General features: G+C 42.2%; 1 long non-coding RNA gene across 1 annotated transcript; it reads left to right on the plus strand.

The window, feature by feature from the left end:
• Positions 1-9,051: 9,051 nt before the first annotated feature.
• LOC137650691 (uncharacterized) lies at positions 9,052-33,772 on the plus strand. Its single transcript, XR_011046055.1, has 3 exons — positions 9,052-9,140; positions 33,218-33,373; positions 33,711-33,772. It is a non-coding gene; the product is annotated as an uncharacterized lncRNA (long non-coding RNA).
• The last annotated feature ends 38,317 nt before the right edge of the window (positions 33,773-72,089 follow it).

A 72,089-nucleotide genomic window follows, 5' to 3' on the forward strand; every position in this document is an offset into this window, starting at 1 on the left:
TTGAAAATCCTATTTTTCATTGTTGACCCTTTCATCCTGTCTTGCGACAACGAAAAAGTCCTTACTTTACTTTAGTTTTGGGGCTGCTTTTCTGGTCCTATGCAGCAGGGGGATCCTACTCTCTACAGGACATATCCTAATTCATTTCATATATTCCAAAGCACTCAGTATTTCCCATTGCATATTGCTCGTTTATTGTCAAATCCACCTTATCGAAGCACTTAGAGAACAAGAAAGTCTTCAGTTTCCTCTTGAAAGCCTTAATATCTTCAGTCTTCAGATGTCTAGTGGGAGCTTATTGTATTGTCTTGGGGCATCATATCAGAAGGCTCTAGGCCTACAGTAGATATATATCTTGGTTTCAATAATTTGAAACCATCTGTAACTATTCTAGTGTCAACATAATATGTTGGTTGCACAATATGCAACAGTTCTCATAGATATTTTGGATGTCTGGTTCTGATAACTTGATGGGTTATTATACATATTTTAAAGTCAATTCCTGCTTTAATAGACAGCCAGTCTAAATCAATTAGTGTAGGAGTTATCCTCATGGTGACCAGATTTTGAAAATGGAAATAATGGACACCTAAATTGGAGAGGTAGTCTAACAATATAGAGAAAGACACACAGTCTACTTGGGGTTTTGCAAGCAATGACAGCGCCAAGTCCTTCTTAGCTGTGTCCCTATTGTCCAGGACCTTCTTCATTGATTTTTCTTTTGTTTTAAAATGTGTTAATTATAGATTTTGTTACACTTATTTGTTCATTATATATGTCAAAGCATTACAATATTGCAATCAAGCATGTTTTGCAGCTTTGAAGGATATTAGAACTAAAATTTCACTAGTATATTATATTTTGTTCAAATATTGAAAATACGAGTAGTAGGTAGTAGGTAGTAGGTTGGCCAGGGCAACAGCCGGCTGTTGAAACACTACCGCCAGAGAGTTATGGGGTCTTTTGACTGACCAGACAGTACTACATTGGATTCTTCTCTCTGGTTACAGTTCTTTCTCTTTGCCTACATGTACACCGAATAATCTGGCCTATTCTTCACAGATTCTCCTCTGTCCTCATACACCTGACAACACTGAGATTACTAAACAATTCTTCTTTGTCAAGGGGTTAACTACTGCACTGTATTTGTTCAGTGGCTACTTTCCTCTTGGTAAGGGTAGAATAGACTCTTTAGCTATGGTAAGCTGCTCTTCTGGGAGAAGGACACTCCAAAATCAGACCATTGTTCTCTAGTCTTGGGTAGTGCCGTAGCCTCTGTACCATGGTCTTCCACTATCTCTGGTTAGATTTCTCTTGCTTGAGGGTACACTCAGGCACACTATACTATCTGATTTCTCTTCCTCTTGTTTTGTTAAAGTTTTTTGTATATATAGGAAAAATTTATTTTAATGTTGTTACTCTTCTTAAAATATATTATTTTTCCTTGTTTCCTTTCCTCACTGGGCTATTTTCCCAGTTGGGGCCCCTGGGTTTATAGCATTCTGCTTTTCCAACTAGGGTTGTAGCTTAGCAAGTAATAATGATAATGATAATAATAATAAAATAGCGCCCCCAGGGAGGCTTGACGTGGGACAGATATAATAAATATGGGGCAATCCCATCAAATACGAGACGTCTGGTCTGAACGGCCTCACAGGCCCCAATGCTAGGCTATAGATCTCAAATTCATCAATTTGTGAAAATCAAACTTTTCGTGAATGTTAGGTGATTGAGCCAATCATGACAATACAGTAAAGTTTTGATTTGACGTTCTCAAAAAAATGTTTTGGTATTTGTTTACAAGAGCATGCTCTCCATTTACTCCAAAATAATGCTGTCCTGCAGCTCTCCGTTTCTCGTACAGTAATTAGTACTTAGTAATCAGTTCCAGGTCGTTTAGCGAGGAAACCAAGCTAGTTTTTTTATAACCCCTCCTCCCTTGCTCAACATATTTTGACATTTTTGCCCCCGCCCCCATTTAAAGAACCTCATAATTATCCTAATTACTGTACAAGAAGAGGAGAGCTGCAGGACTGCATAATTTTGGAGTAAATGGAGAGCGTGCTCTTGTAACAAATTACCGATTTCTTTTTTTTTACCCTGATCTCAAAGTAGGCCTACACCTATAATTTTACCTCGACATCAGGAAATGAATTTACAACATATTTGTCAACAAATAGTTTGTTAAGGAGATGTGCACTTTATCGGGTTAGGTTAGGTTAAGAAATTGAGTCTTAAAGACAGAAAATTTTACAAGTAGGCCTATTCAAAAATCAGTTTTGCTGATGCTGTTTTGAATGTGAAATGTGAAATTTGTCTGCTGATAAGACCTCTTCTTCTGTATTCTGTATTTTATCCATCGTTTTTTATAATGTTTATATCAAAACAAACATAAAAATGAAATCCAGAACTGTACATAGCCTATACATAGCTTATACATTACTATTTACTATGTATTCTTCCAGGGCTTTTGACTTGAGGTGACGAAAAAAATCCATAAATATGATATCAAAATTCTCAACCTTATCTCACAAGATATTCGAAATGATAATGACTATGATAGAATTAATGATGATAAAAATTATATAAAAATCATATTACATGCGTTTCTCACTCCTATAAGAAAAGAAAAGTGGGATTACTGAAGGGAACGTCTGTAATTGATAAACGTATGAATGATATCTAAAAGATACAAGAAATAAGAAAATATTCTTCTCAAAATAATTAAAATATCATCGTTAAATGTATGAATGAATTAGATAGCATAAAAAACATAGCTAGAGTGTTTGAACGAAATGCCTCGAGTGAATGCAAGTCGTTCGCCAACAACTCCCCAGTCCCCATAAACCAAGAGGAATCTGCTTACCTTATGCATTTTAGCGGGAAATATCTGACGTCTCATTGGCTGATATTTTCTTAGCTCTGGTTGGCGGTTGTATGTGACGTCATGCATTCGTATTTTTATGAATGAATGTACCTGGGAGTTGTGAAAAAGCTATACTAATTTCAAAATAAATCCTGAGTGAACAATTACAGTTTTCGTGGAAACAAACTTAAAACGGTTATTAATTACTTAATAAATAGATAATGGATCTTGTTGAATGGCATAAGGTAAACGGAATATGTCATATTCGAAGGAATACTTGCCTGAATTCTGGCTACGATGTTAGATGTGCGTGTGTTTGTCTGTGAAACTGTAGTAAGCGAAGGCAACCACCAATCACAGCTGAGGAAATTATAGCCAATCAGAGGACTGGAATTTGCCGCTGAGATGAGCGTTCCGAGAATTTACTTATGCTTATGAGTTGCTGTTTGAGATACCTACCCAGATTTCTATAAAAACGTATTTAAACTCTCTAGCTATGGGGGACGGAGCAGATTCTTTTTATTTTGTTTTCATTTTCATGTGAGTTAGGGATATATTTTTTTATAAAAATTTATAGCAACAGTTCCTTTTAGGAATTTTTTATAACATTATTTTATGAGCGGGATAATTTTTGGTAAATAAATGATCTATATTGATAGGTGTCTGACGTCATTATGAGTAGGATGAATTTTGCAGCTGGTCTCTGTGACGATTAATCTCTTTGCTTGGTTTGAGTGAGGTATTGAATATCACATGATAGATACATAGAAACAAACAAATAATATTATCAGTCTACTAATTCAATAGGTAACTGATCTTGTTCAAATGCGTAAGCTAAATAATTATGTCATTTATGAAGGAATAAAGCGAGTTCTGACTACGGCGTTAGATGTGAGAGAGAGAGAGAGAGAGAGAGAGAGAGAGAGAGAGAGAGAGAGAGAGAGAGAGAGAGAGAGAGAGAATTTGTAAATAAGGGCAGCAACCAATCACAGCTGAGAAGATACAGCCAATCAGAGGACTGGAATATCCCGGCTAAATAGAGTTCCAGAGATTTATTTATGAGTTGCTGTTCGAAAAACCTCTAGTTATGGGGGAAGGACATGAAGATTCTTTTTGTTTTCAAGGAAATTCAAGATATATTTTCTTCAAAATATATAGAAACATTCCTTTATAAAGTGTTTTAATAACATATTTTATCAGAGGTGTACATTCTAATTACTAAATTATTTTATTAACAAAAATACGTCTTTGTGACGTCACAAGGAGTAGGATGAACTTTGAAGCTTGTCTAAATGACTGATGAGTTCCGTTTGCTGGTTTGAGCGAGGTATTGAGTAACAAGTGGCTTATATTCGATATTCAAATAACTACTATAGTTTATTGACTGTATAGTGAATGAAGTACAGTACATGACTGGAATTCGTATTTTGTTATATTATAAGTGTAATGTAAATTATTCGAAATAATAGCTGTTTTGATTACTATGTTAGATTAGGCCTACATATGTTTGTGAAGCTATAGTGGACAAGAATAACAACCAATCACAGCTGAGGAAGTTATAGCCAATCGGGTGACTGGAATGGTTCCGACCACTTACTTTTGTATTCGAAAAACTAACCACAGTTTCTATGAAATTATTAATGCTCTAACTACTTTGTACTGAGCTTAAGATATTTTTAAGGGAAATATGTTTTCTTTAGATATATATAGAGGCAGTCCATTATAAGATGTTTTTATAACATATTCTCTCAGAGGAATAAATTCTAATCAGGAAATCACTATTCTTATTCAGAATAATACGTCTTTGGGGTGCCATAAGGAGTAGGATGAACTGTAGACCTACAGTTTGTCTATAATTGATTAATTCTATTTGCTGGTTTAAGTAAGGTATTGAGTAACACGTGGTTATTATTATTATTATTATCATTATTATTATTATTATTATTATTTAAGCTGCAACCCTAGTTGGAAGAGCAAGATGCTGTAAGTCCAAGGGCTCCAACAGGGAAAAAAACAGCTCAGTGGGGAAAGGAAATAAGGAAATAAATAAACTACAAGAGAAATAATGAACAATGGAAATAACATATAAACAAAAACAAAATTAAAATAATTTTTTTTTAAATAAGCTTTAAAAACAGACTTTTGTCAGCCTAGTCAACAAGAAAATAGTTGTTGCAAGTTTGAACTTATGAAGTTCCACCGATTATGAAGATCATTCCACAACTTTGCCACAACTGGAATAAAACTTTTAGAATACTGTGTAGTATAAAGCCTTATGGTGGAGAAGGCCTGACTATCAGAATTAACTGTATACCTTGTATTACGAACAGGATTGTAGACCTATTGTCCTGGAAGATTTGAGTGCAAGGATGATCAGAATTATGAAAAATCTTATGCAACATACATAATGAACTAATGGAGCGACGATAGCTGAGATTGATAACTAGATCAAGAATTTAATAGACCTTAAATTTCTGTCCAACAAATTAAGATGAGATTCGGTAGCTGAAACCAGACAGGAGAACAATACTCAAAACAAGGTAGAAAGAAAGAATTAAAACACTTCTTCAGAATATATTGATTACCAAAAATCATAAGTCATAAAAAGTTAAAATATAGCTCATATATATATATATATATATATATATATATATATATATATATATATATATATATATATATATATATATATATATATATGTATATATATCAGTGCTGAGATCTGAGTGTTGAGGAGCCACTGTCCTCGACCTACTTACAATCATTATATAATATTATTATATCAAGATTAGATAGTGAAGGAACTGCATGCATGACTGTAATTCGTATTTTGTTGCATTCCAATTATAATGTAATTATTCAAAGGAATATTAGAATGTTTTGGGACGATCCTTTCTCGGGATGGGACACCTTTTTGTCATTCTTGCTCCTCTGTTCATTATTTTTTGTAATTTCTCAAGTTGCACTTTCTATGTTACACAAGTTTTGTATCCATTCTCTATAGGTAATTACTTTCAAAAGATTTCATTGTCTTTATTTTTACACACTTCATGGCAAAAAACTGTCTGGTCACCCTGCTCAGCCTGTTGAGCGTTGAGTAGCTAGGGGCTCGGCCAGACCAAGCGCGGCTAGCGGCGAGGTTAGCGACAAGAGGTAATGGCGGCAAATTGAAACCTTAGGTATCTTATGTAGGTGGCCAGATAGGAGTCGCGGGAAGCCTCGCGCCTCCTATCTGGCCACCTACATAAGGTACCTAAGGTTTCAATTTGCCGCCATTACCTCTTGTCGCTAACCTCGCCGCTAGCCGCGCTTGGTCTAGCCTCGCGCCTCCTATTTGGCCACCTACATAAGATACCTTAAGGTTTCAATTTGCCGCCATTACCTCTTGTCGCTAACCTCGCCGCTAGCCGCGCTTGGTCTGGCCGGGCCTTAACACTCTAGACGGCCTTGAGCTGAGTCAGCTGACACACTCAAGGTGCTACATCTAGCCAGGTTGCAAAGTTTTCTAAATGAGAAAAGGCTAACTTCTAATCAACTGGAGTTCTAAAAGGCCAACCCATAATTAGTAAAAGGTCAGAAATATCGTATTTAAGGCCCATCTTTTTCACGATATTACTAAACGCCAGCCAGTTTCAAAAAGGCCAAATTTGAGGATTTTTGGGGGGCCTGAAAAAAAGGCCAACCTGGCATCCCTGCGCTCTAGCTCACATGGTTCAAGTAGATAGAATTTGATCAAACCAATATAAGTCTCTGCAAAAACGGTGAGCTACCATTAACAGCTTACGAATAAGTTATTAACCACAGTATTTATAGCTAACAATCGCTGAAATTAGTAAGTAATCGACCAGTAGGCATTATTGAAAAAATACTACCACCTTTAGAAACAGATACAGTACAAACCCACAGGCACCCCACGTTCTCAGAAATTCAAATCGTTTGACTTATTTTTGTTATTTTTATTTTTATGGCGCTGACTTTTCCGTTCGCTTAGAGTTCATTTCCTGGCCCCTCTTCAATCAACTCTTTATGTTTTCTCGGTCTTACCCTTCCAGGATGGTGGGTGAGATTCCAGGAATGGAAAATGGAAAAATCATTCGGTTCACCGAAGTGTTTCGATACAGCGAAACCGTATCACATGGCTCGCAGGGACGTTTCGAGACAGTGAAGCAAACAGTTCTGGAAACTCTGAGGCAGAGTTGCCAGTTTGGCCTTTTTCAGGCCAAAAAATTGGTCTTTTTAAAAATAATTATTTGGCCTACAGTAATATGAAAAAAGGCGGGCCTTAAATACTATATATTTGGCCTTTTTCTACTAATGGGTTGGCCCTTTAAAGCTTCTGTTGATTAGAAGTTGGCCTTTTCTTATTTAGAAAATCTGGCAACCCTGATCTGAGGTCGACCGGCTCAATTTATTTACGGAAGTGAATAAATCCTGAAGTAAAGATTTCGAGTGGACGGCCGGAAGTTTCATCTTTGGCTCGGTTGTCTTATTTCCTACGCTCATTTTTATTACGCTTCTCTTCATCTTTTTTATTTTCAAGTACTGAAGTTACGGCTGAAGTAGTTTTCCGCTCAACCATCTGACAAATTTGATAAAATTGAATATAAATGTTCAACAGGAAACCATCTCTTGTCATCTCTGTCTTTCATATGTATGTATATATATATATATATATATATATATATATATATATATATATATATATATATATATATATATATATATATATATATATATATATATATATGTGTGTGTGTGTGTGTATGTGTGTGTGTGTGTGTATGTGTGTGTGTGTGTGTGTGTGTGTGTGTGTGTGTGTGTGTGTGTGTGTGGAATTCAATATATCTGAGGGAATAACCTATTCCAACGGGAATTGCATTATATGTGCATCAACCAGGGGGAGAGCCTATTTAGCAAGTCCACTGCTTAGCTCTATAGGCTATCAATCCAGACGCACAGGTTCGAATCCTTGACAGGGGCGTGCACTTTTTAATAGTATTAGTTCCCTTTGGATATGTTACTCCCAAGGTGGAGTGAAATTGATTGCGAGAAATGTTTACCCCATAATACACTGAAGATAGAAATCCCATACGTATGTGGCATGATTATCAGAACCGGACGTCCAAAATATCTAAGAGAATTTCCACACATTCCGTGCAGCCAACAAATCGTGTCGACCCGAGAGTAATTACAGATGTTTTCAAGTTATTGGAGCCAGGATATGGCTCTACTGTAGGTTCAAGAGCTTTCAAATATGCTTCCCCAAGACAGTATAATAGGCTAGGCTCCCACTAGACATACAAATAACTAAATATATTAAGACATTCAATGTCATACTAAAGATTAGTTTTCTTAAGTGTTTCGATAATATGGATTTGAGTTTTAAAACGAAAAAGGTGTGTGATACACTAAATACCTAAGAATATATACGACAAACAAATATAGCTTGTAGGGCACAGGGCTTCTATGTGTGATAAGACTAGGAACACGGCCCTTAAGTATATTAGTACACTTCCACGTATATACTGTATGTATGTATAAACGTATGTATATGTGTATGTATTAGCTAAATTGCCCTATATTGTTTTTCACGACGGTTTCGCTTTACAGGAAAATTTATTAAAATTGTGATGGTAATCGTGGTTGTTAAGAAAAATCAATAATTATTCAAGCATAATTGTCATGCTATTATTATTATTATTATTATTATTATTATTATTATTATTATTATTATTATTACTTGCTAAGCTCCAGCCCTAGTTGGAGAAGCAAGATGTTAAAGCCCGAGGCTCCAACAAGGAAAACAGTGAGACAAGGAAATAAGGAAACTACAAGAGAAGTAATTAACCATTAATATAAAATATTTTAAGAACAGTATCAACATTAAAATAAATTTATCATATATAAACTATAAAAAAACTTTAAAAATAAAAAATGGGAATTTCCGTGATCTGTGTTTCAAAGCATCGGGAACAAAGATTTTTTAGTTTATTACATAATAGTGTAACACTTTCCAATTAATTTTAGAAGACACTATTAACAAATTGATAAATAGTCTCTGCATTCAGGGATATGTCCTTACAGATTAAAGTTGGCAATAGTATAAGACAAGTTGGTAAAACTGGTACTGACAATTGGTTTAATTCATGACGTCACAGTGACGTCACTGTAATGGTGTCTCTGTCTCTCTGAGAACTTGGTAAAGTTTTGGTCCTTGGCAGTTGCCATCACCAAGAGTCATACAAATCGTCATCACCACGCATGGATTGAGCACGTAAGTTGTGTTTTAATTAGTATTATGGATGTATGTTGAAAATAAAATTAGTTACTATGTGTCAATGGGAGACGAAGTTCGTATTGAATGGAGAGCCAGTGAAGTTTGCCCTCGCCATGTTCTTATAATTTACTGTAATGCTCTCTAAGCACCACAGTGAGTAGATTGGTAATGATCAATGGTTGCTGCTGGTGGTAGCCTAACGCAGGAAATTCTTGGTAGAGTTGTATTGTATTACAGGGTGTGATTTAAATTCTGTAATGTTAGGAATTAAGAACTTACGGTAGGTTAAAGTAAGCTATGAAGGTGTGGGTTTAGTATGTGGCCTACCTTGCTTGTTAGGTTAGGTTAGGCCAGGCCACATACTAAAGCAGAATTTCGTAGGCCATATTTGAAAAGTAGGCCACATACTAAACCAGTTCCGCTATGTAAATATTGCCTATTGCCATGATCACTACCCTAGGTTAGTTATTAGTTAGCTTCCTAGGCATCCGGTTACCACATATTAACCTCTTGGTGGTGGTACTTTACACTGCTTTTAAGGGCTGCTTTTCTGGTCCTATCCTGTAGGGGAATCCTACTATCTACAGGGTGTTACGTACTTCATTATATCATGTGCATTCCAATGCATTTAGCTTTTCACACCACACAGGACGCTTATAGGTATCATTATAGTGAAATACCGGGTAAACTTTACTAATATAAAAATCGGGTTATATATTGAAAGACTCCAATTTTTTCCGAAATTGACCTTTATTCCCCTCGCAAATAAATAGTTGAGATATACTTTAGTATATCCTACGGTAATGTTGACACCGAGTGGTAACCAGGGGTTTTCGTTTATTGATCTAGTGATTGAATATGCTCAAAGACCTATTTTAATTTTTAAGGAAAAATGTTGCGAGTGCTGTCGAGCTATTTGTAGGATCGACTACAACAGGAAAATCTTTAGTGACAAAAGAAAAAGATGGAAGTACAATCTATTTGGAAATTTGGTATTAATAGATAAATACACAGGACAAACTTTACTAATACAATGCTTTTGTAAAGATTGCCAAGACAAAAAAAAAGACGTAGTTGTCAATCATAAGGTAAGGAATTATTTGTGATTTACTTTATCATAACCTAAGGATTTATTTGTGATTTACTTTTATTTTGTGACCCGGGAAAGGGTTGGGGTGGCTTACCCCCAAAAACTAGGGTTTGTGACTTGGGAACTACTAGGTTAGGTTAGGGGGTTTTGTTATGTTCTGTACCCTTTTACAAATCTCAATAGTGTTAAATAATGAATCATGTTTTGTGACCTGAATAGGGGGGTCCGGGATGCTTGACCCCTAGCCAGGGGTTGTGACCTGGGAACCACTAGGTAGGTTAGGACGATTTGTTAGGTTCTGTACCCTTTTATAAATCTCAAAAGTGTTAAATAATCCCGTTTTGTCCTGTTCACACATCCATAATCCCGGGTTCCCACCTGTGTCCTTCTGGAAAGGGGGGTAGGGCGCCCATAACTGTAGAATGGCTTATTTACAGTGGAGATAAAGGTTAAATGGTAAATTTTTACAAGCACTTACCAGGCCATAGGCGATATTTGCCATTACAAACAACATCAGCTACACATTTCAGTCACTTTTTCTTCTATGCACTTTTCGCCGGAAATGCATAATTAACGAGTTATTCAATATCTTATTTTTAATATTTGTTAAAAAATGGACAAGTCATTCGACATGTTGACTCCACAGCAAATATTGTCATCTGAGCCTCTTTGCACCCTCGCATACCCATAAGTAAGTAGTCCAATATATACTAATATTTTCCTCAGCCAATTTTTTTTATTTGTTTCATTTGTATGCATGTCTTTTACATATTGTAATTAATATTTTGTTATTTTGTTATTTAGTTTACGTTAAATCACTTAGAAAAACGTTATTGTGGTTTCCCCCCCCCCCCTTTCTAAGGCATTTTTGGTCCGAGACACAAGCGTTAGCGGTTGAAAAGCATTTTTTTCGTGCATCCTCTCAGGCATTTTAATTTTCTCTTCTCGTTTTTCATGTTTGTATGCATGTATTTTAAACATTTTACTTAATATTTTGTTGTACCAAAATGGGTTAGCGTATTTCTCTGTACTAGTTTACGTTGAAGCACCTAGAAAAACGTTATATTAATTTTTTTTAGTTTTTTCCCCTTTTTGGAGGCATTTTGGGTGCGAGACACACACATTTCCGGTATGGCGCGCATTAATCTTCTGCACATTCGTTACAGTTCAAATTTTAGTTTGCGATGGCAACCGTCGAAGTCAGTTGTGCGGGCTGTAGTCTTGACTATTTTAAGTGTATCAATACCTTTTATTCGAAAAACAGCGAAATCATAATTTTTTTTACAAGGACACGGTGCTTTACCTGTGGCAGTGAAGTGCCCCCATTGTGATATTCTTTGCAGTTATAATAGTAATACGCACCTGTTTTTCTGTCGACGTCGTAGGAAAGCTCCCAAGAAAAAAGCTAGTGTTCAGTGTACATACACCGTTTCTTTGTTCAAGGGTACATTCTTAGATAATGCACATGTGAAACCTTGGGAAGTGGCTCTTTTTGTGAATCATTTTTTAAGCAAACATTGGGATCACTCTACCATCATAGACTGTTTACATTGGTCGAGCAGAACAAGTGTGGATTGGCGAAGCTTTTGTTCGGAAGTAACCGAAAAGTGGTTTTCAGAACAATCCCCGGTGGGTGGTCAAGACATCGTCGTGGAAATTGACGAAACACTAATTGTACGTAGAAAATATAATCGTGGTAGACAATTAAATCAAGTGTGGTTGTTTGGAGGAATTGAGCGTGTGTCCAAAAAAAAATTTATCATTCCGTTACATCACGAAGGGCAAGACAGAAGTGCTGAGACCCTTATCCCATTAATTAAAAAGTATATCTTGCCAGGCTCTATTGTAATTAGTGATGGTTGGGCAGCGTATCGAAATGTAGGAAATGAGGGATATACCCACAAAGTGATAAACCATAGTGAGGAGTTTGTCCAAGGGACAGACCCAAGTGTGCACACGCAAAACATTGAAAGACTTTGGAGAGACGTCAAGGAGTGGTCCAAACGACCGGGGAATCGATCTGAATATCTGGAACAATATTTGGCCAGATATTTATTTATTTCACGTTACAATCACGATCAGTGTTACCATCATTTTTGGCTGCAAGTTGGTCAGCTTTACAGACCACATGGTGACCGTGCACGACCCATTGCTGAACAACCTGAAGCAGATAACCCAGTATCGGACTCTGAATCAGACTCATAAGGTAAATACATAATTTTTTCCTGTGACGAGCTAGGTTAGGCACAGTGACCGCTTAGGTTAGGGGCAGTGACCGCCTAGGTTAGGGGCAGTGACCGCCTAGGTTAGGGGCAGTGACCGCCTAGGTTAGGGGCAGTGACAGGTTAGGTTAGGTTAGGTTAGGTTGGTTTCTTTAGTTATCAATGGCAAGAAAATATGTTTTTCTAGTTGATTTTGATGTGTTTTGCAGGAATTTCACCTTCATATTTGTCGAAAATACACAGTTTTTGTCACACACCATTTGGGGTGTGGGATAAAAACGGGTGATTTCCGCCAAAAATGAAGGTGAAATTTGTGCAAAACACATCAAAATCTACTGGTAAAACATATTTTCTGGCCCCTAGACCCTGGTAAGTCATAGTAAAAATTTACCGGTTAAATTTGTTGAAAGCACATCATTTACCGTAGGATAAGTTTTTTTTTTTTTTTTTAGAAATGTTGTCCCATGTTTTCCTATGAATTTACCCTCTTTTATTTTAGGTTAGATTAACGAATGAAAAGTATATACAATACAATATTACCACTTTCTTACAATCCTGTTCTCTATGGAAAATAGGATTGCCAATGTGGTAAGTTTTGTAGGTAATTATGGTAATGTAATATTTAGCCAAACAGGAATTTGCTATATGAGGTGAATGACTGCTAGCTTTAATTGGCATTGTTTCCCTATATGATTAATGGGTGCTTGGGTGTTACATCTTGTGATTGGTGAACTAGAATGTTAACTTTGTCGAAGTCCATTGTTTACTTCTGGAAGATTGATGGTAGGTTTTGTGCATGAGTTGTTCACGATTGCTTCAATTTTTTGTATGACGTTCGTTAGCTGATCTTTTGAACTATTAACCGTTTGGTGATCCAATGATGTGTGAAAATATTTAATGCTTTAAGTGATTTAATGACGTGAATTGCTGCATGGTATGTAACTTAGTTTCGGTGTAAATTTGGCGTAAATACGCCCGTCCCTAAGGAAAACGAAACTCACACCCCCCAGTGGGAAGATGGTTGATGGGTATGTGGAGCCTAAAAGAGAACTGGTAGTAGCAGAGCATGTGGCAGATGTATGCTGATTTCCAATGTGACCTATTTTTTTCTATTTATGCTCTCGTAGAAAAAAATTTTCGTGGGACATTTGTGCGTATGTAAATAACTGTAGTAGACATGCTTCATACATGATTAGAAAGATCATTCTTTGTACTTTTATATGGTATATAAAACAAAATAAAAGCATTAATGCTTTATACATAAAATCTTATCGTAAAAACACCTACAAAAAAATTGCATAACTTTATCTAACATTAAATTGCTTGTTATCTAACAGTAAATTGCTCAATATTTTTCCAACAATACATATAATTTTTATTCATTCATTTTATTGTAAATTTAATAGGCTTTACAGTGATGTCTCTAGTTTTTTCTTATCTTTACAGTATTTGTTTTGTCGTAACAATGAAAAGGTTCACATAAGTAGGTTGGAAAATTTGAAATTTTCCCTCCGAAATAAAGAAGCTATATTTTTAAATATTAAACTTAGCCGGTGAATATATAAATAGCTGACGTCTCCGACGGCCCGACAGATTCCAAAAAACTCGCGAGCGATCGCCATGAAGGTTGCGGGTGTGCCCACCAGCGCTGACTATCGGCCAGATACTGCATATACTTCTCAACCAAACCAGGTCTTCTCTGTCGGTGTCACCGACAACATTGGTTCCGCTAGTCCTCGAGTTTTCTAACGAATTGGTGAAGTACTTTGTTTTGGTTTTATTGGCTTTCGCTGTGTTGGTTTGTTCCTTCAATAAAACTCTTGAAACCCTTTTTTGTGTTTTGTTGATGAACTTGGCTTTCCTTTGGATTTTCTCTGGATTTTCATAATGGCTGACCCTTCTCCTGTATATCGCAAATGTGCGAAAGATTGTAACAAACGTCTTCCGAAAGCTTCTATCGACCCTCATACTGTTTGTGCTAATTGCCGGGGTAAATCCTGCCAATTAGGAGATCGGTGTGAGGAGTGTGTGGTTTTATCGGAGTTCGAGTGGTTAGAGTATGAAAAATATACTCGGAAACTCGAAAGAGATAGGGTGAGGAGAAGCTCGTCTAGATCTTTAGAATTTTCCTCCTCCCATGCCCCTGAACCTAATCCTTCCCCTGTAGTGGTAGTTTCTGAACCCCCTATTGGCACTCATGAACCTTCAATGCGTGATATGTTTTTAGCTATTCAAGCGTTGGGTGAGAAGGTTGAAACCTTAGTCTCGGACAGGAACCAGCTTATGTCCGATGTTAAGCTGTTAAAGAGTCAAAGTGGTAAAGTGGAAAGTGCGCAAAATGTGTTTAGTGTTGCGACCGAGGGTTCGTCTGTTCGTGCTTGTTGCTCCCCTAGTCCGAGACCTCTTTCAGGCTCCCCTGCACCAGGGAGAAGGAATGTCGTAGGACTTAAGGGAGCGAGAGGTGTAAACCGACATACAGACGTTCCCTCTAAGGTATCAGACGTTTCTCATCAAGAACGTCCTTACCATAAGACGGGGGAGACTAAGTTCTCCTCGTCTTCCGACGATTTGCCGCATAAGAAACCTTGGCGTAAGGTTTCTAGACCCTTAAAGCGCAAATCAGTCCCTTCAGGACAGGTCCAGCGTCCTGGCTGTAGCCATTGGGGCATCTCTGACCGTTTTCAGTCATCGGATGGCTGTTCGCCTGTTAAGCGAAAGCGTGACACGGAGTCCGAGGGTCTCATTCGGTGCGATGATTTGCATGCACAGACGTTGCCGACGTCACGGCCCGTTCCGACTCCCGTTGACCTGAAGTGGAGTGTCCTACAGGACATGCAGTTGAAACTTTCATCTTTAATGGAGGTTTATGAGCATGAACAGGTTCGTAAAGATCCTTTGCTTGCGGTTCACCAGTCCGACAAGCGTGACTCTGGTCTTCAACCGCCTAAGCGAGTTTTGTCTCGTTATTATGATGTTAGCGCTAACGTTATCGGTGCTGTTAAACGCGACTCTGATCATGTTCCTCGTCATTCACGTCAGTTACGTGACGTGGAACCCCTTTTGCCACAGACTCAAGGTGACATTCAGCAACTGTCGCCGCAGTCTAGAAGTGACGTTCGTCGGCCGACTCCGTTGCCCCGACGTGCCGTTGAACGTCAGTCACCGCAGTCGGGTGTTGTTTTTCAAACTCAAACCCTGCAGTCAGTGCAGTCCAGACGTGATGTCGAACGTCAGTCGACACAGTCTGTTGTTGTTTGTCAGTCTCAAGACTTTCAGTCTTTGCAGCCTCGGCGTGACGTCGTTACCTCAGCTGTTGCTGCGGCTCCGTCGCATGTTGACATAGCCTGTCAAGCGTTGCCTCCTCGGCATGTCTCTCCGTATCGCGAGACTTTGCCGTTGTCGGATGAAGTTCCTTCGGATGAGGAAGTCGTTGATCCCCTTCCTGCTGATGTTCCTTTGGGGACTCTTTCGGATGGAGAGGAGCCTAGGGTTGCTCAGCCCTCCCTTGATTTTAAGATGATCATGCTTATCTTTAAGGACCTGTTTCCTGATCATTTTGTTTCTGCTGCTCCTCGTTCGCCCCCATCTGAGTTCACGCTGGGCCTAGCTTCTTCGACTCCGTCGTTCACGAAGTTAGTGCTCTCTCACTCTTCTAAGAGAGCTTTGCGTTTGTTGGGCGACTGGTTAATGACCAGGAGAAATTTGGGGAAGTCCACTTTTGCTTTTCCCCCTTTCAAATTGGCTTCTCGTGCGAGCGTCTGGTATGACACGGGAGAAGTTCTCGGCTTGGGGGTGCCTGCCTCTGCCCAGGGAGACCTCTCAAGCCTCGTAGACTCTCCTCGTCGTCTGGCCATGAGACGCTCGAAAGTTTGCTGGTCCTCTTCAGATCTAGATCATCTCCTCAAAGGAATTTATCGTGCCTTTGAGGTTTTCAATTTTTTGGATTGGTCTCTGGGAGCCTTGAGTAGGAAGGTCTCGTCAGCAGACCGTGATGTCTCTGTTCAGATTATGTCGTGCATGGACAAGGCAATTAGAGATGGCTCTAATGAACTTGCTGCTACTTTCACAGCAGGGGTTCTTAAGAAGAGAGAGACTCTTTGTTCTTTTCTGTCTGCAGGTGTCACTCCTTGTCAAAGGTCAGAACTTCTCTTTGCGCCATTGTCTTCTGCCTTGTTCCCGCAGCAGCTTATTAGAGATATTGCAGCGTCTCTTGTACAGAAGGACACTCATGATTTGATGGCCACGTCTGCTCGTAAGGCTGTTCCTTCATCTTCTTATGTCAACAGACCCAAATTTGAAACCCCAGCGACAAGGTTTATCCCGCCTTTTCGTGGCAGAGCTCCCAGTAAGGGAGGCTCTCGTGCCGATAGTAAGCGGGGGAAGAAGAGAGGATCTAAATCCTCCCGTGGCAGAGTCTGACTGCCCACGTCCTCAGACAGCAGTAGGTGCCAGATTGACCAACTTCTGGCAGGCCTGGGAGAAGAGGGGTGCAGACCGGGAGTCTGTTTTGTTGCTGAAGGAGGGTTACAAAATCCCTTTTGTACGAAGACCTCCTCTAGTAAAAGATCCGATAGACCTCTCTCCCAGGTATCGAGAGGAGACGAAGAGACAGGCATTACATCTTCAGGTGTGTCTGTTGTTAGAGAAGGGGGCGGTGGTGAAAGTCTCGGACCTTCAATCCCCAGGTTTTTACAACCGTCTCTTCCTGGTTCCAAAGAACACAGGAGGTTGGAGGCCAGTGCTGGATGTCAGTGCTCTCAACGTATTTGTTGTAAAAACAAAGTTTACGATGGAGACCACCAAATCCGTTTTGGCAGCAGTCAGAGAGGGCGACTGGATGGTCTCTCTCGACTTGCAGGATGCGTACTTCCACATTCCGATACATCCAGACTCTCAACCTTATCTGAGGTTTGTGTACAGGAATGTGGTGTATCAGTTCCGAGCACTGTGCTTCGGCCTCAGCCCTGCTCCTCTTGTTTTTACGAGGCTCATGAGAAATGTAGCAAAGTTCCTACATTTGTCGGGGATCAGAGCCTCCCTGTACTTGGACGACTGGTTACTCAGAGCGTCGTCCCGTCATCGCTGTCTGCAGGACCTACAGTGGACTTTGGATCTTGCGAAGGAGTTGGGCCTCTTGGTGAACAATGAGAAGTCACAGCTGACTCCCTCCCAAACGATTCTCTATTTGGGGATGGAGATACAGAGTCTAGTTTTTCAGGCTTTTCCGTCTGCCAACAGGATCGAGCAGGCTTTGCTCAACGTCCGTCTCGTGCTAGAGAAAAACCGTTGCTCTGTGAGAAGCTGGATGAGCCTCCTAGGGACGCTTTCATCTCTGGAACATTTTATCTCTCTAGGGAGACTTCACCTACGCCCTCTCCAGTTCCACCTAGACTTCCATTGGAACAAGGAGAAAACTTTGGAGGCGGTCTCGATTCCGATCTCCGATCCAGTCAAGACTTGCCTAGCTTGGTGGGACAGCAATATAAGACTTCGGGAAGGTCTGTCTCTGGCAGTCAAGAACCCAAACCATGTGTTATTTTCAGACGCATCGGATTTGGGTTGGGGGGCGACTCTGGACAGTCTGGAATGCTCGGGTCTTTGGGCCGCAGACCAGAGGAGCCTTCACATCAACTGCAAGGAGCTGTTAGCAGTCCATTTAGCACTGAGGAGTTTTGAGAGAGTGCTTCGAAACAAGGTGGTAGAAGTGAATGCAGACAATACCACGACCTTGGCTTACATCTCGAAGCAAGGAGGCACTCACTCCCACGCTCTTTTCGTCATCGCAAGGGACCTCCTCATTTGGTTAAAAGATCGAAACATCTCGCTTTTGACGAGGTTCATCCAAGGGAAGTTGAACGTCTTGGCGGACTGTCTCAGTCGAAGAGGTCAGGTGATCCCTACGGAGTGGACGCTCCACAAGGATGTGTGCAAGAGTCTTTGGATGACTTGGGGTCAACCCACCATCGATCTCTTTGCGACCTCGCTGACAAAAAGGCTCCCGACTTATTGCTCTCCAGTCCCAGATCCAGAGGCGGCCCACATAGATGCCTTTCTGTTGGACTGGTCTCACCTGGACGTTTACACCTTTCCACCTTTCAAGATCCTCAACAAGGTGTTGCAGAAGTTCGCCTCTCACGAAGGGACCAGGTTGACGTTGGTTGCTCCCCTCTGGCCCGCGAGAGAGTGGTTCACAGAGGTACTTCTATGGCTGGTAGACGTTCCAAGGAGTCTGCCTTTGCGGATGGATCTCTTACGACAGCCTCACGTAAAGAGACTTCATCAAAGCTCCCCGCGCTTCGTCTGACTGCCTTCAGACTATCGAAAGACTCTCAAGAGCTCGAGGATTTTCGAAGGAGGCAGCTAGAGCGATCGAGAGGGCTAGAAGATCCTCTACCATCAAGATCTACCAGTCGAAGTGGGAGGTATTTAGAGATTGGTGCAAGTCCTCCTCTATTTCCTCCTCCAGTACCTCTGTAGCGCAGATTGCGGATTTTCTACTATATCTGAGAAACGGTCGCTCCCTCTCTGCATCCACCATTTAAGGCTACAGAAGCATGTTAGCTTCTGTTTTCAGGCATAGAGGCTTGGATCTTTTGAATAACAAAGATCTCCAAGACCTCCTTAAGTCTTTCGAGACCTCTAAGGAGCGTCGTATTTCAACTCCTGCTTGGAACTTGGACGTGGTCCTACAGTTCCTAATGTCAGACAGGTTTGAGCCTTTAAATTCAGCCTCCCTGAAGGATCTTACCCTCAAGACACTTTTTTTGGTGAGCTTGGCTTCGGCTAAAAGGGTCAGTGAGATCCATGCTTTTAGTAAGAACATCGGCTTCTCAACAAATAAAGCAATATGTTCTCTTCAACTTGGTTTTTTGGCCAAGAATGAACTTCCGTCTCGTCCTTGGCCTAAATCTTTTGAAATACCTAGTCTTTCGGAGATCGTAGGTAATGAAGTTGAAAGAGTGCTGTGCCCTGTTAGAGCTCTTAAGTTTTACTTATCTAGAACTAGACCGATACGAGGTTGTTCAGAGGCTTTATGGTGCTCCGTTAAAAAGCCCTCTTTGCCCATGTCTAAGAATGCGTTATCTTACTTTATTAGACTTTTAATCCGGGAGGCACATTCTCATTTAAGTGGGAAGGATCGTAGTTTGCGTAAGGTCAAGGCTCACGAAGTTAGAGCGATAGCGACTTCGGTGGCATTTAAGCGAAATAGATCCCTTCAAAGTATTATGGACGCGACCTTTAGGAGGAGCAAGTCGGTGTTCGCTTCATTTTACTTGAAAGACGTCCAGACTCTTTATGAGGACTGCTACACACTGGGTCCATTCGTAGCAGCGAGTGCAGTAGTGGGTGAGGGTTCTACCACTACATTCCCTTAATCCCAATATCCTTTTAATCTACTCTTGAAATTTTTAATCTTGTTTTGGGTTGTACTGAAGACTAAGAAGTCTTTCGCAATCTTTTTGATTTGGCGGGTGGTCAAAATGTTGTTTCTTGAGAACGCCCAGATTAAGGGTATTGATGAGGTCCTGTTATAGGGGTGTTCGCCCTGGATATAGCAGCTCCTGGGAGTCTTTCAGCATCCTGAGAGGATGGCTGGGCTTCGTGAGGAAAGCGGACTAATGAGGCAGAGTAATCATCAAAGTCAGCTTCCTTACCAGGTACCTATACTTAAGTTTGTTTTTATGAAATATTTGTCAAAAACTCTTGAGCATATATGCCTTTATTGTTATAATACTGGTCTCTACCCACCACTATGGGTGTGAATCAGCTATTTATATATTCACCGGCTAAGTTTAATATTTAAAAATGATATTTTCATTATAAAATAAATTTTTGAATATACTTACCCGGTGAATATATAATATTAAAGGCCCTCCCTTCCTCCCCGATAGAGACCCTATGGACTGAGAAGAACTGGTTTGGTTGAGAAGTATATGCGGTATCTGGCTGATAGTCGGCGCTGGTGGGCACACCCGCAACCTTCATGGCGATCGCTCGCGAGTTTTTTGGAATCTGTCGGGCCGTCGGAGACGTCAGCTATTTATATATTCACCGGGTAAGTATATTCAAAAATTTATTTTATAATGAAAATATCATTTTTATTCATTTACACATACTTACTAATGCATTTATTGAAAAGAGGTTGCATCCACATGAAAGGTATACAATTCTTCACAATTTGTGTATAGTATTATCAAAAATACTCAATCATTATTATTGAATTTTTCATGAATTTCTTCATAAATATTTTTTTTTTTTTCAAACATTTCATGCATTTTTTATTATTTTTTAGCATTCCAGTTATTTTTTTTTATATTGGTACAAAGCTCAATCTTTTTTCAATATGCTGCAACAAACCAAAAACTTTAATCTGTTAATGGACGTACCATTATAAGAAATAAAACTTGTTCGCGAACGTCATTTTTTGGCTAAGGCCATATGCACTGTAACCTCATCCAGACTTTAGTGAGGGCATAAGTGCCAAAGGGTTAAAGAGTTTCAAAGAATTTATGCACAAGTTCTTTACAGGGAGTAGGGCGTGCTGCAAAAAAATTGTCGTTAGACAATGGGTAGGACCAGAAATATAAAGATACATTTAAAAAAATATGCAAGCATAAAAATGAAAAATAAGTTATATTTTTCCTAACGATAGTATTAATTTTTTCACAAAGAGGGCGCTTGGATTTCATCTGTCCCTGCCTGGTGCTGAAGGAGGCAGACGATCCCGGATCAGTACTTCTGTCTGACACCCTTGCACACTTTTAAGGGTGCAATGGTTGAAGTAAAGATTCCAGGGATTTGTCCTCTGAGGAGGATTCTGTCTTTGGGCAGCCCTTTGGTGTGTCTCATGACCCGAACCATCCATGGGCCTGGGGCACTCCATTCCCAGGCCAGTTTTCTCAGAAGTTTGCAAAAGAAGGCCTCTTGGCCTTTCCTATTCCCTGGCAGGACCACCCACAACTGTCAGGAATGAATCGAGGGTTTTTCAACATTCTTGAGAACCCTCATCTTGCAGACAGAGGGAGGAGGGATGTTGAAGGGGGTTGCTCTAAGAATTCCATCAGATAGTAAGTTGGCCAGGCACCAGCCACCCGTTGAGATACTACCGCGTGAGAGTTATGGGGTCTTTTGACTGGCCAGACAGTACTATATTGGATCCTTCTCTTTGGTTACTGTTAATTTTCCCCTTGCCTACATACACACACACACACTGAAAAGTCTGGCCTATTCTTTTCTTATTCTCCTCTGTCCTCATACACCTGACAACACTGAGATTACCAAACAATTCATCTTCACCCAAGGGGTTACTGTACTGTAATTATTCAGTGGCCACTTTCTTCTTGTTAAGGGTAAAAGAGACACTTCAGCTCTGGTCAGCAGCTCTTCCAGGAGGACACTCCAAAATCAAACCATTGTTCTCTAGTCTTGAGTAGTGCCATAGCCTCTGTACCATGGTTTTTCACTGTCTTGGGTTAGAGTTCTCTTGCTTGAGGGTACACTGGAGCACGCTGTTTTGTCTCTTTTCTCTTCCTCTTGTTTTGTTAAAATTTTTATAGTTTATATAGGAAATATTAATTTGTTCCGTTACCGAAATACAAACCACGCTATTTAATTAGGGGGTATTACTTTCAGCGTAGCTGAAACGATGAGCCATTAGATTTTTAACGAGGGTTTACTACCCTCTCGCTAGTTAGTGAGGGGGTAGGGAGGGGTAGCTAGTTACCTCTCCCCCCCCTCACACACCGGTGAATAGCTCACTTTGCTTTTGGCTCGTGTGATGAACAGACGTGTCTGCTCACACCCTCGCTTATTGACAACCTTAATCTTTTTGCTTTTTCTTTCAGTGTGTGTTTGGAAGTTGGCCTCTACCATTATGCGGAAGTGCCCCAGATTATCTGAGCGCCCTTGTGGCACTTACATGTCGGCGGTCGAAACTGACCCTCACACCTTATGTCCGTTCTGCAGGGGCCAACGGTGTGACAAGGACAAAGTATGCAGTGAGTGTAGGGAGTGGTCTACCTCCCAGTGGGAGAGGTTTTCCCGGCGCCGGAAGAAGAAGTCCAAAAGGGATCTTTCTCCTTCAAGGGTTTCCTTGAAGAAAGAAAAATTAAGGGACTCTTCTTCCGTAGCCTGTACCTCCTCCGAAGCTCCCGCTCGAGCGGCCTCTTCCGAGAGACCGTCGAGTGATAGCGTAGGCCGTTCTTTTGTTGACCGACCTCGGGGTTCGGGAGAGGGAGTTGCCTCCCATAGCGAGGCAGCTCCTCCTCCTCCCTCGGGGGAGGATTTATCTTATAATTCTGTGAATAATGATGATTTGTTGCAGCTTTGGGCTTCCTTGGGGCTTAAGGGCTCGCCCTCCAGGGAAGCCCTGTTTGACTTAATCCAGTTGGGTGCTGCTGTCAAACAGTCGCCGGTGATAGTGGAGGTTGACCCTCTGTCTATCGTCGACGTTGTTGTGGCAGGGGCCTCCGACGAGTTGGGTCAAACCCCTGCCTTGGTTCCCGATGCAACTGAAGGCTTAGTTCCTCCCTCCGAACATCCTTCGAGGGAGGAGCTAAGTCCTACGGTCTCTCTTGCAGGTTCACTGACTGAGACTCCTCTTCGGAGGACTGATGATAGTCTGCCTGCCGCCCCTAGAGGACGTATCCGTCGGAAGGCTCGCCTTCCCCTTCGCCGTAGAGGTCTTCCTTCTCCTCACACGGGAGTTAGGAGGCGGCTCTTCGCCATCGTAGTCCCCCGCAGAGGATCCTCCTCGCTGTGCTCCGACCATTGCAGTTGCATCTTGGGACCTCTCTGCCGATCGTTCTCTTTCGCCTGCCAGACCTTCAGACCTGCCGTCTCCATTCCTGGCTGCTGACGCACGTTGGGCACCCACGCATCCCATTTTCCAACGGGCACCGGTCCCTTCGGGGCATAAGCGCCGGGTATCCCTTGCGCTTCAACGTTCTCCTGCGTTCTTGCGCGCAAACACACTCCTGCGGTGAAGCATTCTCTTCGTAGAACTTCATCTTCGGAGACAACGCCCCCGAGACCTCCTGCAGCTGAGACTTCTCTCCATTGTTCTCCTGCTCGCCAACACTCACCTGCACGCCAGAGCGCTCCTGTTCGCCAGCGTACAGCAGCGCACCCTCATCCTGATGCGCGCCCCGCGTGCCCATGATCTCCTGCGTGCCCACGATCTCCTGCGTGCCCACGATCTCCTGCTCGCCAACGTTTGCCTGCACGCCATCGTTTGCCTGCACGCCATCGTTCGCCTGCGCGCCCACGATCTCCGGATCTGGGCACAAGAAGGAAGACTAAAGCTTCTCCTTCTCTTCAGCGTCAGCCATAGCCTACGCGCCAACGTGCGCAGACACCAGACCCTGCTGCGCGCCCTCCTATTCGCCCACGCGCTAGGGGGAACACCCCTGCGCTTGGGCGCTCGCCGAGATCCTGCTCGCCCACGCGCTCGCGAACCATCTCCTTCTCGCGTGAAATCACTTGCACCTACGCCTGCGCTTCTGGATTCTTCGGATCATGCTTCTGCGCGCCCTCGATCTCCTGAGCGCCCGCGCGCTCCTACGCCTACGCGCCATGGCTCGCCAGCCGCCCTCTCGCCATCCTGGAGATCTCCTACGTGCCCGCGCGCACCCTCTCCTGTGCACAGTCGCTCTCCTGTACACCCTACGCGCCATCGCTCGCCTGCGCGCCATCGCTCGCCATCGCTCTCCTGCACGGCAACGCTCTCCTGCGCACCAACGCTCGCCCGCGCCCCCACCCGCGGCCACCCACGCCCTCGCCATCATCCCCGTGCCCCCGCGCGATCGTAGTAGGATTCCATTGCACGATCACCAGCGCGATCTGGAGACATAGCGACCGCGCAAGCCTACAGGAACGAGAGCAGTCAGGTCATCCTCACCCCCCCCCCCCCCCCCCCCCCCGCAAGCGCAGACCAGCGCGCTCGCCCGAGGGAGGGAAATCGCCAGGTAGGTCCAGCAGTTGTGTCTACTCCTAAGGATCACCCGATCCCCTTCCCTTCAGAGGGAGTCTCTGACAGCGCTGCTGTCAGTAAGCAGCCATGGTTTGCATCCCTCATCAGAGCTGTTGTGCAGGATGTCAAACCTGCCTTCGCTGAGATGGGGCTTAAAACTATGGCGGCTCCGACCCCACTGAAGAGAAAGAGAGGAGTAGAAACCGTGGTTACTTCTCCGAGGGTCAAGCTGGCCCCTCGGACATCCTTGAGGAAGGCTCCCTCTCCCCCACAGACGTTTTCCGTCCTTGGGGGAATCAGACGAGGTGAGGCGTTCTCCCATCGCACCAATGGGAGAAACCCCACCTCGCGCTGGAGAATCGTCCCAGGTGGGAGCAGAGAGGAGCCCTCAGACGTCGTTGTTGGAGTCCTGTGTTCCTCCGAGGAAGGAACCCAAGGATTTCAAGACTGTACCCAAGTCATCCTCAAGGATCCTTCCAGAACCTACTAGACCTGCGGAGAACGTCCACGTGTCCCCCTAAGAAGAGCCTTTGGGGATGGGAGACTTCGCTGCCAGTTCACCAGGAGGGGAACCACTAGAGTCAGAGCATGACTTCTGGCAAGTCTTGACTCTGATGAGGCATCTCAACAGGTTCCCCGATACTGAGATGCCTCCTCGCGAGGGCAAGGACACGGTCCTGGACCGAGTCTTTGGCACCCAGAAACCCACTAAGGCCAGTGCAGCTTTTCCCTGGTCCTAAGGGGTGAAGAGTGCCAGGGATAAGGTCGAGGGCCAGCTCTCCGAGCTCGCCTCCTCCAGCCGTTCCACGGCTGGCAACAAACTCCTCCCGCCTCCTAGCGTCCAACAGAGGAGGTACTTCGAGATTTTGGTGGAGGCTTGTTTAGCTCTTCCCCTTCACCACTCTGTGGAAGAGCTTACCCGGAGTCCCTCTTGAGAGACTCTCCAGCCGGCAAGTGACTTTCTCGGCGACTGAGATCATAAGCCAGGAGAAAGTCGCGAAGTGTGCCATGCAGGCTACTTCGTGGCTTGACCTCTGGCTGGGATCTCTTGGCATCCTGTTGGGATCTGAAGATTTGTCTAAGGAGAGCACGGTCGTGATGCGGTGGCTGAGAGGTTCCACGCGAAGGTCCCAGCCGTCGAGGTCAGCAGGCTCAGACATTCTTCCCTTCTAGGGTAGAACCTGTTCAAGCCTAGAGACTTGGAGCAGGCAGCCGAGAGGTGGAGGAAGTCCAATCAGGACTCCCTCCTTCATAGGGCTCTTACATCTAAGCCATATAAACCTCCGGCACCTCAACAACCTCGCCCGCCCAAGACAACAAAACCGGCTGTGGCAGCGAAGGCAATGGTGTCGAAGCCCTTTCCTGTCAAAGACAGGAAAGGCAAAAAGTTCTCCAGGGGAGGAAAGAATCCTAGAGGGAGCGGCCGAGGCCGCAAACGCTAGGATTGGCAGTCCCCCTGCATGTCCACCAGTGGGGGGATGCCTTCAAAGTTGCGCAGACAGGTGGCAGCAACTTGGGGCCGATTCCTGGACGATTTCCGTAATCGGTCAGGGATATCGCATCCCGTTCATAACATCTCTTCCTCCCCTGACAGCGGATCCAGTGTTGTTGAGCTCCTTTGCCATGGGATCGGCAAGGGGCCAAGCCCTACGGGAAGAGGTCCAGACCATGTTGAAGAAGGGCGCTCTCCATAAGGTCGTCGACGGTTCCCCAGGCTTCTTCAGTCGACTCTTTCTTGTAAAGAAGGCATCTGGAGGCTGGAGACTAGTCATCGACCTCTCAGCCCTGAACAGGTTTGTCAAACAAACCCCGTTCAGCATGGAGACGGCGGACACGGTCAGACTTGAGGTGAGACCACAAGACTTCATGTGTACTTCCAGATCCCAGTCCATCCGTCTTCAAGGAAGTACCTAAGATTCAGCCTAGACAACAAGATCTACCAGTTCAAGGTGCGTGTTTCGGTCTCTCCACAGCACCTCAGGTTTTCACCAGGGTGTTCACACTGATTTCTTCGTGGGCACACAGGATCGGCATCCGTCTCCTCCGCTATCTGGACGACTGGCTGATCCTGGCAGACTCGGAGTCGACCCTTCTTCTACACCGAGACAAGCTTCTGGGACTTTGCCAAGATCTAGGGATCATGGTAAATCTCGAGAAGTCTTCTCTGCTGCCAACTCAACGACTGGTATATTTAGGCATGATCTTGGACACCAATCTCCACAAAGCCTTCCCATCAGACGACAGGATAGAAAGGCTGAGGAGGGTCGCAGTTCCTTTCCTCAGACGAGAAGAACTCCCAGCCCAATCATGGTTACGTCTCCTCGGTCACCTTTCTTCTCTGGCCCGTCTAGTTCCAAATGGTCGCCTCAGGATGAAATCCCTGCAATGGCGACTCAAGTCCCGGTGGAATCAAGGTCACTATTCCCCGGACATCTTGGTTCCAATGGGTCCTGCGGAACGGACGGATCCCCAGTGGTGGTTGACAGAGGAAAACCTACGAAAGGGAGTGGATCTTCTCGTCCTCCCCCCGGATTTGATGCTGTTTTCGGACGCCTCAAAAAAAAGGGTGGGGGCCCACGTTCTGAACCACAGGACCTCAGGCCTATGGTTAGATTCAGAAAAGTGCCTCCACATAAACCTGCTAGAAATGAAGGCTGTGTATCTGGCACTTCAGCAGTTCCAACAGTACCTGGCGGGTCACTCCGTGGTGGTGATGAGCGACAACACCACGGTAGTGGCTTACATCAACAAGCAGGGAGGTACCTTTTCACAGCAGCTATCCCATCTTGCAGTAGAGATACTGAGATGGACCGAAGTCTACTCTATTCCACTATCAGCTCGCTTCATTCCAGGCAAGAAGAATGTGCTCGCCGACAGTCTGAGCAGGGCATCTGAGATAGTGAGTACCGAGTGGTCTTTGGATTGTCTAGTAGCCAACAAAGTCCTGACTTTGTGGGGTTCCCCGACGGTGAATCTGTTCGCGACAGCCTTGAATTTCAAGCTCCCGCTGTACTGCTCCCAAGTCCCGGACCCCAAGGCACTCTGGCAAGATGCCTTTCAACAACGGTGGGACAACATCGACGTCTACGCCTTTCCCCCGTTCTGTCTGATGAGAAGAGTACGCAACAAGACCAGAATATCGGTCAACCTTTCAATGACCTTAATAGCTCCGCTATGGCATCACACAGAGTGATTCCCGGACTTTCTGCAGCTCCTGATGGAACTCCCGAGAGAACTTCCTCCTCGACACGAGCTACTCAGACAACCACATGCCAACATCTTCCACAAAGCCGTAGCATGGCTACAACTTTACGCCTAGAGACTATCCAGCGTCTCCTCACAGAGAGAGGCTTTTCGCAACAAGTTGCGGAAAGGATGTCTCGACACCTGCGAAAGTCATCCGCTGGTGTCTACCAGGCAAAGTGGAGAGTCTTCTGTGGTTGGTGTCGTGGAAGGGGTATCTCTCCACTCAGTGCCACTATTCCAGCAATAGCGGAGTTCCTCGTGTACTGTATTTGCGGGAAGAAATGCACCTTTCAGTCTCGGCAGTGAAAGGCTATCGCTCAGCCTTAAGTCTTTCCTTCAGGCTCAAAGGAATGGACATTTCTTCCTCGCTGGAACTTTCTTTACTCATACGAAGTTATGAACTTACCTGCCCCCAGTCGGAAGTGAGACCTCCTCCATGGAACGTGGTTCGAGTCCTCAGGTCTCTTAAGAGACCTCCTTTCGAACCATTACGCCAGGCTTCTGATCGCCACCTGACTTGGAAGACGGTGTTCCTGCTTGCTTTGGCCTCGGCCAAGCGAGTCAGCGAACTTCATGCTCTCTCGTATGACATCGCCCATTCAAGGGGATGGGGGGAGGTAACGTTCAGATTCGTCCCTGAGTTTGTAGCTAAGACTCAGAATCCAGGAGTTCTGGACCCCCGGTTGGACTCCTTCCGGATCTCGAGTCTCCGTTCTGTAACAGATGACCCAGACCATCTCCTACTGTGCCCAGTAAGGAGTCTGAGGCCCTACCTTAAGAGAACAGCTGCAATCCGTCCTCGAGTGCAAGCATTGTTCGTGAGCACAGGAAGGACGAAGAGGAGGGTTACTAAGAATACAATCTCAGCTTGGATTCGCAGGGTTATCCACCATTCCCTGAATCCTGCCCCTCTTCCGTCACGTCGCCCTAGGGCACACGATGTCAGAGGCATCGCTACGCCCCTGGCATTCAAGAGAAATTACTCTGTGACGCAGGTTCTACAAGCAGGGGTGTGGAAGCGTCAAACGACCTTCACAGCCCACTACCTGCAAGACGTGACCCACAGGAGGCTCGATACGTTCTCTATCGGCCCTGTGGTGGCAGCACAACAGCGGGTTTAAACCTCAGGCTCCTTAATGGAAAAGTAGCAGAAGGTTGAGGGCATTGTTACCCGGTTTTAGTCTGCATGAATGAAAAGGTATGCCTGGCCCTTATTCTTTTCTTCATTCTCCCCTCTCTTGGGGAAAGCAGCATCCTGGGTTCTCTGCACAGCTGACCTCAAACCACTGCAGGTAAACCATGTTTCCTTGTGTTCCTAGTATTAAGTTAATACTGTCACGTCCCCATACCCTTACGAGGTGGTATTGGGATTGCCCTAACCTAGATTTCCATCTAAAGGACTCCAGGTCAACTTCCTAGGACGAGTCACACTTCACTCCTTCACACACTAGCTTACGTAGGCCGCGGTCCTTGCAGAGCAAGGCACTTGCGAGGTGCAGGGACCCCTTATCTTGAGTTCTACATAATCAGATACTGAGTCCCCGGGCAAAAGCCAAAGCCAGTACGGCTGGGACTTACCACCCTTCCTAAGGGTTAGGTCACCCTAATTAAATAGCGTGGTCTGTATTTCGGTTACGGAACAAATGACAAATTTGTAGATAATTTGTATTTTTCCTAACCATACAAACTTAGCTATTTTATTTAATCAAACTTGCCCGCCAGCCCTGTCCCCCGGGAAGTCCTACCTCTAAGCAAAGTGAGCTATTCACCGGTGTGTGAGGGGGGGAGGGGTAGCTAGCTACCCCTCCCTACCTCCTCGCTAACTAGCGAGAGGGTAGTAAACCCTCGTTAAAAATCTAATGGCTCGTCATTTCAGCTACGCCGAAAGTAATCCCCCTAAATTAAATAGCTAAGGTTTGTATGGTTAGGAAAAATACAAATTATCTACGAATTTGTCATTTTAATGTTACTCTTCGTAAAAAAAAATTTTTCTTATTTCCTTTCCTCACTGGGCTATTTTCCCTGCTGGAGCCCCTGGTCTTATAGCATCCTGCTTTTCCAACTAGGGTTGTAGCTTAGCAGGTAATAATAATGATATAATAATAATAATGATAATAATAGATCTTACTTTCCTTGGATCTAAAGGACCAGTGATTTTAGTACCCATGTATCAGTCCATTTTTAGTACCACCTTTCCCCTGTTACAGTTAGACGATTGACATGTCTCCTTATGCCAGTGGCAGGGGAAGCTTGGGTTGATCTTACCTGCTGGCTAGTGTGGAGCCCACATAGCTGAGTGGGACACACGCCTGAACAATGGGGTAGTCTCCTTGGTAAGGGCCAGAGAAGAAGCATCTACTTTTTAATATCTTGGGGCTAGTAACCTTTATTGCACTGTAAGCCTTCAAAGATCATTAGGGAGGCATCTGGTGGGTTGCTGCACTACCACCACCGTATTGGCTTACATGACAAAGTAATCTACTGTATATGCATTTTGGGATGGCTTTCTTTGCTGGGAGTTGTCAGCCAGTCATATTCTGGGCAAGAAGAAGTGGGCCAGCAGATACACTTAGAAGCCAAAGAAAGGCTGTGGGGTCAGTGGTCCCTACATCCTGGTGTAAAGGAAGAGGCTTCTGTTGGAAAAGGATCGACCTGATCACCATATGGTTAGGCAGGACGTACCCCTGGTTTTAACCCCTCTCCTATCCCACCCCATGGTCTGTGTTTTTTGTTACCTTCCAACACTTGATTGATTACAGCCCGTCTCCTTTCAACCCTGGTCTGTTAGCTAATCTAACGTGTGAAATTATGCTGGGATTGGGTTGATTTCGGTAGCTCCCAAATAGCTTTTTGTCAAATGGTTTCGCGTTTTGCCTTGGCGAGATCCCGAAAGAACTCCTTTGGCTCTCACTCTCCCAGGGAATAGTGCTATTCTCTGTGATGGTCATTATAGAAGGGATCCCTTTTTAGTTGGATCATCTATTGACCAAATAGCAAAGTTTAACTTCTTCCTGGCTACGGCCATCAACGCTACCGCTCAGACTTGAACATAGTCTTTGGACAGAATGGGATAGACCTCTCCTTCTCATAAGAATTGTCTATGGTCTATTTGTTGGTGCTTCTAACTGCGTTGCTATTCTTGGTACCTCGTTTAAGCCTTTGAGAAGGTCTTGGTTGAGGTTCTGATATGTAAAACTGTCTCTGCCGCCTATTGGCGGAAAGGTTAGGCAAATGACAAATTCTCTCTGCCTTAGTCTCCCACTAACAAGTGTGGAAGCTTTAGTCTCTCACTAACAGGTATGGGAGCTCCTTGGTCTAGTACCAAGGCACTTGGCTAAACTTGAACCCTGCTGGGGCACGGCTCCAGATTTGAGCCCTTCTCCATTCTATCTCTATGTGAAGGGGCCTTTCCTTATGAGGGCTCTAGACTGCTGTCTGGAGAAGACCCAACACTTGGTCCTGAGTTGTCCAGAACACAATGTCTTTCAGATTCCGAGACTTGATCCGCAATGCATATTGTATTTCTTGACTGCTGAGAGATTCTAGGTTTCAGCTAAGACTAGAGCTTGCGAAGTCAGGGGCTAGGCCCCACTCTTGTCTTCAAGAGGAATCTTTCAGTCTCCCAGTGAGTGAAGGTTCTAGTGTGTAGGCTATGCTTCAGACCATCTTTACCATGAGGAATCTTTGAGTTGCCCGATGACTGAAGGTTGTGGTGTGTATACTCCAGACCATCTTCACAGCCCTTATCCTACAGGATTACCCACAAGGCCCTGGATTGCCTTGGTGCTGGGGTCTTTTGGTGGTTGCTCAGGCTGTAGCTAGTCTAGATCCCATATGGGAAGATAAGCATTATGTCTATGGAAGGGAAGCAGAATAATTAGATCGTCTCCATTCTTGCTGCCCCTATCTAAGAAACGAATTGGTCGAAGCATTACTCGCTAGATCTGACTTGATGCTGGTAAACTACACTGCTGACCTCTATTCTTTAGAACATAGAGAAGTTTTCCTCCCTCCCTAGACAAGGGGGAGGGTGGTGGACTATATACCAACGGTTTAGTCATCGTATGCCAGGTGTATTATTCCGGACTGCAATCCCCCTCTGGGGAAAGGGATCTGTCCTTTGACTACGTACCAATCTTTTTGGTCAGGCCAGGCCCTATGAGTCTATTCATCCCAATGATGGATAGAAAGCATTTTCTTTGCTTCCATATGGGACAAGGTAGATTGACATTTCCAGGGAAGAAAAAGAACCTTTCAGCGAGTCTCCCTAACAAAACCCTAACAAAACTCAAAGTATGATTGTGAGTAGGTCAAGGACGGTGGCTCCTCAACATCCTGATCTCAGTATTGATAATGTTTCTTTAACATTGTATGACTCTTTTAAAATTTTAGGTGTGATTCTTGGCAGCAAATTTACTTTTGAGAAACACATTAGGTCTGTGTGTTCTTCCATTGCACAAAAAATTTGCTTATTGAGAAAGTCTTTCAGGGTTTTTGGTGATCAATCTATTCTGAAGAAGTGTTTTAATTCCTTCATTCTACCTTGTTTTGAGTATTGTTCTCCTATCTGGTGTTCAGCTGCTGATTCTCATCTTAATTTGTTGGACAGAAACTTAGGCTCTATTAAATTTCTTATTCCTGATCTAGATATTAATCTCTGGCACCATCGTTCAGTTAGTTCATTATGCATGTTGCATAAGATTTTTCATAACTCTGACCATCCTTTACATTCAGATCTTCCTGGACAATCTCATCCTCATCGTAATACTGGGCAGGCAGTTAATTCTAATAGCCAGGCCTTCTCCATCATGAGGCTCAATACTACACAGCATTCCAGAAGTTTTATTCCAGCTGTGACCAAGTTGTAGAATGATCTTCCTAATCAGGTAGTTGAATCAGTAGAACTTCAAAAGTTCAAATTTGCTGCAAATGTTTTTATGTTGAACAGGCTGGCATAAGTCTTTTTATAGTTTATATATGACATATGTTTTGACATTGTTACTGTTTTTAGAATGATTTATTGTAATTTTTTCTCATTTATTTATTTTCTTATTTCTTTTCCTCACTGTGCTATTTTTCGCCCTTTGGCTTATAGCATCTTGCTTTTCCAGCTAGGGTTGTAGCTTGGCTAGTGATAATGATAATAATAAAGGACAATGGTTTGTATCCACATAGGAACACATCACAAATTTTTAAAGTAATTTGTATTTTTCCTAGCCATGCAAACCTAAATCTCTTAATGCAAATTAAACTTATCTCAACCACCCTTTGTAGCCCTGAGCCAAAAGGTCATGAATGAAGAGACTTTAATAGGTAAGGGGTCGGGGCTCCCTGCCTTCACTTAAACATGTTGCTTGACTGCATGCTGAACAATTCAACGGCCAATCAGCTTTCACGCCGAAAACATACTGTACTTCCTACGTAAGGGACTTAGGTTTGTATAGCTAGGAAAAATACAAATTACTTTTTTTTTTTTTTATAATTATTTAAAATACCTGTGATTTTGTGTAAAAACGGAAGTTTAAAATACATTTTTTTATTTCAGATTGCAGGATCACAAATCTAACTTTTCCTGTGTACCCTTTGACAAATATAACTGCTATTCAGTGTTTCCAACTAGTTCATCCTAAAGTCATTTGTCACCATATGCTTTGGATATGACCATATGATGGATGATAGTGCTGCGTGACTTTAATTGAAGGTAAGACTCCACAGAGATTGAGTTCTCTGATAAAGAAGGTAGTTTAACAGAAAAAAATAATAGCAGGAGTTACAAGGAGTTTAGAAATATTTCCAATTCTATTCATTGTAAATTTTAATATTTGTTAGCAAAAAGTGATTTAGATGTTAATTACAAACTTTATTGATTTCATAGATTTTGAAAATGCAAAATAGATAACCATTTTCATTATTATGGAATTAGGTATAGGAAGCCTTAGGGTACAGTATGCTTATTGATAATCATGTTTTTATTTTAATGCCATGCAATTAAAATCAATTTAATTATGCTCAATGTAATTTACTACTCTTTCTTTCAGAAATTCTGGTCAGCTGGTCAGCAAGTTTGAATATTGGATATCTCAAAGCACAGAGGATTCTTCTGTGCCCCTGTTCTTCAGTTCCGGCTTTGTTTTTTTTTTTTTATCCACATCTAACTTTTCAGAGTAGTTATAACAAATGGTAGTGAACTATTACTGTAGTTGAAAAGGTCTTGAAATAGATGGGTCTTTTAACTTATGGAGGGGACCTAAAGTTAAATATGTTTTTTACCCAAGATTTTCCTTTGATTTATTGATTTAGAGTTCTTTCATTTTATCTGAACTTTAATGGTCTGTTAGTTAGGTGGGGCTTGAGATGCAGCACATAGCATTTTTGACTAATATATGATAAAATATCAGTCAAATAAGACTTGAGCTACATAGTTTTTTACCTTAAATTCCTCATTGACTTCTTATTTTGTAAGTGGTAACAGGTTAAGGGTATTTCAGGATACTGTACATCAGTTATACCTGAATTTCTATGAAGCATAATAGGAGTTATATAGGGTAGGTTAACACATGTTAGGAGGCAGTATATACATTTTATCAATATCTCATTTTAAAAGTTCTGTTACTAGGTAGTATAGGATGATTTAGAATAAGGAGTTTATAATGCATGTAATTTACATAAAGTTCTTGGCAGTTAAATGAAGGATGTTGGATAATCAGGGAAATATATTGACTAACGAAGTGGTTGGTTTTAATATATAATACTGGGGAGAAACCTGTTAGGGGCCAAGATTTAGAGTGAGACAGAGACTTAGATAGCGAGATAAAATGAAAGATGATAAAGAGAGAAGAGTTTTTGTGGAAGAGGATGCCTTAGAAAGGAGGTACTGCTGAGGGAACATTAGCTAACAGACTCCTTACTGTTGGAATAACAGTGGGGAAAGAAGTTTGGGGAGTTAATTGATCATTTTGGAGTTTTTACCTGTTTTCACATAGTACAGTATGTAATTCAGTATTTATCTGGACTTCACTACTTTGACTGAAAAATATGTTGGATTAGCAGCAGGTAATTCTGAGATCTGGTAGGGAGGGTTAGCAAGGTTAATAAATTTGCAACTTGCAAGGCATTGCTTTTATAGGCCAAGAAATTCTTGGTAAATTTACATCTACTTTAATATTATTGGTTACTTAGAGGCTTGACTTGTAAAGATTCAGTTGTTCCGTAACCGAAATACAAACCACGCTATTTACAGAGGGTTACCTTTTAGCGCAGCTGAAATGGCGAGCCATTAGAATTTAACGAGGGTGTATTACCCCCGCGCTAGTTAGCGGGGGGGTAGGGGAGTGGTAGCTAGCTACCCCTCCCCCCCTCACACACAGGTGAATGCTCACTTTCACTTTTGGCTCGGACTGTGACAGACGTCTCTGTCTTGGTCCTCTCTTGGCAGCCATTGTTTGTTTTGTCTTTACTTAATCGCTTACTTTTCATTTACTCAGTATATATGTAAACATGTTTTCATGTTTGTATATATATTTGAGTATAGAAATAAGTAAGTTTAATTTTCAGATTTGTGTGGGTAGTGTACGATATCTACGTGGAGTCCTCGGCAGTTAGGCCACCACGGCGTAATTTTATGGGTGGCGATCGAGTTTGACTTATGTCTTTCTCTCTCTTGAGGTCGTTCACCTTTTTACTACGTGTTACTACGCCCTTGTAGCTTCCTTTCCGTGTGGGGGGTTGCTACGCCGTACGTTTGTCTCAATTAGTTATGAATCTAATTGTAGTTGTTTTTTGTTTTTCAGCTTGTAGAACGATTCCTTTCGTGGTTTTCGTTCTTTCTTTAGTGTTCATTCATTTTTAAATTACATAATTACATAGTTACATAATTATAATTGTTATAATTCTGTTTTGGTTACAGCTCTCCTTCCGTGAGTGTAAGTGGTTGTGAGGGCACGTGCCTGTTGTGTAATTCTTGTTTCCTTTCCCTTGGGATTCCTCTTCGGAGCCTTCCCGGGGGAATGAATGTGTACTAATATTATTTGTTTTATTTTTTTACAGTTACCGATCTAGTTCGTTTCTGTAATATGGCAACGGTGTGAGCTGTCTGGTTGAGTCCTGGGGATTCGGCTGTTGCTGCCTCCCCCCTTGTATTTTCGTCAGGGGCGTGTCTCCTTCTACTGGAAGTACTCCCGTGACGATGGACAGCTCTCCAGTTCATTTTAGAACTCTCAGGAGGCTTGCCTCCTTGGGCGGGTAACTTTCCTTCCGAGGGAAGTTTTTCCTGTCCAGGCTTGAGTTTTTCCCCTTTTGGGGGGTTCTTCTCTTGCCTTTTTTTCGTGCGACTATGCTCTTGGTGCTGAGCGGTCGCACCTGCAGTTTCGCTCAAGGGGCTGGGCAACTGCAGGAGCTCCTCTTCGGAGGATTGCTCCTTTTAGGTCACTGGCTGACCAGTCTCTTCTACGAAGTGTTTCTCTTTCGTTCGCGAGAGAGTACACTCATAGAGACTCCTCTTAGGAGGTTTCTTCTGTTGCTGTTGCTGTTGGCCTCCCTCGCCGCAAGGCCCACCGTCTGCCTCGTCGTAAGGGCCTCTCATCTCCCTATAAGGGTGCTTGAGGCGCCTTTTTGAATCTCCGTTTGCAGCCTACAACTCCTTTTTCTTGATCTTCCGCCTTGGTGCAGATGGACAGCAGTCTGATCCCGTCTTCCGACGGGCAACGGTCTTCCCGACGGACAACGGTCTTCCCGACGGACAACGGTCTTCCCGACGGACAGCGGTCTTCCGACGGACAGCGGTCTTCCGACAGACATCAGTCTCCCGTCGGACAACGATCCCTTCGGGGCAAAGGGTTGCCTCCCACGGGGGTTCTTCCCTAGCGTGTCAGGGTTTCCCTGCGCGCCCTTCTGCTGTGTTCTCTCCTGCTCATGCTCAGTGTTAGTGCACAGGCGCTCTTCTGCTCATCAGCGCTCTCCTGTTCGTCAGCGCTTTCATGATGATCATCCCTGCTGTTCCTGTTGGTTCCTGTTACGCGCCCTGTGCGCCCACGTTCGCCCTCGCGATCTAGAACTTCGGTTCAGGTCGGGGTCAAGGACTCTTCTTCTATGCGCAGGCTTCCACGCGTAGCCTTCTGCTCGTCAGCGATCATCAGCTCGCCAGCGATCACCTGTCTCTCGGCGATCTCCGGATCTCCGCGTGTGTTACAGCCGGCACTCCAACGTTCTCCAACACTTCTGAAGGAACATGGTTCGCCAGCTACTAGCTCACCTGCGCATGCTCATCGCCATCGCGCGACCCTCAACTGCGGATGCTGCTCGCCATCGCGCGACACTCAACTGCGGATGCTGCTCGCCATCGCGCGACCCTCAACTGCGGATGCTGCTCGCCATCGCGCGACCCTCAACTGCGGATGCTGCTCGCCATCGCGCGACCCTCAACTGCGGATGCTGCTCGCCATCGCGCGACCCTCAACTGCGGATGCTGCTCGCCATCGCGCGACCCTCAACTGCGGATGCTGCTCGCCATCGCGCGACCCTCAACTGCGGATGCTGCTCGCCATCGCGCGACCCTCAACTGCGGATGCTGCTCGCCATCGCGCGACCCTCAACTGCGGATGCTGCTCGCCATCGCGCGACCCTCAACTGCGGATGCTGCTCGCCATCGCGCGACCCTCAACTGCGGATGCTGCTCGCCATCGCGCGACCCTCAACTGCGGATGCTGCTCGCCATCGCGCGACCCTGGCATGCTGCTCGCCATCGCGCGACCCTGCGCATGCTGATCACCATCGCGCGATCGCCCTCCTGCACTTGCTGCTCGCGATCGCCCTCCTGCACTTGCTGCTCGCGATCGCCCTCCTGCACTTGCTGCTCGCGATCGCCCTCCTGCACTTGCTGCTCGCCAACGCGCGATCGCCCTCCTGCACTTGCTGCTCGCCAACGCGCGATCGCCCTCCTGCACTTGCTGCTCGCCAACGCGCGATCGCCCTCCTGCACTTGCTGCTCGCCAACGCACGATCGCTCACCTGCGCATGCTGCTCGACCATCGCGTCGGCATAACACAACGCGCCATCGCCAACTTGCTCGTTAGCGCTCACCATCTCACCACCAATCGCTTGTTGATCCATATCGCCAGCGGTCTTCCTCGCCCACGCGGCAGCGCGTTTCCTCGCCATCTCGCTAACGCTTGCGTTCGCCGCCTCGGTCTCGCGCTCATCCACCTGCCCACCCTCACGACCGCGCGACTGCTCGCCCACACGACCCTGCGCGCCCGCACGCCCACGTGCCTGCACGTCTACGCTCATGCACGTCCGCGCCCATGCTCTCCAATGTTCGCCCACGCGCGAACCAACGGTTTTCCATCGCGCGGACGGATGGTGTTCCGTAGCGCGAACTTACAGTGTTTCTTCGCACAAACGTCGGCTTATTTCTTGCAGTATCCATTGCTCGTCTATGGGTTATCGCTCGCCGACCACCAGCTCTCGCCCTTCCTACCACGCTCGCCCTCCTTCTGCGCTCCTTCGCTCACCTTCGTTTGCGTTACCGCGCATGGGCGCTTTCACGTTCGCCCACACGAAAATCTTTGAATTACCGTCGCGCGAGCTCCAGGGCCATTGCGACCACGATTCCCAATGGGGTTTTCGCAGCATGGCCAGCCTGGCGAGTTCTTCTGGAGCGTATTTCCAGAACACGGCCTCACCCCGTAAACGCAGAGCATGGCACTTGCAAGAATAGGAGAAACTTAAGGGAGATCTGAGCAACACTCCTCTTTCCTGAACCTGGGTTAGCCCTTCCCCGTCATTCCCTGGAAGGATTTTTGGCGGGGGGGGCCTTTCCGTTCGAGATTTCTCCATCGGACAAGGGGTGACTGCTTACCCCTTCCTCTGGGAGCTTACCAGGTTCTTTCCCTCCTCGGTTACGGCCCGAGGTTTGGTTCAAGGAAGCTACAGGAAGATCATGGGTACTTTCCTCCTCTCGAGCTCAGGCACCTTGGCCTTTCGTTGTTAAGTATCTAACTTGCGGACAAGCTCGATGTTGTACCATCTGGACGCGCTGACTGAGGGCTTCCTTCGGGTGTCTCATCTGTGGAGGTCGACGACCTCAGACACCCTTCCATCCTTGAGAAGAGTTTGTTTGTGCCCAAGGACAGAGACTTAGACAGCGGCTGTGCGGAGGAAATCGACTTCCGTTTTCACTCCTCCAAGGCGCTTTCTTCCAGACTCTGCAGGGCTCCAGCGCCCTTTTCTTTCAACCACGTCGGCCTAAGTTATCGGCTACGACAACTGGGACAAGGTGTCCAATTGCAGTTTCCTCCTGTCAGAAACAGATGGCACGGGAGACTCCCCCGGGGGGGGCATAGTCCTAAAAGGAGTTCACGAACTCTAGGATTGCAGGTTTTTCGCTGGGAGGATGCTTAAGGTTACTCATCCGAATGACAGCTTCCCGATGCCCATTCCCGCACAATCTCTGTGATCAGCCAAGGATATCGCGCCTGCCGTCTCTGTCAGCGAATTCAGTGTCTCTAAACCTCTATGCCATAGCGTCAGCAGAGTTGCCCGGTTGGGCAGAATGATCCATACCTTAGGCGAAGGTCTTCCTTAGGATCATCGACGGCTTCACCCCCGGCCTCCTCAGTCGATCCTTTCTTGTAAGGAAGGATCTGAGAGGGGATGTCCGTAGTCGACCTCTCAGCCCTGATCAAGTTTGTCGAACAAACTTCGGTCAGCGTAGACCAGCAGAATCGATCAGACTGGTAACGAGGCGACAGGACTCCTTAAACCCTGGATCGGAAGGACGGGTACTTTCAGTTTCCATTCCATCCATCTTCCAGGGTGCTCGTCGAATTCAGCCTAGACTGCAAGTATTCCTGCTTATGATGCAGTGTGGCTATCCCGCCGTGGCATAGCAGGTTTGTTTCCCCAGAGAACTCTCCCTGCCTTCCTCTTGGCCGCTCAGGTGCAGGCTTCCGCCTCCTCTGCTGTTTGGAGGGCTGGTCAACTCTGGTAGGCTCAGGTTCGACCTTCTTCAGCGCCGGGACAAGCTTCCGGATGCTTACCATGAGTGTGGGCTCATGGTATTTTGCTTGGAGCCTTCTCTTCCTCTGGCTCAACATCTGGAGTATCTGGCCATGATATTGAGTCAACGGCCTTACCACGTTGGAAACCCTGCTTCTCGTCCGTCCAGCGAGGTTAAGCAACGTCGGTACTTGGATGGGTGACCACCTGGGGACGCCAGATTCTGTTACCACATACTCCGAGCCTTCTTTTCGGTTGACTGTGGCAAGACTGAGGAGAGTCGCAGTACCTGTTCTCAGTCAAGCAGAGCTTTCAGCCCTACCTTGGAACGTTTCCTAGTTCTCCTTTCCTCATTGACCCGTCTATGGTCCGAACGGTCGCCTCAGGATAAGTTCCATGTGGGGCGATCCAAGTTCCCGTGGCTTCAGGCAATGTTTAATCGGACTTCCTGGCCCCTATGGGACCAGCGGAACTATTAGACCTGCAATGGGTGTTGACCTATGGAGCCTCTTGATGGTAGTGGATATTCTCGTCCTTTCCCCACATTCTTGATGCTGTTCTCGGACTCGTCAAAGGAAAGGGGGGGGGGGCATGTTCCGGTCCAGGCCTATGGTCAAGACCTGAAGGATACCTCTCCATCATTCAGGCAGGCTTAGGGGCCTTAGTCTGGCCCCTCTACAGATCCTACAGCTCCTGCCGAGTCGCCCCGTGCGCGTCGACTTCATGATTCTGGCGTATTCTAACCAGCAGGGGACGCATTTTCACACCTTCACATCTTGCAGTAGAGATACCGGGATGATTGAGATTCTCTCAATACCACCATCGGCTCTCTCATTCCAGGCAGGGGAATGTTCTCTCAGACTATCCGAGCAGAGCCTCGTAGAGAGAGTGTACCTGGGGGTCTTTGACCTTGGGTAACCAGCAAGTACTGGTCTGGGGGACCTGATCGCGACAGCTTGGAACCTCAAGCTTCCGCTATTCTTCCCCCCAGTCTCAGACCCCGAGACTCTGGCAAGATGCATTCCGGTGATGGTGGGACAACTTCGACGCCTGCGTCTTCCCTCCTTTTTGTCTGTGGACAATGGGTCTCAACAAGACCAGGTTGTCTGTCAACCTTTCAATGGGAGAGCTCCACTGGGACTATGCGCAGAACGGTTTCTGGACCCTCTGCTTCCCCTGACGGAACTCCCGGGAGAGCTTCTCCCACGGCGCAGACTACTCAAGCAACCACACTGCGACATCTCTCCCGAACCGGGGCGTCGCTTCGGCTTCATGCCTGGAGACACTACGCCTCCTCCTCAAGAAGAGACAACCCGCTACAGTCGCGGTACGGAGGTCGCGTCATCTACTATAGTCATCCACAGGGGTCTCCCAGGCAAAGTGAAGAGTCTAAGGTGGTTGGTACCGTGGGAGATATACCTCTTCCCTTGAGGCCTCTTCTCCAGCAATAACGGTCTTATTGCCTTTCGGCGGGAGGAAACTCCTTTCCGCTCTCGGCAATGAAGCCTGTCGCTCAGCCTTTTCCTGACCTTCAGGCTTAAAGGAATAACTTTTTCCTGCCCGCTGGATCTATCCTCGCTCATGCGAAGCTACGATCGTCCCTGCCCTAGTCGGAGGAAGACCTCCAACTTGGAGCATGGCTCGGACTTTTAGTCCTTTAAGAGATCTTCTCATGACCCTTTACGATAGGCCTCGGATTGTATTCCGCCTTGGGTCTCCTGCTCACTCTGGCCACGGCCAGTGTGTAAGCAATCTTCTTGGTCTCTTACGACTCCCCCCTTTCTAAGGAAGAGGGGAAGGCAACATTCAGGCTCGCTCCTGAGTTGTTGGCTAGACTCAGAATCTGGGGGTCCCGGCCCTTCGGTCCGATTCATTCAAGATTTCGAGTCTCCATACTGTATCTGATGTCCCAAGACCTTCTCTTTCTTGCCAGTAAAGGAATCGAGAGGTTAGCGCTGGGAACAGCTGCAGTTTGTCCTCAGTTGCAGCCGATTTGGGAGCACAAGGAGGACATGGGGGAGAGTCACCAGTATACCTCTTCAGCCCGGACTCAAGGACATTCATCTCGACCTGTCTCCAGACCCTCCCCCGTCACGTCGCTACAGCACGATGTTGGATACATCGCAACGTCCCTCGCCTTCGAGTAATACTACTCTGTGACGCAGGTGCTACAAGCTGGAGTCTGGAAGCGTCTAATGACCTTCGCAGCCCGCTTCCTGCAGGGCGTGACCCACAGGAGTCTCGATACGTTTTCTATCGCTCTGTGGTGGCTACACAACAGCTGGTCTAACCTCAGGCTCCTTTTTGGACAGGTAGCAGAAGGTTGAGGGCATTGTTATCAGGTTTTAGTCTGCATGAACGAAAGAAGTATGTCTGGCCCTTACTTCTTTCTTCATCATCCCCTCTACGGGGAAGCAGCATCCTGGTCTCTGCATAGCTGACCTCGAACCTCTGCAGGTAAACCATGCTTCCTTGTGTTCCGAGTATTGAGTCAATACTGTCGCGTCCCCCATACCCTGACGAGGTGGTATTGGGAACGTCCTAACCCAGAGTTCCTTCTGGAACTCCAGGTCAACTGCCTAGGACGGGTCACACTTCTTCCTTCACACACAAGCTTACGTAGGCCACATGGTTCCTTGCGGAGCAAGGAACTTGTGAGGTGCAGGGACTCCTTTTCTCGAGTGCGACTCACTCGGATTCTGAGTCCCCGGGTAAAGCCAAAGCCAGTATGGCTGGGGACTTTCCACCCTACCTAAGGGGTAAGTCACCCTCTGTAAATAGCGTGGCTTGTATTTCGGTTACGGAACAAATGACAAATTCGGAGATAATTTGTATTTTTCCTAACCATACAAACCTTAGCTATTTACACATATTTGCCCGCCAGCCCTGTCCCCCAAGACAAGTCCTACCTCTAAGTGAAAGTGAGCATTCACCTGTGTGTGAGGGGGGGGAGGGGTAGCTAGCTACCACTCCCCTACCCCCCCGCTAACTAGCGCGGGGGTAATACACCCTCGTTAAATTCTAATGGCTCGCCATTTCAGCTGCGCTAAAAGGTAACCCTCTGTAAATAGCTAAGGTTTGTATGGTTAGGAAAAATACAAATTATCTTCGAATTTGTCATGTTACTTGAGTTTTTTTTTATGTTACTGGGATATCACAGACCAAAGTATTTACATATGTTCAGTACAAAATAAGAAATGTTTTAAGATTTAATTTCCTTGTATTTATCTCAATTTTTTTTATAAACATAATTTTCTGTCTTACTGCCAAATGTGTGATAAGTTAGCTATGAAACATAATGTACTAAGATACTATATCTTATCATTATCATTTGGTAATTTTACATATTTCAAGACACTGCTGGCATATATGAAGCTTCCAGATTGAAAATTTGACCTTAAATGGCATTTGCTGTTATTTATTAATGTACTGACTTAATCAGATTAAACGTGCTGTAGTTGGTATTTAAATAAGTATACAATGTTTATTTAGGGGGGGGTGTACATTTTTGTGTAAAAGGGTTTGGTGTTATGGGTTGATAGGAAAGTTTAAGAAGAGAATTTTGGTATTGTTAGGAATTCTCAAGAACAAGTGATGTCAGAAAACCTACTTTATCATAAGGGAAAATTAGTTGGTATGCTTCAGTGGATTAAATTCTTAAAGTAATCAGTACAGTATTTCCTTTTCAAAAGAGTTTTTGACATATTCCACTGTTTTATTACTTTAAAAGGATATTAAGTTCTGATGAGTATTGTTAAATCATAGGGCAAGTGGTATTTCATTGTTTTGTTGTGGGTTCATAACAACTAGATTTTGTGGTTTCTGTTGAAGTAGAATCGTTAAATATTCAAGTGTCATCACTGTATCAAAATTGTGAATATTAGAACAAGGTTTAGTTTGAAGGAGAAATTAGATGGCTGAATAAGAAGAGATAAAGGGAATATGAAAGCAAAGTGAAGAAATTTTAAGTGTTGGGTGATTTATGTAAAAGGTGTAATTTCTCTTAGAATTACTCTGGGAAGCCTTATAAGTTAGTAATGGCTCCTAGCCTACCAATGAATAGTAATGGATTTGAAATTTAACTGGAAGAGCTTAACTTTGCCTTAAATACCTTAAATACGTAATCGTTTTTGATAATGGTATATGCAGCAGTGGCTTGGCGTGTGTCCTTTTGTTTTTGTTGATTAAGGTATAAATCAATTTTATATGTGAATGTTAACACATTTCATCCAAATCTTTTTGAATTGAATTAAAGTCTTTTTAGCTCTTGTATTGTGAAAATGTTAACTTACAAATCTTAATAATTTGAAAGTTTATATTCTAATAGAAATTTTATTATTATCTTGTAAAAGGACTTCTGTGTTTCAACTTAGTACTCGGGTCTCGTCAACTTACAAGATCCTGTTAGGATAAACTGTTTAGAAGCATAAAAGCATATGAATTAGAGTAGTATGGCAATATCATTAGAAAAACTGTTGCCATCTAGTCACTAGGACTATGGTATATCATGTGCCCATTAAACTTTTGGGTTTGGGGCAATCAAAAATTAACTTCCTCATTTGACAGTCTATAGAAATGTGAGTATTTGTGTTAGATTTAGCTAAGTCTTAGAAATGGTGGTGGTGTTTGGTTTTTTTTTTTTTTTTTTTTTTTTTTTTTTTAATTCCTAGGGGTCTCCTTCACATACTTCCATTCATACTAGACATTTATTTATTTATTTATTTATTTATTTTTTTGTTTGTTTATCTTCAATTTCCTGTACAGGCTATTACTTTGGAACATTAGAAGGTGGGACTGAGATTTTACTAAATTCTCTCTCTCTCTCTCTCTCTCTCTCTCTCTCTCTCCTCTCTCTCTCTCCTCTCTCTCTCTCTCTCTCTCTCTCTCTCTCTCTCTCTCTCTCTCTCTCTCTCTCTTTTTTGTGTGCTTTGGGAGTCTTTGCAGGAGCTATTAGTATAAGATCATTGAAATCCTTCCAGCCATCCTATCAAGCCCACCTTAATTATTCTTTTTGGATAGTCAATTGTTAGTGCCATAATTTAAGTAATGGGTTTCCTCTTGGTTACAATTTTTGGAAAGGGATCATTGTGTTTTTAGTGTTGAGAAAAGACTGAAGCAGTGTTATTAAACATTAACCTTGGCCATTCAAATCAAACTAAATTATTGTTCATCTCTAGAGACATGATTGAAGCACAGAAGTTCTCCTTTTTGCATTTTGCATTTTGTACAAACTGGAAAAATATGAAATATATGTCTCCTTGGAGGCTGGATTGCAAAGCTCAAAGAGAGGTTTGTTTTTGGCTGGAGGTACCCTGTCAGGTGTCTTCTTTGAGACTGACTCGGATTTTGAGAGCTGATTGATGATGTGGGAAAAGTCTTTTGCTTCTCTTGTGGTTTTCCAGGTAAACTCCAGTTTTCTCTGCTACTGCTGAAGAATTAGATCACTCATAGGAAATGAGTTCTGCACTAGTAGTTCCAGAGGTTTGGGTATGGTGGATGTTGAGATAGAGTTTAGTCTATATTCACTTGTGTTTGTAACAGTTTGTAATGAAGCAATGTTTTCTTGACAAGCTATTTTGTGAAAACATGGCAAGAAACCCCATTAAGAGTTTTTACCACATGAATGTAATGCCAGAGTCGGAGTGACCAAAATTAACTTTTCCTCTAAATATTTTCCAAATTAATTACTAGTGGGTTTGAACATAGTTTTGTTATTTTTAGCTTTCTTTATATTTCATACTAGTTCTTTAAAGTGAAATTTAATTTAATCTAGAAAATTTAGAAGCTATGAACAATAGGCATGTTACAATGTACTCTATATATTTTCAAATGTATTACTCATTGTGCAGTTAGCTTTGCAGCTAACAAAAGTCTTCCTTAGAGCTTAACAGATAAATTTATTTAATAGTTATTTGCAGTATCATAGTACTTCAGTGGTAATTATTAGCTTTGATCTTTTAATTACTAACTCCTGACCAACTTTTTGTAGATTTTTTTATGGAAAACTTTTAAATGTTAGAACATTTATAAGGTCAAAAAGCTTATAGTCTTTATTACAATATGCATTTTTTTTAAGTCAAATTCGAATAGTTTGCATGAAAATTTGTTCTAAAAAGCATTCAAGTACTGTATTGAATACAATTTATATCATGTCAAATGTCTGAAAAGTTGTAATATGATTTATTGTATTAGAAAATTTTGAGTTGAAAGTCAATCCTCCAGTCATTGGTATGACATACTTTTAATTACTCAATTTACTGACACATACAGTTGTTTCAAGAGGTGGTACCAGCTTGGGGCTTAAATAGCTTCTCGTCTTAGGCTAAACATTGTTTTTTGTACTTAGACATAGTAGGAGGGATAAATACCGCAATGGCCATCGTTAGAAGTATGTGAGAAACATTACAAATTCATTACATCGTCAGTCCAGTAATTAGGCGCAAAATTGTGTTACTACATAAAGAAATTCTAATTGAGTTTTTGATCCTAAGTGGTCAGAAGCAATACTATTTGGCAAGTATTAACAAAGATATATGTATTGATGTACTCTGATGTCCTGAAAAGATGATTATTAAAGATTTTTTGGTTCTATGAAACCTCCAGAATTCACTGAATGAAAAAAGTAAATTTCTTGAACAAAGGTTGTTTATGATGTTAGGGTGAGAAAACTTTCTTAGCTTTTAGATTAATTATTGGAAATGGGAACACGATAGATTTGAAATTATTTCCATAGAAATCTTGATTAAACTGTAATAAGGTAAATTCTATGGAAAAGCTAGCTATAATTTTTGTTGTACCTAAGCAACATACCAGTAAGACAGTTTTAGAAATTTTTAGTGTAGTATACAAAGGCAATTTCATTCATGAGTTAGTGTGTGTGTTTTGAATTAACGTAATATTGGTTCTTGGAAGAAAATTTGTCCCTCGAGAATTGGTATTACGCAGAATTTTGTACTTTTTTGAGCAATTTTGTTGTTTGATGTGCAAAATTTCCCCTCCTCTTTAGGATGAGATAGTTAGTGTGAGAACTGGTGTTTGTTTTTAACTATACAAAGTTGTTTTGGTGTGCATTTTCAACAGCAACTGAAGCGATTACATATTTAATTTGTGGTACATCTGATCTATATTGACACTAATGCAATGGTCATGGATTTGGTAATGAATGTAATAATCGACTTTCCTTTTTATGTGCTAGCAGATAGTAAAATGTAGAATTGGGTATTTATAGGATATTGTAATTGGTAGTTTATTTCTTTTTGAAATATTAGTAAGAGATTGTAGTTGAAATCTTTTTGAAGTTTATTTTCTATGTCTTGTTAATGTCTATGTTTTGGAATCTAAAAGTGTAGATCAAGATGGTTTTATTACTTGAATGTTTTTCATTCTAGTTTTGAGACTCGCATAGTGTTTGTTCTCAGCGGGATTGTTTTGCACTTGATTAAAAGTAAGTTTGTGATGGGTACATAGAATTTAAAGTTAGTCTAATGTATCGGTATTTGGCATTCAGAAAGCTTATGATAGTTTAGTAATCATAAACTTGTTAATAACTTTACTTTGGTATTCAAATATCAATTTAGAAGTGGGACTTTAGTTTTCAGAAACTAAATTCAGATAATTTAATAAGGCATGTGCTTTTTTTTTAAGGCATTGTCCTTTAATAGGAGTATGGTTTATTTAGTTGGAATAAAATAAAAATTTCTTTAAAGATCTGTGATAGCCTTTTAGTCTACAGCACTTTTACCTGAAGATCTTTTTTGGGTTAGAAAGTTGTTGCTTTATAAAACTTGCCTTGAATATGTCTGTTGGTTTGTGATTGTTTTCAGGTTGTCTATTAGCTTCTGGCACACCATTTTTGCCTTATGGTGTGTGTCGTTTAAAATTTTTGTTCTGTTAATTTGGAGCATTTTTGTCTGAAGGTGGTCAGTTTATTAATGATGGTCTTAGTTTAGTAGGCATGTTAGTCTGAAAGGTTAGTCATTTAGGATTTTAGTAGTTTTTCCTTGTTCTTTGTCATTTAGTTTAATATTTAGAAGGGTGTGTGTGAGAGAGAAATTGCTAGATTGTGGTAAGAGTAACGTTATGAGATGCACAAGAAGCAAGAGTGGTGTCATCTTGAATGGAGAGTTGCTTGACGAAGTAGACGGGTAAAGTACCTGGGTTCTGTTATTGTTGCAAAAGCTGGAGTGGCAGCAGATGTGTGTCAGAGGGTGATTGAAGGATGTAAAGTGTTGGGGCAGTGAAGGCAATTAAAGAAAAGAGGGTTAGGGATGAATGTAATTAGTTCTGTATGAGGAAGTGATTGTATGGATCGGAGTTGTGGGGAATGAAAGTGACCGAGAGACAGACATTGAATGTTTTTGATATAAAGTGTGTGAGGAGTATGGCTGGCATCTCAGTTGGATAGGGGTAAGAATGAGTGGTAAGAGTGAGTGGATGTAAGGAATGAATTAGTACGAGAGTAACTAGATTGGATATGAATGTGTGAGGTGATTTGGCGATGTAAGAGAGGATGGTAAATGGTTGTCTTCTGAAGGTGATGAATTCAAGAGTTGGGGGGAGAAATACAGTACACAAGGAAGGCGAAGGTTTGGTGGATAGATGGAATGAAGAAAGTTCAGGTGAGAAGAGGATAAATGTGAGAGGCCAAAGAGCATGCTAGAAATAGGAATGAATAGTGAGCGATTGTGATGTAATTCCGATAGGTCCTGCTGCTACTAGGTGACCGCTGAGGTAGCGACATTAGGGGAGTCGGCTTATGCAGCACCGTTTGTGGTGGAAGATGGGGAGAGTAGGCTGTGGCACACTAGCAGTACCAACCAAACTTGGCTGAGTCCCTCATCATGAAAGGAGGAACAATGAGCATTTTTTTTTTTTTTTTTGGCTACCACCCAATTTTGAGTCAAGTGCCATGGAAGTTAAATGGAATTTTACTTTGGATTTTCACTTAGTCTTTTTTGGTGATTGGATTTTTGAAAGTCTGTTCTGTGATCCAGCCTGTAGGGTTTCAAGTTTTTTCTTTTTTTTTTCAGGTTTTTTTTTTTTAAGTTTTCTATACCTTTCTAAAAGTCCTTCCATTTTGTTGTGTTAGTGATATTGGTTTCTGAATATTTTGCACATAGGAAATGGGGTTTTGTTTGCAACAAGGTTCTTCTTCTTTGTCTGCATCTTTTCCCACTTCTAAGTAGGGTTGATGTTTCTGGGCAACGTTCTCCATCTACCTGTGTCCCACGCTTCATCACCGGTTAATCCCTTTGATCGAAGGTCCTCCTTGATACAGTCCATCCACCTTCGCTTTGGTCTCCCTCTCCTTCTCGTTCCCTGTACCTCCATTTCCATCACTCTCCTCCCAATATACTGTTCATCTCTTTTCATGACATGACCATACCACCTCAGTGTACTTTCTTGGATCTTATCTGATAGTTTTCTAACTCCTGTGGTACCCCTAATTACCTCATTCCGTATCCTATCTCTTCTTGTCACCCCACACATCCATCTCAACTTTCTCATCTCTGCCACATCCAGCTTCATCTCTTCTGTCTTCTTTATTGCCCACGTCTTCACTCCACACATCATTGCCGGTCTTACAACTGTCCTGTGTACTTTACCTTTCAACTTAACCCCTATTTTCCTGTCGCATAGTACTCCATACACTTTTTTCCAATTCTTCTATCCTGCTTGTATTCTGTGGTTTATTTCTGCCCCCAGATCACCATCCTCTACAACTGTTGATCCTAAATACTTAAAATTTTCAACTCTTTTCAATCTGTCTCCTTGTCCACAAATTATTGCAACTAGAAAGTCTTGGTTCTTTTGTTAAGTAAGTTTTTGTTTACAAGGTTTATTTAGAATTTCTTATTCGCCAACGTGTTTGGCCTTAAGTTTTTGGTTCACAAGATTTTAGCTTGTAATGGGTGGTTTGTGTTCGTGTAGTGATGAGGTCTGAGTGTTTTAAGTTTGTGACATTACTACCCTTGAAATGTTTGTTACCCGTTTAGTGAATTCTGCCGAAAATGTTAGTCGTCCAAGGTTTTGTTTATTTTTTGTAGAATTATTTTTTAAAGGATTCTTTGTTTAGAAAGTGTATTTTCAACTGGAAACTAGTGCCAATTACATCAAGGTTGTAATTTAAGAAAGGTAGCAGTTACATCAGATTGTGATTACATCATCATTTTAGAGGCGTTACAATGCTAGATAACTTGCAATGATTCGTTCACAATTTACAAGCTTGATAGCTGCAGAGGTGCATAATTAGTTACTCAGACTATATAGAGATCTTGGACTGGAGTAGCATTTGTCTCTTGATACACCAAACACAAAACAAAGCTGAATATTACCCTTTTGATTATGGCAAAATATTACTGCATCTATAGAGGAATTGAGGGGTCTCACTATATTGATTACATGAAGCTTATCTTTAGTTTATATTAACTCTCTGTAGGGTTGTGAAAAGAAAGAGAAATAACAAATTGAGGTTCTAAAATTGACCAAAGGTTGTTCCCTAATAGCAGTAAATGTCAGGCCCCTTAAAATAATTCTAAGTTTCGTTGATAGGCTGCCGAGGAGTAAGAACTTGTCTGGGTGTCTTTGCTAGACAAGGAATAACTTAACAGGATCATTTTAGGGGCAAGTCTTAATGTACAGTATGAATATTGTATATAGTAAACTAAATATTCAAGAATAACGTTTCCCCTGGACCAGTATTCGTATATTATCCCTTTCGCCCCCAAAGGACGTACAGTACTTGTACGTTCTTGCAAAACTCTGTTATTTACATGTTTTTGCATATTTTCGATAACTTTATAAGAAACTTCTGGCATTTTCCAAAAGAATGAGACCAACCTGACCTCTCTATGACAAAAATTAAGGCTGTTAGAGCAATTTCAAAAAAATATTTAGCAAAATGTGCTCGAAATTTAACCTTACCTTTGGGGTAAAAGGGTTAAGAAGGTAGAAGTAGTGGTCCTGTTCTAATGATCATTATATTTATATTGGTATGCATAGTGCTGTAGCCCTGCTTAGCTGGTAAAGTCAATAGTTTATCCTGTTTTTTTTCTGGCAGATTTTAAAGATAAATTTGTGAACAAAATAAAATTGCAATCTTTCTATATTGCGTTGATTATAAGAAACTACAAAATGCAATTTTGATACAGTAGTGTTAACTATAGATTAGGGGTTAATGGCTTGACATATCTAGAATGCCTGAAGTAATGTCTGAAATAGGCATTGGACATCCATCTTAATTACTGTACCTGGCAATGTAATGAATTTTGTAATGATTATCTCACAGAACCCAAAGTGGCCTGGTGGTTCACGTGCAAGGTGAAGGCTGACGTTAGTCCGACCTGCTGCTCTGCTGGGGAAGGAAGAATGGGGTAGTAGGATAGTAGCTTTGCCCGTCTCCAACCATTTACCCGACTCAATCATTTACATGGATGGTGTTGGGCCTTAAGGCGATTTAGATGTTTGGGTCACTTGTCTGCTTTTGGGGGAACTGTATGTGTTTTGATGTAATTAATTGTGTTGTAACAGACTGGAGGATGGTTTTTAATTTTAAATAAAATAAAATTTTATTGAAACATATAAAGGTTATTGTGGGATTCCTGCAATTCTGGTTTTCAAAAGACATCTGATGATATAAATACATTCAATGTTTGGCATTCAAATATTTGAGATCGAAGTTTAGTCATGTGAACTACTAACAAGTGGTGCCCAAAATCTAGTGCTGTAGATGACGTGAAAGTTGATTGATTTGTAAACATTAGTACGCAAAAATTTTTCTCAATCTGAATAGGCTGCTAAGCCTGAGAGAAATTTTAATATGCTCAAGAAATTTTGTAATTTTCCAGTTCTTTGTTGGGCAATCCTGACTTAAAGAAGAATTAGGCACATTCTAAAAGCTCAAATAGTAAGTTTTCAGTAAAATGTATTGGTTTAATTTTGGAGGAGAACTAAATTCTAGTCATATACTGAAACAAGAATTCACCATATATAAGTTGAATATAGAATTGAATAAGCAAAGTTGGTCAGAGTAAAGATTAAAACTTATTTTCAATTGAAAGCTATTAATGAGTTAATCATTACCAATAAAAAAAAAATCGGAGATTGCTCTTCTCTCAATAAAGTAACCATTGCTGGCGAGTCGCCAACATTAGTAACTATTATAGTTATTTTATCCTGATCTTATAGGTAAAGTTTATGTACAAATATTAAGTTTATAAAATAGATTAAATTTAAGCAAGATGTATGTTACTGTTAAGCTCCAAGTCAAGAATTTTGTTAGTAATGAAGGCTTTGAAAATTCATAATGGGTATTATGTTTGGGACAACAGTATATTTATTGCTGCCTTTGTTCTATATCTGAATTTTCTCAAAGAAAAAGGATTTTAACCATATACAGAATATTGTTTGAAACCCCATAGTGTCTTATGGAGAATATTTATTGGTGAATGAATGTTTTCTTCTGGCCAACATGCTTCGACACTGGCACAAAATTCTGGTGGTAAAACCGTGTGAGAGTTTCATGACCCCATGCACAAAATATCAGACAAATTGCTCAAGCACAAATATAGTTGCAACCATGAGCGAATGTCTAAACACTTCACACCAAGGCCACCTTACAGAAATCTCTGACACTGTGTGCTTACTCTTTTTCTATGAATGGACTTTCTTTAGCGTTGGCAGAGAAACAGGAATTAAGGGAAAACCATAAGGGAGGTAATGACTTAAACCTATTCATCAGTCAGTTAGCAAAACCATTGTCAATCTGAAAGAATGCACCTTACTGGGCACTTTCTACCAAGAACAAATTGGGTTCTGCAATGCTGAATAAAAAGATTCAAATAAAAAAATTGTCTTGATACTTTTAATTTTATTTCTCCTAAAGCAGTACATTATGGAAGATTTACATACACACACTCATTACAGTAGATAATAATTATACAAAGATGGGCAATTTCCTTGCCCCTTCCTGTGAAAAATTCATAGAACTGTGTACATGGTATTTTATCTGCTCATTCTACAGTATATGCAACATGAGTTGAATGTTCCTTACATAAGAATCAATTATCTTCCTATATGCATGTATGGTATTTGTTAATAGTATTTGCACAAATAACCTGATAATTCCTTGCAATAAGAAAAGGAAATAAAGTGTCATTATATTACTTTGGATGAAAGGTAAATATCCAATTAAAATGAGAAAACTCAATACAATAGCTTGTGGGTCAAAGTTGTCAATTATATAAAGTTTAATTAGTCATACAAGTTATTTCTAGAGTAATAACTTAAGCAAAAATTATTTCATACCATTAGACATTTACCTCATAATTCCCAACTTAGAAAGTTATCTCACTTTAACTGGATACTTAAACCTTTCACCAAAAGTAATACACTGACGACATGCTTTTTTTTTTTCCTTCTAAGTCTTATATTAATTGATTTCAAAGTGTTATTTGGTGCAAATACAAAACATTACAGTCATTTATCCTGCATTTGGAAGTATATAATTGTTTCTTAAACAATAGAAATTCACACAATTCATCTTACTAACAAGGATATGGAGAGAAAGGTGGATCAGCTGTTAAAATAAAGGGGGGGGGGGTTGTTTCAATAATGGTAAAATATAAGAATGTCTATATTGGTGCAATAGGGAGAGAAAGAGCAGAGGGGGTGGGCGAGCTGTGGCAAGAGAAAGAGCAGAGGGGTGGGCGAGCTGTGGCAAGAGAAAGAGCAGAGGGGTGGGCGAGCTGTGGCAAAGAGGGGTGGGCGAGCTGTGGCAAAGAGGGGTGGGCGAGCTGTGGCAAAGAGGGAGAGAGCAGAGGGGTGGGCGAGCTGTGGCAAAGAGGGGTAGGCGAGCTGTGGCAAGAGAGAGAGAGCAGAGGGGTGGGCGAGCTGTGGCAAGAGAGAGAGCAGAGGGGTGGGGGCGAGCTGTGGCAAGAGAGAGAGCAGAGGGGTGGGCGAGCTGTGGCAAAGAGGGGTGGGCGAGCTGTGGCAAGAGAGAGAGCAGAGGGGTGGGCGAGCTGTGGCAAAGAGGGGGTGGGCGAGCTGTGGCAAGAGAGAGAGCGCAGAGGGGTGGGCGAGCTGTGGCAAGAGAGAGAGCGCAGAGGGGTGGGCGAGCGGTGGCAAGAGAGAGAGAGCAGAGGGGTGGGCGAGCTGTGGCAAAGAGGGGTGGGCGAGCTGTGGCAAGAGAGAGAGAGCAGAGGGGTGGGCGAGCTGTGGAAAAAGAGAGAGCAGAGAGGGGTGGGTCAGTTGTGGCGACAGGCTCAGAAGGGGTGCGTTAGTTGTGGCGAGAGAGTGCAGAGGGGCAGACCAGTTGTGGCGAGAGAGTGCAGAGGGGCAGACCAGTTGTGGCGAAAGCACGGGCAGAGAGGCAGACCAGTTGTGGCGAAAGCACGGGCAGAGGGGCAGACCAGTTGTGGCGAAAGCACGGGGCAGAGGGCAGACCAGTTGTGGCGAAAGCACGGGCAGAGGGGCAGACCAGTTGTGGCGAAAGCACGGGCAGAGGGGCAGACCAGTTGTGGCGAAAGCACGGGCAGAGGGGGCAGACCAGTTGTGGCGAAAGCACGGGCAGAGGGGCAGACCAGTCTGTGGCGAAAGCACGGGCAGAGGGGCAGACCAGTTGTGGCGAAAGCACGGGCAGAGGGGCAGACCAGTTGTGGCGAAAGCACGGGCAGAGGGGCAGACCAGTTGTGGCGAAAGCACGGGCAGAGGGGCAGACCAGTTGTGGCGAAAGCACGGGCAGAGGGGCAGACCAGTTGTGGCGAAAGCACGGGCAGAGGGGCAGACCAGTTGTGGCGAAAGCACGGGCAGAGGGGCAGACCAGTTGTGGCGAAAGCACGGGCAGAGGGGCAGACCAGTTGTGGCGAAAGCACGGGCAGAGGGGCAGACCAGTTGTGGCGAATGCACGGGCAGAGGGGCAGACCAGTTGTGGCGAAAGCACGGCAGAGGGGCAGACCAGTTGTGGCGAAAGCACGGGCAGAGGGGTAGGTCAGTTGTGGTGGCAGAGTGCAAAGGGGTAGGTCGGTTGTGGTGACAAGAGCGCAAAGGGGTAAGTCAGTTGTGGTGACAAGAGCGCAAAGGGGTAGGTCAGTTGTGGTGAGAGAGAGAGAGCAGAGGGGTAAGTTGTGGTGAGAGAGAGAGAGCAGAGGGGTAGGTCAGTTGTGGTGAGAGAGAGAGAGAGAGAGAGAGAGAGAGAGAGAGAGAGCAGAGGGGTAGGTCAGTTGTGGTGAGAGAGAGAGGAGAGAGAGAGAGAGAGAGAGAGCAGAGGGGTAGGTCAGTTGTGGTGAGAGAGAGAGAGAGAGAGAGAGAGAGAGCAGAGGGGTAGGTCAGTTGTGGTGAGAGAGAGAGAGAGAGAGAGAGAGAGAGAGAGCAGAGAGGGGTAGGTCAGTTGTGGTGAGAGAGAGAGAGAGAGAGAGAGAGAGAGCAGAGGGGTAGGTCAGTTGTGGTGAGAGAGAGAGAGAGAGAGAGAGAGAGAGCAGAGGGGTAGGTCAGTTGTGGTGAGAGAGAGAGAGAGGAGAGAGAGAGACGAATAGAGAGAGAGAGAGCAGAGGGGTAGGTCAGTTGTGGTGAGAGAGAGAGAGAGAGAGAGAGCAGAGGGGTAGGTCAGTTGTGGTGAGAGAGAGAGAGAGAGAGAGAGAGAGAGCAGAGGGGGTAGGTCAGTTGTGGTGAGAGAGAGAGAGAGAGAGAGAGAGCAGAGGGGTAGGTCAGTTGTGGTGAGAGGAGAGAGAGAGAGAGAGAGAGAGGAGAGAGCAGAGGGGTAGGTCAGTTGTGGTGAGAGAGAGAGAGAGAGGAGAGAGAGAGAGAGAGAGAGAGCAGAGGGGTAGGTCAGTTGTGGTGAGCGTGTGCCAAGAGATAGGTCAGTTGTGGTGAGAGCAGAGAAATGGGTCAGTTTGTGGTAAGATTGCAGAGAAATGGGTCAGTTGTGGTGATAGAGAGCAGAGAAATGGGTCAGTTGTGGTGATAGAGAGCAGAGAAATGGGTCAGTTGTGGTGATAGAGAGCAGAGAAATGGGTCAGTTGTGGTGATAGAGAGCAGAGAGATAGGTCAATTGTGGTGAGAGTAAGAGCAGAAATACAGAGAATAGCAGTGAAGAAGAGATATTATGTTTAAGAGATGATCAAAATTTCAATAGATCACCATGACGACCATAGGAAGGAAGTAGAAGCTGCAGTCAGTCCACGCCAGGTCCTGGATAAACTTGTCTTTTTCTTGTAGGAAGCTCCATTCCTGACATTCTAGTCAAGCTCTGGGGAGAGAAAGAGCGAGAGAGAGAGATTAGGTGGCGAAATACAGTACTGTACAGAGAAACTAACAGAAATAAGTATTATTCTTAAGCCGTTATTGATCTAGACAAGTTACTAAAGTTCTGGATCCTATTAAATGGAAAATATATAGAACATTTCCTTCCCACAATTATTCAAAATGATAAATGTCTCATTGCAGTCAAATACTATTTCAGCATGAATTTTTTTTTTTTTTTTTTTGTACCTACTCCCCTAACATAATGCTACTAATTAAGATTCACTGTCACACAGTAAACCACAAGACATTGGGATACAAAACACTTCTTTGATAGCAATGGAAGGGGTTTACCTTACCAGTGAGACCTTTATGGTCTACTACTAATTCAGGTATACCCTGCTAAGTTTTAAAACACTTGTGCACCTCTTTACGTAAAAAAAATTATAGTGTCATTACAAACACCTCATGGAAGAGATGAAAATAAAAATATGCACAGATAAATAGATAACTTACAGAAAGACTATTTAGTCTACATTGAGCTTGTCAAGAACAACTAAAATGAAGATCACTTGTGTTCAGCAAGAGCTGAAAAGGAAGGCTTCAGAGCAAATGTGCTTCACAGGTGATGGTGTGGCTAACGTAACTGAAACAGGTAATCAAAACAAACTAAGAAGTTTCACTGAAACCAATGCAGATAGAGTACAGTATTATAGGGAGAGCAACATAATGGGAAAATCCTGAAGCAGACAATAGGGGAGAGAGAGAGAGAGAGAGAGAGAGAGAGAGAGAGAGAGAGAGAGAGAGAGAGAGATTGGACAAGACATGTATGAAACATTTGAACATACGCACCATAGGGTCTTGCCTACTATCTGCTGAACAAAGTGATGACAAAGATAATATAATCCAACTAAAATTTTAGTTGCAAAAGTAGAATCCTTAAATGGCCAAAGGCCTCCATAAAGGAGCCAAGAAAAGAAACTTTTTCTCTCTGGCTAAAGAATTTACTATTAGATAACATTAAATTAGGTACAAAAGAATCAACAGATCAAATAAGAAGAGATAAAGGAACTTGACAGGATTAATCGAGAGATGAAGGACATTTAAAACTTCATGGTCTCAATAGAAACTCATACACGTCTCCCCAAAAAAAGATAAATAATGCAAGCATTACCTCGCCAACAAAGAAAGCCACATCCCCTTCAAGTGAAGACTACTTTACCAAAGTCTGGTATATATCAATAGAAGATGTAATATTACTCAAAATCTATTGAGGTTTATTTTGAAATACAAAGGGTATTGAAATATACAACAAACTGCCTTTAATTCCTATCTGCCTATTGAAAGATGAAAATGACAAGATTTATGTAAACCAATACAGTAAAACAAGAATACCAAAGAGCAGCAGCATAAGAAGCCAACCATTACAGAGGAAGACTAAGATCTACTAATTTCTACAACTAAGTGTGGATATAAGTGGCTTGACTCGCAAAGCAATCAAGAGCCAAGATATTTCACAAACCAAAATAACAATGATTCACTCCAACTGACTGGGGAACAATATCACAATCAATATTCCAACTCTGGAAGTGGGAACAGACGAAAGATGTGAAATGTCAATTCACAATTAATCAAATAAACTAAAGAAACCTGAATCCTATCAGATGCCTCAGGTTACTTGGCAAGGGGTAATCCAGCAGACATCTCCAATCAGTGTTCACTTAAACAGATGGGTATACATTTCTACATGTCAATTCTTCGCTTCATAAGAGAACGGTATTTTTCCAAACTAACATTTCATAACTTTAAAGAAAGTTAGAGAGAAAATTGCTGAACTTAGGAGGACATGCTGGATTCAAAATTGTAGTGGCACAGGGGCACTTAAATAATCCTGGCCTTCGTGAGCTTGATTATTCCTGTTTAATAAAACCAAAAGCTACCAAGATACCTGCAAGCCAAAGATCAAATCAATAGCTTGACAATTTCTGCCCAGACTTCCTGTTGCTGTACCCGACAGGATTCTCAGGAGAGAAATACTTCTGTATTTAGCAGAAATTTTGCTCATCACTAACAGTTTCAGGCTTCCACTTAGTTACAGTAAGGTCAAATTTTCCTTGAATCAAAATACAGTATGTGACAGATGTAGTTTAATCTTTAGAAGTAACCAAGAGTATCAAATACAGGAAGCTCTACAACAGTTGCATGAAAGAAGAGGTGATTCAATAAAACAGCTTACTGTATAGTAAAATAATGGATCCAATACACTAGAGAAAGAATTATCAATAGGAACCTAAGAAGGATGACAAAACATAAAAGTATTAAAAGAGAAATGTCCTTCAACATCAAAGTTTTAGATAGACTTGATAGGAAATGAATAATTCTAAAGGCAGGGGAGATTAAGACCTCAATAGATTAAAATGTATTTCTGAGCTACTAGTCATACACCACTTGTTACAGGGAGGATGATTGCAAACTGTCATTGCTCCAGCATAAAAGGCACACAATATCGAGAAAAAAAGTACATGATCAACAAATGCAACCAGAAGAAATATACAAAGGAATGGAGAGCCGAAAAGTTGTATAACAGAGTTCAACAAGCAGTATACATGATAAAGGAATGGACAGAAAAGGTATATGACAGTTTTGCAAAAAACAAAGAGTAAAGACGATAAAGGAAGCATAACAAGCAAAGTGTATACATGATAAAAGAATGGAGAGCAAAATAGGTATATACCGGAGAGCAACAAGTGAAGAGTATACAAGATAAAGGAATGGGGAGAACCAAAAAGTTATATGACTAAGTGCAACAAGCAAATTGCGTAAATAGTAAGGGAATGAAGAAAGCAGAAAAGGTATATGACAGGAGTCTGATAAGCAATGAGTATATATGATAAAGGAATGGAGAGAGCAGTGTTTTGACGACAGACAAGTACAAAAAGCAGTGTACACCATGACAAAAGGATTGTGGATAGCACAAATTTATACAATAAGAAAAGTACAAGCAACAAAGTATACATATTGAAGGAATCTACATGACTGAGGAGACCAGCAAACGATAAAGAAGTGTGCACGGCCACTGTACACTATTCTGTCAAAATTTCATTTACAGCCGGAATGACAACTTTCCCGATTCCAACCTCACCATTTGTACAAGGGCTTAGGAACAGGACAGAGTTCAGCTGGCTTAAAGAGGAGAAATTATATAGAACAGAAGAGAATACAGCAGTAAGTGCATATTACAGATGAAGAAAACTCTTGTTACAAGCACAAAAAAGAAAACCCTTACAATAAAATATCAATGGAAGAAACATATTTTCAATGGTAATACTTCTCTGAATGAGAAAACATACCTTGAAAGCCCCGAGAGAGAGAGAGAGAGAGAGAGAGAGAGAGAGAGAGAGAGAGAGAGAGAGAGATTCTTATGTTAGGCTAAATACCTTGGGATCTATATTGATAAGTAGTACAATAAAGCTGAATATTAAATAATTTAAACAATAAGAGAATGCTTACACAATTTCTTGTTCTAAAAGAAATAATATTGAAGTCAGACAACACAAATTTGATTGTACGTTCTTAACTGGGACCTTTTCTTGGTAGATAATAAAGTACTAATTTCTTAAAGACCCTAACATTGACAAAAACCTTTCACATTGCTATAATCATAAATATGCCATTACTGGCAACCTATATTAAGGTGGTGAATAAATAGTTTGCGATATTTGTCTACAGGATACAACTTCATTCATGCCATTAATTTGCTCTAAATGATAGTTTTTAACAATTATTTTCATGTTGTAATAAGGACCCTTTAAATTCTACAAGATAAAAAATTACATCTACAATTTATTACTTCATCTAGATAAACCACTTCATTAAATATGACTACAGTAAGCCCTCTACTTAATTCACTTCCATAATCTACAGCTTCATTATTTTGGAGATTAGACTTTGTTGGAATACAGTTTTAAACATCTATTATAAGGTCTCTCAAAATGATGAATGTAAAGGGTAATTATGTTTGAGCAATAAACATTCTTAAATGAATTAAAGTTATTCACTATCGATGAATAATGATAATGACAGTCTTTCAAGACTACAGTAATTCTTTACTTATCAATATAAAGTTTAAGGAATTTGTCAAGAATAAAGGAAATTGTAACATTTACATTACTTCCTTCTGATATACAGCATGGATTTCCTAGTTATCTGCCCAATTTCCCAAAGTACTAAATGTCCATCATCAACCCCATTTTATTATACAGTACTGTAATTATTTTCCTTACTCTGCATGTACAAAACATTTATGTCGGGGTGAGTATGTTTACAAAAAAGGTACTTATGTTTACAAAAAAGGTACTTATGTTTACAAAAAAGGTACTAATGTTTACAAAAGAAGGTGCTAAAAAAAGGTACTAAGTTAATATCTACTATTAAACCAAATTCTATTACACTGCTATTCTTTTTCTCACTTGTCCCACATGCAAACGTTAGGGTGTGTGTTAATAAGAAAGGTAAAGTATTTGGCGAAACTTTTCTATCTGATACTAACTTCGATTAATGCATGCACTGTAATTTTGTTGATGCTTCTACTTCATAATCACAAATCTTTAAAATTTGTATTTTTCTTAACTATTTAGAGTCTTTTGATAGGAATACACCGAGCAAAATTGGATTGAGAAAAATTGGATTAGCTGTTAAAACTCTTAGTTAGCAGGAGGATTAAAATCCCTATAAATAAACTTGTTTGTTTACTTCCCCCTCCTGTACTGGAGTGATAGTGATGACTCCTGTAAAACTAACAACATGGGCATGAAGATGAGGCAGGTGTTAGACTAGGTAACTACCAGGGACTGGTAGACTTAAGGAAGAACATATTCAAGTGAAGAAAATGTCTACATGTATGATTATTGAGAAATGCAATAGATTTCCCCATCCTCCCCCAAGTCTGGTATGATGGGAGCAAGACATACAAAATTTATTCAAGAAAATTTGCTCAATCATGCGGCAAGAAAGTAGAAGACGGGACAGTAAATCTTACCTCTCAGTCTAGATTTATGTTCGGATTACTAAGAAGATGTGTTTCTAGTCTTGGGAAGGACTTAGATTTGCTACAAGATTTGCTTTGCAACTAACTGGTATCCAGGGACCTGTGGGTATACTCTCATAGTTAGAGAAGAGAAAGTTGTCTGTCACTACTAGTCTTAGTTAAGAATTGAGAACCTGACATTCTTTCCTATTCCCTTCATCACCTCCCCTGCAGGAAAAAGGCTTATTGCAGAAAGAAATTGTCATTCTAGGATCTTCTCGTTTTTTTTCTTGCTATAGAAAGTCTAATATTAGTTCTCCCAGGACATGAACGTTAGCCATCCTGGTCCCAGCTAGTTGCTTCTTGTAAGGAAAAAATGAAGGACGTCGTCGTCAATAGCTGGGCTACAAATCCTAGCTACATATAGCTGAACCAAGGTGATAGAGAGCTATTCTTCAGAATAACTTTGACACAGGCAAAGTTAAGCAGTCTCCTACTTGCTTCATCAAAGATAGGCTAGTAAAGGACAGCCTTGAGAATCAAAGTCGTATCAGCTGTCCACAAGGGATCAGGGAGAATTGCTTTACAGACCTGCAAAATGGTAATACGTTCCATGTGGCTCGAGTTCTCCCGGAGCTCCTCGAGAGTCTTTTCAATGCACGCGAAGACGTGTCTAGACTTTAGCTGAGCTTTGATGTTGTCAACACTTTCATAATTGGTGAAGTGGAAAAAAAATGGGGGGGGGAGTAAAATTCTTAGGGATGTTGAAGGTGAAGTTGAAGGTGAAGTTGAATGCTACTGACGAACTTGGACTGGGGAGAAGAATACAGTACTTAAGAGTAAGAATCTTTCTGCCATACAATAATGTACAGATTACAAATTACCCCTACATTGACTCTGTAGACAAATTTTTTGCTCTAACAGCCCTCCTGCCTGTATGAACCTTGCGTACAACTTTACTATTTTAGTAACTTTCCAAGAATACACCTGCTTACTAAGGGTCTGTGAAACTAGCTCTTTGTTGAATTTAAGTCACAACCTGAAATGTTGCCTTTCATCCATGCTGATGGGTGCTTTACCAAACCCTCTTGAAAGCTCACCAAGTTTCTGCACTGCATGCATTACCAGAACGTCGAAAGGAAAGTGGGTTTTATCCGTGGATCATAGGCCCAAGATGGATCGCATATCTAGCTGGGCGTCCCATCACTCCCCAATTGTGTGTGCATATAATAAATTCCCCGAACATGAGTATTTCCCGCGGAAGTTCGTCATGCAGCTACCAGGGTAGATCTAGCGTAATTTTTACACGAAAACAAGAAGGCAAGTCGAGTGCTGGTGGCCGACTAGAAACGCTTTAGGAATACATAAGTTTTGCCAACAACTCATGAAAGAGCGCAAAGATTTTGGTGATCATAAGCTAAGCCTTGAAAATCTCTGCCTTCATAGCCAATGGGTACTGTAGGTTCAATGAATATTCCAAAATTCTTTGAAGAACCTCTCCCTCCTATAAGTCGGCAAATGGAGTAGGGTGATCCCCTGTTGGGAAGGGATGCAGAAGCATTGGCTGGTCTCAACCTGGCTCTCATGCTCTCCAAGGCTAAGGGGGACTCTTAGCCTTTGCAGAGTTAACAGGGGAGTGGCACCATGCTACGCATAGCAGCATTACTAGAGTGCCAGCGCTTGGTTGAAGTAGACCCTTGCTGTTAACCATGCAAACAATCCCGTGTCATCTCAGCGCTTGTACGAGTGCCGAGACTGGACCAAAAAACTCCCTATTCCAATCCCTATTGCGCTAAAGAGTTAAAAGATCTTGGTGTCTGTTAAAATCTCTTGGGCCAATCTCAGAGTGTGGGAAGATCTAGATCGTGGAACAGTCTCCTTACACATAAAATTATCTCTAGGGTTGAAAGATTCAGCGCAGGGGCAGAAAACAGGAGACAAGTGTATAGTTCCTTGGGGACGATCACCCAAATCTTTGTAAGAGAGCTGTGCATACCAAAGTTTCTTCCTGCTTTGGGCTAACTTTCGGCATTTGCTGCCTCTGATACCAAGCATAAGTAAAAGCTGTGTGAACACCCTTAATGAATACTGTATCCTTAATGAGTACTGTATCTAGATACCTCCATAGTGGTATGACCCAAAGTTTCTTATTGCTCAGGGAGAACACTAGGCACTGACTCAAAAAATGGAGGTTCTTGGTACAGCACTGTCTTTCCCAGAGGTAATGGTACAAGTCACGAGTGCGTGAACCCTATGGATCGGTCTTCTTAGATTACTAATACTTTCTCACCTTTAGATGTAGCAGTGAAGACTCAAAAGTGAGGCAAGAGGAGGAGACGCAGCTTGGGTTGTAAATGGCGTTAACACACTAGGGAAATAACCTTAAGTACTCTGAAGACAGCACAACCAGATGATACATCCTTTATGCTTTTCCAGGATCGGGAAGACACTGAAGATCCCTCCTTTTCACACACTGTGGCAGCAAGAGCTTCATCCTTTGATGAAGCACATCAATGTTTAAGGAATGCCAACCTCCTTAGGATTACATTATCGTTATTGACAAAGGGCCACGCTAGCGAGAGAATAAACCACAAACAGAAAAGCTATCAAACAGGGACAATAATGCAGACATCAGCAGGATTACACAGCAATTTGTCATGCAGCTACAGCTATTGCGAACTACTGGAAATCCTTCCTTCCTTCTAAACGTTCTTTGCACACTACTATCTGCAAACACATTTACCTAAAGAAAGAGCTAAAGATGTAAAATAGGATGCTGGAAGTATGTCTATACTATCTAGCTGCTGAAAACAAAGTGGGAGCTCAGTGGGCCGTCGGGTGGGCTCGGCTTACCCGCCATCCTCCAGCATTCCACCGCCACCTTGTTAATTTTAACAGCTGTATCCAACCTTGCTGAAAGGACAAGAATTGTATTCTTGTAAGAACAAGTATATTTTTCCAGATTTAGTTTAATTTTCTACTTTGCTATTAACTTAGCTCAAATGCTAGGGACAAAAATTTACTTTGTAATTAAATAAAACACACATGGAAATAAACTTGAAAGTACTATATGTATTGTACAAAAAATCCTTATTGGAACCATGCATAAGTTTAATATTCATTGATGAAGATATTCCAAAGAATTTTGCTTCAAGAATGTAACGCCAACTGTAGAACACCTGAAAGAAAAAAAAAAATCTACTTAAAACAAATTATGAAATCTAATGCTTTGCATTTTAAAAATAAAATAAGTGGAAATCCCAACATGAATTAAGTTTGAGAAAATTACATTATTAACAATTACCAGGTTGGGTTCATGCCATAAAAGCAACATTAAATGGTAAATACACTTTGCATATACAGTACTGTATGTAATCTTTGTAATGAATTGAACTACAGGAGCACTAACAAAATGTTAAAACGTCAGTGCATATCTTGGCATATCTTAACTAAAATGACTAATAATAACATTATCACTGTTAAAGTAGGCAGAGCCAGAGCCCCAAAGATTTATTTTACAACTGCTGGTACAATATCATTACACAAGGTCTTGAGTGGAGTATTTTGAAATATAAAAAAATTGGAAATTTGTTTATTTTTCCCTAGCAATACAAACCTGGAGCTCTTTACTATGGAGTATTTATTTTGGCAAAGCTAAAACTAGTTGATAAAGATTTTATCAGGGTGTAACTACCCACTGCTAGTCAGCGGGGATGGAGCGGGGTAGGCTAGCCACCAACCCCTGCCCACACCAAAACTAGCGACTAACCGTTACTTTTCAATTGCAGCAGGACTTCTCATGGGTAGGTGCTGGCAGGAACAGTATGTGTAAAGAGCTTCACGTTTGGAAAAACAAATTATTTCCAAACATGTTATTGGTTAAATGCACCCCATTTGTACTTGGAGTTGCTGGACTAACCTATCTCCAGTGCTGCGAGAGATTAATATTGCTCGCTTACATAATGTTGAATCCCAGCATACGTCCCGAGACAGAATTTGGGGATTAAAGAACAATAAATTTCCAATTAAATTAAGTCCAGAATTTTCTTTACCTTAAATTTTTAGTACAGTATATTAATTACTATTTGTTATTTTTCATTCCCACATGGGGATAGTTGAAGGCTAAGGAAAGACATCTTATGCGAGATTCAACTGTATTTGTGAGATTAAACAGTATTAAGCAGGGGTTATTGCAACTCTGAAAAAAGGTTTTATATTTTCCTTGACTCCAATACCAGTTTGAAACCAAAGTAACCCTACCTTGTAATTCTCTGCTTAACTTCTTTAGCTCTCTTCTCATTTTCAAATTCTCTTCTCTCTTTTTGAAGTCCAGGACTTATTCCCCCACTAAATAAATCTGATAAGAACCTAGAAATCTCTATGACTAAAGCACAATTTTTTCTCCTAGTATTTTTAGGTACAAGGAACGTTTATTCCACTTTTTCTCTATTACGTATCAACTGCTAAGCAATTTCTCCTTTTCAGCTCTCTCCCACTCAAGCTAAAACTTTATTCTATTGCACAATCTAAAAAAAAGCTTTAACTCGAGGCAGTTTTTTACTCCTGCTATACCAACATTTCTAACTCCTACCCAAAGCCCCTCTACTTATTGGAACTTGCTGCTGTACCTCTTTCTCTCCCAAATGAATGACAAGAACCTGATGGTTCTTTGGGGTTGAAGCCCTCTTCTCAGTCGCCATAATTTTTGAGGACTTGAAAAGAGGCAGAGCACCTCGATAAGAAAAAATTAGTTATTTGACAAATAAAAGTTGCTGATTATCCTTTAGCCCTACATCCCAAATCAATTACAAATAATAGTTGCAGAATATCACACATCCTAAATCACTTACAAAGCAAAAAACAAACTAAACATCTACAGACTGCAGTGTGCCCATGCCTAGATAACCTATAAGCAAGCAAGACCCTGCCTAGGTTTTGTTAGGTTTGGGAATTTTGAATGTCATGTAATAGTCCAGAATCAATAATGTGTCCTGTAATTTCTTTTAAATACATTGGATGAATTATTTGAATTTCAGGTCCTGTATGAATTGTTCAGTGTGTGTGTGTTTGTAAAGTAGACACCATTTGTGGAATTTAAGAGTAGGAGTTTGAGGGCAGGGATGATAAATTTATGTCCAGTTTAATAATGTACATATTCATTCCCTTTCAATTTGACATCCTATCCTCTCACTGTAATTTTTTTCCCTATCACCTTGTACTGTAGACTGCAACGCAGTAATGTGAAAGATTTAAAACATTTATGTTATTGAAGTATTGCGTGAAGGGATGAATGAAGAATTAAATTTCAGTTTTTAATGCACATCATTTGTTCCTTTTAATCTATCCTATTCCATTGAAATTTATTTTCTTAGTGAAATGATAAAAAGTTCTCCAATGTTAGACATGAAAATTTTGTGCTTATTTGATAGCCTGAGTGGGCCATTACTGTCAGTTACGAGACATTTTTCAGCTGGGCTGAATGTACTAAGTTAAATTTTTTTTCATTCATAAATGTGCCTTGTTTTTATTTATAAATGTGCCCTAATCCCATCATAAAAATGTCCCAAATAAATTTGTTTTGTAGTTGGGTCTGCCTTACCCCCAATTAAAGGAAGGGTGGTGCCCAGTGCCCATATAATTTGTATTTTTTCCCCTGATGAATTCATGGGTGGCCACTTCGTATAGTTGAATGGTAGTGGAATGAAGTTGGCATCCCGATAGACCACCCGCATGTTTTACTGGTAGAAGCTGGCTAACCACTACAGCATCATTGTCTTGTGGTAAATAGGTGTGTGTAGTTGTTAGAGTAGATTTGGAAGTGGAGGGAGCTCCCTCAAAAATAAAAGGCCTGGAAACCATTCTGCACGTTGCCACATTGGAGCCAAGTGGGCCATCGACAGATCTTGTGATGCCCTTACTATATTCAAAAGCCTCCTTACCAAGCAGAAAGTGGGGAATTCATACACATCTAGGTTGTCTTATGTTGCATGGCATCTTGCCCGGATGGCTGGGAATCTGGTACTGGCGAGCAGTATAACATTTCCTTAAGAAAAGTTGCAAAAAGGTCTTTAGTCGGCAAACCCCAAGAAGTTAAGACTGTGTTGGTTATCTGAGGAATCAAAGACTTCTCCAAGCCAACTATCAGTCTTCCTGCTCAGATTGCTTGACAAGATTTTTTTTCTTGCCCAGGATGTAACGGGCCGATATGACTGGGCTGAAACAGGCTGATAAGACTACAGTTATCTTCTGTACATCTCCATACTGTACTGTATTTATACAGCTAGGTGGCATAGTTGCTGTGAAAAGGTACCGCCTTGCTTGTTCAAATACTTCACTACCGTGGTGTTGTCACTCATCAGCACCATGTGTCAAAGGAACTATTGGAATTGCTTGAGAGCAGGAATACTGCTCTTATTTCCAGGAGGGTTATGTGGCAATGCTGCTCTGACTGACAACAGTCCTGAGACCCTTTGATGCATTGTGACAAGCAGATCCAGGGAAGAAGAGATCAGGTCTATTCCCCTGAAGTAGGTGTCCTGCACCCACTAACTAGGGTCTTTTGCTATGGCCCCACTGGAACCCAAACGTTCGGGAGGAGGTTGTGACAAGGCCAAAAAGGTCTTCCACTGCCTCTGGAAAGACAGGATGCAAAGATGGCCATTGGGCAGCAGCAAACACTACTGGGAAGCCAGGTGTCCCAACAGGTGAGGCCAAAGATGAGCTGGTAACAAGTCATCAGAAAAGAGCCTCTATTCTACTTGGAAAGACTTTGCCTAGTTGGGTGTATTTGCATCCTGAGATAAAACAGTTTTGTTGATGTAAGCTAAATTCGAGAAGCCTGTCTTTGCGGTGTTGCACAGAAGAAGCATTTTCTTCCCTGTAAAGAAAGCAAGCCTGAGGCAGAGGTCCCGAAGGACCTGGCCTTGCCAAAGAGCACTTTGAGGGGCTGGGACTGTAAAAAATGTATAAACATCATTGTCGTCTTACTCCAAAATGCAACACTCCAAAGAGCTGGAACTAGATATCAATGAATTAAGCACTCATTTCCAAAACCCCTGGGAGGGGGGGGGGTAGATTACTCGGGCAAGGAGGGCCTCGCTTTCAGGCTTGAGAGGTGTCCAACACCAGGCGGTGAAGATAGTTGCTTCATACACTGCAGGACCTCAGATTGAGGGTGTGCCACGTAACCAGCAAGCTTAGGAAACTGACCGTGGTAAACTTCTAGGTTTACCTCAAAAGGCTCGCCCGACTGATTCACACTCCTGAGGAACACCGGTATGCAATGGCTCTCGTTCAAACAAATTTTGAGGGTGCGCCACACAATCGGCAAGTTTAAAAGACTGACCGTGGGCAATTTCTGGGTTTACCTGGAAAGCATCACCTAATTTGCAGGGACTCCAAGGAACACCAGTCTGCAACAGACCCTCGTTCATATGCCCAAGCTGCATGAACTTAGGAGTGGAATAGAAGAGACAGAGCTGCAGCAAAGAGAACGAGAAGCTCTGGAAGGTCACCCAACCAAGAGTCTCTAAGGGGAAGATCGTAGTCAGACCCCTGGGGAGGCAGGTGTGCGCTGCCCCTGCGCCTCTAACAGCAGCACCTTCAAAAGTCGTTCCTTATAGGGAAGACCGAAAATCCCCGAGGAAGGCCAAAGTTAATGCCTAGCGTAAATGGAAAGAATCCCCTATGGCCGAGGGCGCCGTTGCTTTGCTATGGTAAGCAATGGAGTACTCCACACCAGAGGGTTGTCCAGGGGGTTTCAGTCGGTCATTAATCTTAATTGTTCGTCCTCTGTAGGAGACGGAATGAGCAAAGTCAATGGGGAGGGAATGAGATGCTAGAGTAAAAAGTAGGGACTTCAACTTCAAGGAAGACCCTGAAGGAGACTAATCCCTTTTAGATTTTATCCGTCGCCTACCGAACCTCACCCACAGAAGATGACCACTCCTGACACTGCGCAGAGTGACATCTGCAAGCAGGACAAATGGCATGAGGATGTCTCCATAGGGCAAACCCACTATGTACAGTATTTGTTATCCTCAAAGATCAACAAACACTCCTGAAAAAAAGACTAAGTTAAGCCATTAACAATTTAGGTTAATGGGAAAGACAGCTCATCTGCTCTCCACAGTCAAAAGAAAAGAGGAATAATCAGCATGTGCAAGTGGGGTGGCTGATCTACCACCTCCACTAACAAGCGGAGGGTGGTTATCTCACTAAAAGTTTTATGGCAAGTTTGTTTCGCCAAAGTAATACTGTACATCCCATTGTAAAGAGCAAAAAGGGTTTGTTTTAGATGTTAAAAAAAATTAACACTTGTACTAAAGGTAAAATCCACTGCACAGCGTTATTCTGCCATGGGAAAAAAAAACCCTATGATTTAAAATGGCTGCCTGAATAGTTTAGCTTCAAAAATTAGTTTAGCACTAAAAAATCCCACCAGTTTCATGAAATTTACTACAAGTACATCCTCGTACAAATTTACATGAAATTTACAACAAGCACTTCCTCGTACCAAATTACACATGCATGCTCAGAGCAAATTGCAATTCTCCAGGGTCAACCTACTAGGACGATGATCCATTCAAAACATTTCAGAAGAAATTTGTAAAACATACAACCGAGAAGAAATGCAGCCAAATAATGCTATCTGGAAATGAAATAGAAATAAAGAAGCTAAAATTCAAGATTTTCTCATACCCACAAACTAACCTTACAAGGTATGCTTAATAGTTATTGAACAATCTTTTGGCCAGTTTAAGGATAGTGCACCATTAAATTTGACAGCCTACTATATTGCCACATTCCCAAGTGTGGTGTTAACCAAATTACAACATAGCAAAAGTGTTAGTAGGATATGCAACCTTATTTTACATATACACCTTAACATGAGTATTACTACAAACATCATTTGCAATTATGATAGGCTACCTAGTACTTATCTGACTGAAGGCCAACTAATCTTTTTTTGGCTCGAGCCATGTCGTCCTGAAGGGAGTTCCCTCCGGAAGCTTCCTACTGTATAATATTTCTGCGTTTGATATCATAAGAGAATTACCGTCAGGTATCACTGGGTTCTAACCCCCAGAACGACTATCCGAAGATATCGTGTATAATCAGGGACGTATCCTAAGATAACCATAGATATCTGCACCCCGAATAGACCTTACCCAGTCTAATCCTCTAACGGGAAGGATAAGTGAGGAGCCGTTACATATCCTATCACCCCTCGGTGCTCCCATACGACCCTGCCGCCTCTTTCCTTTGTTCGCAGCGTGTCGCTACAAGCCAAACTGATCCAATCTATTAGTCTTACAGGGAATCTTTGGTTCACATTATGAGCTCGTATAGCAAGCTTTTTTTACCAAACCACCAACAATCCAAAACTTTTGGAAAAACAAAATACACATATTGCCCAAATCCGGCAATTACATTAATAATTTATCGCTAAGTATAAAAATAAACTCAATTCTTACCCACGACTAGCGATTGGCATGGAATGGGTAAAATTGTTGGTCTTCGTTATGCAACCTAAAGATATTTACAACTTCGAGACACTAAGTGATTCGAAGTTAATGAAATACCAATACAAGTAGAATTACCTGTGGTTATCTTAAGTTCATACTCATGTCCACAAGAAGACTACCTGGAAAGGTGATTAGTTGCCATGGTACAGTACATTGTACACTACGAAAGTCAAACTTCTCATTGTAGCCCACACCTGGAGATCACCTAGGGGAGGATGAAGCACTATTGACTTGTTTTGTTGATAATCATTAATTGTAACATCTAATATATTTGTCTACAACTAAATACTGCCTGTAGGAGGATATAACATACGACTGACAACCATGAGTACTTACTAATCCATTAGTCAGTAAATTTTTCATCAATATCTCAGGTAATGGAAATGGGTTACGAAGTCAGTAGAATCTACTGAGTAGATGATCATGATACTATTTCCGAGAGCAGCAATGATTTGAATTCCTTGTCAACTGTCACGTTAAGTCTAGGAAGTCCCAGCATCACACCAAAGTCTATCGACAATCCTTGACAATTCCTGAAATTATAGACAAAAGCCTTAAAAAAGCGTAAGACTTAACATTTGAATATGCATTTCCTTTTATCTGCGTGTAGCCTATGTGTAGATAGAAATTGCATTACTCAAAGAAACATGGCTTGAAGGTATTTCATGATAGCAGCTACTGTAGTGTACAAATTTGAGCAAATTGTTATCCAGAATTCCCAATAGAAATTACTGATTCTATCAGTAGGCTTATATGTAAATTAACCATTCTGATTGCTTAGGGAAAATTTCTAATAAGGAGCATTTTAGTTCCTGTAAACTAATTTGTGGTAAACTACAAATCAATAAATATTTACTCATGTATAAAAGAATGTATAAAAGAATCAGCATATTCAATAGGCTACTAATCTTGAGGAATCTTAGATTTACTCTTTTGTATACAGGCCACATTTAATTGAAACTATAAGAGGCTACGACAACTATAAAGATGCTAAATTTTAAGTAAAATTGTATGCTAAATATAATTAAATTAAAATTGAGACTAATCAATTGAATTACTAAAGCACTATCTACTTCTTTAGTAATTGCTAAGTAGCAATTGCCAGTAAACCATGAAAGGTTCTCAAAGATTTAGTACACCATGAGAGACTAAAAGGAGGGGGAGAAGAGTGTCTTTACCAAGTGCATGATGTGAAAAGAGCCTTTATTATTACCTATCAATGAAAAAATTGAATACTTAATAAAAAATAAAAAACAGGGAACAACAACAAACATAAGTTACATCATTTCCTAAATGGTATTATGGGAAATTTAAATAAAAAAAAGGCTTAAGATAGTTATAGCGATCTTTTAAAGGCATTCCGGTGGAGCAGGAAATTTTTCCCCCCAATTCAGCCTGGGAAAATTAGCCTAAGATCGACCACTCCCCCACGAGAAAACCAGTCCGGGCTGTTATTCCCCCAGGGGGAAATTAAGCCCCAAGATATTCCCCCCCACCCAGGCCATTTCACTCCCATATACCCTTAACACAAAATAAAAAAAGGTACAAAAGGGTACAGAACCTAACAAACCCACCTAACCTAACCAAGAAGTTCCCAGGTCACAACCCCTAGCCGGGGGCTTGCCCTTCCCAGG

The sequence above is a fragment of the Palaemon carinicauda genome, chromosome 12, assembly GCF_036898095.1.
Source record: "Palaemon carinicauda isolate YSFRI2023 chromosome 12, ASM3689809v2, whole genome shotgun sequence".
In the NCBI taxonomy this organism is placed as follows: Eukaryota; Metazoa; Arthropoda; class Malacostraca; order Decapoda; family Palaemonidae; genus Palaemon; species Palaemon carinicauda.